Here is a 72,089-nt window from a genome sequence, read left to right on the forward strand (position 1 = left end):
ACAGCCACTATTAACACTTGAAATTGTCATAGCATTTTCCTGCTCACTCACCTTATTGGCAGGAAGGAATAGCCCCACCTCACCTGGCTTCAGCTCAGGTACATGGAGCACCGCTCTGGCGGGGGAATAAACATGTATTTACAATCAAGAACTACAACACCATTAAACTGTAATGATTTCACTGTCTTAAACAGCCGACCAATCGGTATAGAGTACTTTCCATATTTCACACAGTGGCCAGATGATTTCATTAATTGTCACCAAAAGCTGTTTCTTGTGACAGTTCGCTAGAATAGAATACAGCCTGTAGGAGCCTTTAGGAGCGGGACTAGTGATGTTTAACAGAATCACTCGCTTCCGTTGTATTCTAAGGAGCGGGATTAGTGATGGTTTACCGATTCACTCGCTTCAGTTACATTTTAAATGTAATTGGAATTTGAGTTATTCAGGCAAAGTGATTTATGGTGATGTTTTACATAATCACTCGCTTCTGTTACATTTCCAATGTACTTGTAATTTCAATTATTCAGTCATAGGGATTTTTTGGGTCAAGTAGCTTAGCAATTCAATCAGTGTACTCACAAAACTAGACTGATCTGTCAACAAAACGCCAGTCGGCCATTTGAAAGAACATACTATGAAACCAACAAACAAACAACCCAACACACAGGCTGCACGCCATGTACTGCCCTCTCCGTCGGTACCCCGGACGTCCCTCTGGGCTGTCTGTTGTGGAGGTACCGACGCGATGAGGACGCGCCATTTTCATTGTTTACGCGGGCGGCGGCGCCGTGGCGTGTGACGATGTGACCATGTAACGGGCAATGCCGTCGCCACGTGAAATGACCAGAGGTTCTCTGGGCGCGTTGTCCACTAGCTCGATCGCTACCTTCCGGAAAATGTGTGGTCACAGACTGATAGACTACAACTACCAAGGTGTCTATGACAGTGTGCCCGGCTGGGTTCACTGTAAGTAAATTCATTTTGCTTCTACACGCATGGGTTATGACTAGCCTACTATAAGACGTCCCTCACTCCCAGTCCTGATGAGACCCTCATTCTAAGGGTCGAAACGCCGTCGACGTACTTGGAGGCAAATAAGACTCACACAGTGCCTATGTTTGTATAGCAGCTGTTCCACGATTGATTTCAATAATTGTCTTTGAGTCATGTCTCCTTCTTGTAAAAAGCTACCACTGTAACCTGTATAGTTCACCTCATTGTACACATGTTGATCTTTGGTTACTTCACAAATCACTGGGGACACATTGCACTTTGTATACTGTATGATATGTTGTAGCCAAAACTATTTCAATTACCTTTGTCATTTGAAAAATATATATAAAAAATGGTTTGAAACTGCGTTAATTGTGTCTCTCTCATGTGATTGCCACTCTTTCTCTAATACTTGGATTGGTATTAAGTCCCCATTTATCAAATATTTATGAAGCGATATGCCACAGGAACCTTTTGTTTTTCGGTAGAATCGAGGCACAAGAAACCCAAAACAAAACGTTGCAAAACGCGAAAAGGGGGCAGGGTAGAAACACTGGTTTGGGGTAGAACACTGAGGCCTGCTCAGGGGGTCCCACAAAATATGTATATATTTGTTTTTAGGAGGATGCGCCCAGGATCCTGCCGATAAATTTTTTTATAATCAGCGCGGTCCCCTGCGCTTCATTGGTATTTAGCCCCGGGGGGGCCAAATCCTGGGGGCAATGGTTTTTATGTAAAGGGGGGCCGAGAGGGGCCCCCCTTTACATAAGGGGACCACCACCCCCGGGGCTTTTTAAAATTATGTACGGGGGCTCTCAGGCCCCCCCAGCCCCGGGGACCGCCACCCCCGGGGCTTATTAAACTTGGGTGGGGTCCTCTCAGGCCCCCCAGCCCCTGGGACCGCCACCGCCCTTCTGGAGCCTTGTACAGGCCCTGGGGACTGCCACCACCCAGGGCCGGCTCCTGCAGTGTCCCGGGGTGGCCACCCCCAGGACAATGCTGTTTGCAATGGCAGGGCGGGAGGCTCGCGGCTCCCACCCTGCTATTTCAAACTGCTTTGCTTCATTGTAGCGAGAGCAGGGAAAACTGCTCTCGCTTCAATGAAGCAGAGCAGATTGCTTTTCCTTATGGCGAGCTGCATGTTAGCTGCTCCCCATGTGGAATAGCAATGCCGGCTCCCACAAGAGGCGGGGAGCCGGCGGGACCGTGGGGGGGTTGGGTACCCCCCCCAAAGAAGAGGGCCAGCCCCGGGTGATGGGGTCCCCGGGGCTACAAGTGGCCTGGGGGGGGAGGGAGGGGGGAGGGGCCCTCCGCATAAAAAAACTCAAAATAAAAATAAAAGAATGGCTGGCCCCGGGGGATGGGGTCCCCGGGGTCTTAAGTGGCCTGAGGAGGGGGGCTATGCAGCTCCCATCCATAAAAATATGAAAAAACATTTGGCCATGCCCCGGGGGATGGGGTCCCCGGGGCCCGGAATTGGCCATTTAAGTTTGGGGGTAAGGCCTTGGGAGATGGGGTCCCCAGGGCCCCAAAAAAGTAAAAGGAAGGGGGGCCATACAGCCCCCCTTTCAATTTAAAAAAGAAAAAAAAATGCAATCATCCCTAGACCCCAACCCCTCACAAACACACTCTGCAAATGCGCCCTGTGGCGCGTTTTAAATTGGGGAATACTCAGTTAACTAATCAATAACTAATATAGACTTTCACGTAGCTAGTAACCAACTGGTGCAGCAGTTTACACAACAACTGACAAAGTAATACAGCTATTCACACAGTTTAGTCACTATCCAATATATTTTGTGAGACACTATAAATTAGTCAAGTAAACAGTCAATCACACTGCTACTAAATCCTCAATCCCGATATTTATATTTATATATCCACTCATTCTTTAATGAAAATTGCTATATATATATACATACTAATATAATAAAGAGAGAGCCCAAACCTTTGAGGCGGGTAATCTCAGGAACCACAGCACCAATCACAACACCCAATACAGCGTTGGAAAGGGCAGTTGCAGCAGAAGGACATAGGCTACGCAGACGCCCACCATATACATTTAAAAGGTAAAAGAACCGTGCCAGCAAAGTAGTCCCTTGTGGGCGTGTCTGCGTTGTGCTGTGGGCGTGTGCTGGGGGCGTGACAGACGCTGGGGGCGTGTGGTACGTTCCGCCCTTCGGGCTGGACTGTTCCCATGAGGCACACGGTCAAGGCTGATTTGCATATGGCCATGTCTGAACTGGGGTGGTGTGGAGTGCAAAAAAACGATGGATTTATGCCCAGATCTCTGTACTGGGGTGAATGTATGACATTGTTCTGCATTCTGTCCATCAACTGTTGTTTTTGCATTTGTCACCCCGAGTGGGAGGGGTATGATCGGACGTGAGTCCCGTGCTCTCCAGACCACTGGAGTCAAGCTATTCTGGCTGAAGACTGCTGATAGCCAGAAACTGGTTCTAGGGTGGTTGCTTCTGGTCCAAGAAAGACATGGCTTGGCAGGTCGGGCTGGACTGTTCCCCTGAGGCACAGGGTCAAGGCTGATTTGCATAGGGCCATGTCTGAATTGGGGTGGTGTGGAGTGAAAAAAAGATGGATTTAGGCCCAAATCTCTGTACTGGGGCAAATGTATGACATTGTTTTGCATTCTGTCCATCAACTGTTGTTTTTGCATTTGTCATCCTGAGTGGGTTGGGTATGCTCAGACGTGAGTCCCATGCTCTCCACACCACTGGAGTAAAGCTATCCTTGCTGAAGACGGCTGATAGCCAGAAACCTGTCCTAGGATGCTTGATTCCCATCCAGGAAAGACATGGCTTGGCAGTTTGGGCTGGACTGTTCCCAAGAGGCACAGGGTCAAGGCTGATTTGCATATGGCCATGTCTGAACTGGGGTGGTCTGGAATGCAAAAAAACTATGGATTTAGGCCCAGATCTCTGTACTAGGGTGAATATATGACATTGTTCTGCGTTCTGTATATCAACTGTTGTTTTTACATTCCGCCCTTCATGCCATGTCTTATATCGTGTGTGCGCTGGGCGCGGGATTACGGGAAAAAAAAGCAATCGTTGTGCCAAATATTTCATTGTTTTTTCTTCCCAGGTTCTGTACATTCCAGCTCCGGGTGTCCACCCTGCTCCCTTTAAATACCCCTGCATCCCATAATCATAACCCACCCTTACTCCTTAAAATACCCCAACACCCTTAAACACTAACTCATCTTAACCCTATAAATATACCCTGTACCCCAAAACCCAAACCTATCCCTAAGCCCTAAAAACACCCCTGTACCCCAAGACCCAAACCTAGCCCTGAACCCTATAAATACCCCTGTACCTCAAAACCCAAACCTACCCCTGAACCCTAAACATACCCCTGTACCAAAAAAACCAAACCTAGCCCTGAACCATAAAAATAACCATGTACCCCAAAACCCAATCCTACCCCTGAACCCTAAAATACCCCTGTACCCCAAAACCCAAACCTAGCCCTGAACCCTAAAAATACCCCTGTACCCCAAACCCTAAACCTAGCCCTGAACCCTTAAAATACCCCTGTACCCCAAAACCCAAACCTACCCCTGAACCCTACAAATACCCCTATACCCCAAAACCCAAACCTAGCCCTGAACCCTAAAAATACCCCTGTACCCCAAAACCCATACCTATCCCTAAACCCTAAAACGTTCCCTGTACCCCATAACCAAAACTATATCTGAACCCTTAAAATACCCAAACACCCCAAAACATATACCTTAGTACCCAAAAACATATACCCCTATACCCATACTTACCTTATCCAAACATTAAAAAAAAATGCTATTGCCATTCATGCATTTACAACTAATTTCGTTGTAAATTTATGCGTGGTAAAAGCATGTAAAATGTAATGCCAATCGTTATAATGGCATTGCGGAGTCATGGTACTTTTGTAATGAAAGTATGCGGAGTGATGGTATGCGTAAAGAAATTTGCCGAATAATGGGTGTTTACCCTCCCCCGGTAAGTACATTGGTGGCACGGCGGCCCACATCTCCAGCAACATACTCATATTTTTTCACCACCGATTTGAAAAATGCACAGGTCTCTCTCATTGATGGCCAGCACCGACATACACTTTTAGGCACACCTCACACCACAAGTTCTAGAATTGCGAACTTTAGAGCTGGGGAGCTACGTTCGAATCTCGGAATCAGCCCAACATCTTGTGATTCCAGGCAAATCACTTTGTCTCTCCGTGCCTACCACAAATGAATGTGTTCTTCTGTAATGTAAATTGTGCTCATGCCATGTTCTCGAGTTCGCGCTATATAATATTTCAAGGAAAAATAAAGTAGGGCAACTCGAGTTCACACACTACTGAACGCGCACTCTTAAGTGCTTCAGCAGTGCACTGTGAATCGGAGCGTTTCACAGGCCTGTCACAGATAAGAAATGCTATCAAAACGAAATCCTACAAAACAATATACTACTGGCTGGCAGCAATTCATACCCGGACAACGTCGGGACGGGCTGCTAGTATAATACATAATTAAATAACGAACCAAACCACATTCACTGATGTCATCAGTGATGTCATTTGAGATGTCATCAGTGATGTCACTGACCATGTCATGAATGATGTAATATGTGACATCATCAGCAGTGGATTGCGGGCGCGCGAGATGTAGTTAATACAACTAACTATATTGGAGGAATTTCAATTGTTTTGTATGAGTGAAATGTCCAGCTAACTATAACACCCCTAAAACCTATGTTTTTTTCAGTGAATTTCTATGGTTTTTTAAATGCTAATTCCTAACTATATCAGGCCTGAAACCTATGTTTTTTTCAGTGAATTTCAAAGGTTTTTTAAATGCTAATTCCTAACTATATCAAGCCTGAAACCTATATATATATATGTATATACACACACACACAGACACACACACAAACCCTCACACACAACCACACACACACAACCACACACAACCACAACCACACCCAAAACCACACCCACAATCACACCCACAACCACACCCATAACCACACCCACTACCACACCCACAACCACACCCACACACCCACAACCACACACACCCATGACCACACAACCAAACACACAACCACAACCACACACAACCACACACACACACAACCATACACACACAACCACACACACAACCACAAACACACAACCACACCCACACATTGCCGCTCAATGCTTAGAGCGGCAGACCCTGATGCAGAGGTCTAGCCCGGGACCAGGGTTCAATTCCCCACCTCGGCGGGTCTTGGGCTCAAAAATTCCACGGACCTGATAATTCTCGCCTCGGTGCCTATTCAAATCATGGAGTCCCACTCTGCAACTCTGGGCAATAGCTTGCTTAATCTCCACAACGGCCCCCACAACGCTAAGGATGCCTGGCCTCCATTTTGGGGGTGCCCAGGAGTGGACACCTCACAGGGAAAGCCAGGATGGGTTCCACAGCGGAATTCGTACAAGCGCCTTGAGACCCTTGCGGGTGAGTAGTGCGCTATACAAGTATCAATTTACAATTACAATTTACAATTTACAACCACAACCACACACACAACCACGCACATACAACCACACACACAACCACACACAACCAAAACCACACACACAGCCCCACTCACAACCACACACAGACAACCACACACCTAACTACACAACCACACCCACACACCCACAATCACACACACAACCACACACAACCACGCCCACAACCACACAAAACCACACACAACCACAACCACACCCACACACACCCACAACAACAACCACACAACCACACACACAACCACAACCACACACAACCACACACCACACCCACAACCACACCCAACCACACAAAACCAACCACAACTAACCACAACCACACACACAACCACACACACAACCACAACCACACACAAACCACACATTCAACCACACAACCACACACACACACACAACCACACAGCCAACCAAACACACACACACACAACCACATAACCACACACCCTCAACCACACACCCACAATCACACACCCACAATCACACACACACAACCACACACACAAACACACTCACACAACCACCACACACACAACCCCAACCAGCCAGACAACCACAACCACACACACAACCACAACCACACACAAACACACACAACCACACACACCACCACACACAACACACAACCACACACACAAAACCACACACACCACCACCACCACACACAACACACAACCACACACACACAACCACAACCACACATACACACAACCACACACACAACCACACACACACACAAAACCACACACACACAACCACACAAACACAACCACAAACACAACCACACACACAGAACCACACACACACAACCACCCACAAACATAACCACACACAACCACAACCACACAAAACCACATATAACACCACACACACACCCGCCCACAACCACACACACAACCACACACACAACCACACACACACAACGACACACAACCACACACACAACCACAAACACAACCACACACACAACCACACACACAACCACACACACAACCACACACACAACCATAGCACCACCCACAAACATAACCACACACAACCACACAAAACCACATATACAACCACACACACACACACAACCACACACAAGCACAGACACACACCACACACAACCACACACAAACCCACACACACACACAACCACACAACCTCACACCCTCCCACACAACCACACACACAAGCACAGACACACACCACCACAGACACACACAACCACACCCAAAACCACACACACACACCACATACACAACCACACCCAAACACACACACAACCACAACCACACACACAACCACACACACAACCACACCCAGCCACACACAGAACCACAACCACAACCACACACACAACCACACACACTACCACAACCACACACACAAACACAACCACACGGTGTACAGTCATAATATCGAGTCTTTTATTTCGACTGGACAGAATATCGAGTAAAAAATATAGAATGGACATAATATCGACTTGACATAATATAGACAACAAAAATATCGACTAGAGAAAATTAATATCGAATAGAATGGACATAATATCGAATCAAAAATATAGAATGGACATAATATCGACTAGACATAATATAGACAACAAAAATATCGAATTTAAGGTAAGTTAATAATAATTTTTATTTTTTGTGTAATATAAGTCTGTAGCGGGTTGTGGGTTTATAGGGGAATAGGGTGGGAAGTAATTTAATTCTAATTAATTAAATATGTTAATTTATTTATTGATATATATTTAGAATTATTTGTTAATTAATTATTAATTGGTAATTAATTAAAATATAATTGGTAATTAATTATAATTGATTAATTGTTAAATATTTTAATTTTAGTAATTTATTTTCTGTAGCGGGTTGTGGGTTTATAGGGGAATAGGGTGGGAAGTAATTTAATTATAATTAATTAAATATGTTAATTTATTTATTGATATTTATTTAGAATTAATTGTTAATTAATTATTAATTGGTAATTAATTAAAATATAATTGGTAATTAATTATAATTGATTAATTGATAAATATTTTAATTTTAGTAATTTATTTTCTGTAGCGGGTTGTGGGGTTATAGGGGAATAGGGTGGGAAGTAATTTAATTATAATTAATTAAATATGTTAATTTATTTATTGATATTTATTTAGAATTAATTGTTAACTAATTATTAATTGGTAATTAATTAAAATATAATTGGTAATTAATTATAATTGATTAATTGATAAATATTTTAATTTTAGGGTTCAGGGTCAGTTTTCAGTTTTTGGGTAAAGGGGTATTTTTAGGGTTCAGGGTCAGTTTTCAGTTTTTGGGTAAAGGGGTATTTTTAGGGTTCAGGGTCAGTTTTCAGTTTTTGGGGTAAAGGGGTATTTTTAGGGTTCAGGGTCAGTTTTCAGTTTTTGGGGTAAAGGAGTATTTTTAGGGATCAGGGTCAGTTTTCAGTTTTTAGGTAAAGGGGTATTTTTAGGGTTCAGGGTCAGTTTTCAGTTTTTGGGTAAAGGGGTATTTTTAGGGTTCAGGGTCAGTTTTCAGTTTTTGGGTAAAGGGGTATTTTTAGGGTTCAGGGTCAGTTTTCAGTTTTTGGGGTAAAGGGGTATTTTTAGGGTTCAGGGTCAGTTTTCAGTTTTTGGGTAAAGGGGTATTTTTAGGGTTCAGGGTCAGTTTTCAGTTTTTGGGGTAAAGGGGTATTTTTAGGGTTCAGGGTCAGTTATCAGTTTTTGGGGTAAAGGGGTATTTTTAGGGTTCAGGGTCAGTTTTCAGTTTTTGGGGTAAAGGGGTATTTTTAGGGTTCAGGGTCAGTTTTCAGTTTTTGGGTAAAGGGGTATTTTTAGGGTTCAGGGTCAGTTTTCAGTTTTTGGGGTAAAGGGGTATTTTTAGGGTTCAGGGTCAGTTTTTGGGTAAAGGGGTATTTTTAGGGTTCAGGGTCAGTTTTCAGTTTATGGGTAAAGGGGTATTTTTAGGGTTCAGGGTCAGTTTGGGGTTTTTGGGGTACAGGGGTACTTTGTACAAATAAAGTAAAATTACATTTAAATTAAATTTATTTAATAAAATTAAATTATATTAAATTATATTATAATATTTTTTATTAATTTATATTCAAAAAATTATTATATACTTACCAATACTTACGTTGTAATGGTATGCGTTGTAAAGGTATATGCGTTGTAAAATCTTGCGTTGTAAATGTATGTGTTGTAAAAGTTTTTGCGTTCTAAAAGTTTTGTTGTAATGGTAGGCGTTGTAAAAGTATGCGTTGTAACGTCATACATCCCTGGAGTGGGAATAGTAATTTTAACCTCTACGCTATCCAGCGCTTTCCATACTGTTGCACCCACTGGAGTGGGAGTAGTAAATTTTACCTCTACGCTCTCCAACACTTTTGCTAATGTTGAACTCACTATAGTTGTAACAATAAATTTTAAACATTTTCTAAAATGTTATATATGTTTATTTAATAATATGTTTATATATATATATATATATATATATATATATATATATATATATATATATATATATGTGTGTGTGTAATTTTTGGTGATATAATTTTTTTAATTATATAAATTATTTATTAAAATTACATTTTTTTATTAATTATTTCTAAGTTTATATTAAATATATTTATTACTATATTAGTTTTAACTTAATTTTAAGACATTTAAAAAAATCGATATTTTGACAGTCTATATTTTTGTAAGTCGATATTTTGGAGTCGATATTTTGGTACTTACCTGTTTGAAGATAGGGAGTCGATATTTTGTCAATCGATATTTTTGACTCGATATTTGTGTATCTCGATATTTGTGTCGTCGATATTATGTCAGTGATCCCAACCACACACAACCACACACACACAACCACACACACAACCAAACACACACCACAAACACACAACCGCACACACAACCCCAACCACACAACCACACAATCACACAACCACACTCACAAGCACACACACACACACACACAAACACACACACACAACTACACACAGACAACCACTCACACACAACCACACACATAACCACACACAACCACATAGACAACCACAAACACACACACACAACCACAACCACACAGACAACCACACACACAACCATGGCCAACCACACAACCACATACACAACCACACCCACAACCACACCCACAAACACACCCATACCCACAACCACAACCACACCCACAGCCAACCACACACCCAACCACACACGCACAACCACACACTCAACCACAACCATACACACAACCACAACCACACACACAATCATACACAACCAGAACCACAACCAGACACACACAACCACATACACAACCACACACAACCACACACACAACCAAATATACACACAACCACACACATAACCACACACACAAGTACACCCACACACACAACCACACATATACACAACCAGACACACACAGCCACACACACACAACCACCCACAACCACACACACAACCACACACATAATCACACACACACAACTACACACACACACAACCACACCCTCACACACACCCACACACAAACCACAACCACACACACACAACCACACACACACACCAACCACTAACACAACCACACACACACAACCACATGCAAACACAACCACATACACAACCACAACTACACCCACCCACACCCACAACCACACCCACACTCAACCACACATACAACCACACAACCACACACACAACCACAACCACACACAGAACCACGCACACAACCACAACCACACACAACAAAACACACACAACCACACACACACACCCTGCCCCCGGCTACTCACTGCCTATCCGCCTAGGTAGCGCGATCACAATCAGTTTCACTTTCACGCAATCGTGATCAGTATCACTTTCACGGCCACGTTTGCTGTGAAAGTGTTCGCGTTTCTAGTTTTAATCAGCATTCACTCTTGTTTCCCAGTGCTTGACAAGCCAAACTCTACAATATTTAATCAGCCTGCAAGTCTCCTGTCACCCATACCACAACCACACACAAACACACACAACCACACACACCACCACAACCACACACAACACACAACCACACACACACAACTACACACACCACCACAACCACACACAACACACAACCACACACACACAACCACAACCACACACACACACAACCACACACACAACCACACACACACACACAACCACACAAACACAACCACAAACACAACCACACACACAGAACCGCACACACACACACAACCACACACAACAAACACCCACAACCATAGCACCACCCACAAACATAACCACACACAACCACAACCACACAAAACCACATATAACACCACACACACACCCACCCAGAACCACACACACAACCATACACACAACCACACACACACAACGACACACAACCACACACACAACCACAAACACAACCACACACACAACCACACACACACACACACAACCACACACACAACCACACACACAACCATAGCACCACCCACAAACATAACCACACACAACCACACAAAACCACATATACAACCACACCCACACACCCACAACCACACACACAAGCACAGACACACACCACACACACACACAACCACACACAAACCCACACACACACACCACATACACAACCACACACAACCACACACAACCACAACCACACACACAACCACACAACCTCACACCCTACCACACAACCACACACACAAGCACAGACACATACCACCACAGACACACACAACCACACACAAAACCACACACACACCACATACACAACCACACCCAAACACACACACAACCACAACCACACACACAACCACACACACAACCACACACAGCCACACACACAACCGCACACACACAACCACAACCACACACAGAACCACAACCACAACCACACACACAACCACACACACTACCACAACCACACACACAAACACAACCACACACAACCACACACACACAACCACACACACAACCAAACACACACCACAAACACACAACCGCACACACAACCCCAACCACACAACCACACAATCAGACAACCACACTCACAAGCACACACACACACACACACACACAACTACACACAGACAACCACTCACACACAACCACACACATAACCACACACAACCACACACAACCACACAAAACCACACACACAACCACAAACACACACACACAACCACAACCACACAGACAGCCACACACACAACCATGGCCAACCACACAACCACATACACAACCACACCCACAACCACACCCACAAACACACCCATACCCACAACCACAACCACACCCACAACCAACCACACACCCAACCACACACGCACAACCACACACTCAATCACAACCATACACACAACCACAACCACACACACAATCATACACAACCAGAACCACAACCAGACACACACAACCACATACACAACCACACACAACCACACACACAACCAAATATACACACAACCACACACATAACCACACACAAGTACACCCACACACACAACCACACATATACACAACCAGACACACACAGCCACACACACACAACCACCCACAACCACACACACAACCACACACACACACAACCACTAACACAACCACACACACACAACCACATACACAACCACAACTACACCCACCCACACCCACAACCACACCCACACTCAACCACACATACAACCACACACCCACAACCACACACACAACCACAACCACACACAGAACCACGCACACAACCACAACCACACACAACAAAACACACACAACCACACACACACACCCTGCCCCCGGCTACTCACTGCCTATCCGCCTAGGTAGCGCGATCACAATCAGTTTCACTTTCACGCAATCGTGATCAGTATCACTTTCACGGCCACGTTTGCCGTGAAAGTGTTCGCGTTTCTAGTTTTAATCAGCATTCACTCTTGTTTCAAAGTGCGTGACAATTGTTAGAAAGGTGACCCCGGGGCGGCAGAAGATGTCTGACTGACCCCCCCTAGGTCCACCCCTCCTTCGAGAAGGAGCCGAGCGGTACGGAGAGGCCTCCGGAATGAGGGCCCTCTCCGAGGATCGTACAGCAGAGTAATCACAACACTACAAACGGACACCACACAAGAGGTCAAGTTCTTGAGCTTTTACAGAGAATAAAGGTTGCGGGTTCTTGGCAGTATATACAGATGGATCGAGGGATCCGTAAAGTCTCGACAAGGGGGGTAGGTAGCGGGACAGTCTAGCTTCTGGGCGGAGGAAGGGACACCCTACGCACAGCTCTCAATCCTCGAGCCGGGGGGTTCCGAGAGGCTCGAGCCGCGGCAGCGCCAGCAGGCTTACAAGATGGTTCAGCAGGTAGGCCGCGGCAGCGCCAGCAGGCTCTCAGATGGTTCAGCAAGGGAGGCCGCGGCAGCGCCAGCAGGCTCTCGGATGGTTCAGCAAGGTAGACCGCGGCAGCGCCAGCAGGCTCTCGGATGGTTCAGCTAGGTAGGCCGCGGCAGCGCCAGCAGGCTCTCAAGAGGGTTTCGGGTTACAGGAGGGATGAGTTCGTCTGGTGTCGGCCGTGACAGCGTCAGCAGGGCTTCCAGTCCAGGATACAACTGGCGTCCTACTCCGGGGCTGGCCCAGATATAGGACGGGGGTCCTTTGATGTCCGGACCCTCGCGCCTGGGGGCCAGAGGGGCCGGGATGATGGTGTCCAGACACCCAGCAGGGGGGTGGAGCCAGCGCCCAGGGAGGCCGGAGGGCGATCGATACCAGGCGTCCGGGGACGGCTGGAGGCCCATCGAAACTCCTCTTCCTCCGGGGTCTGTCGAGTGGCCACTCGACCACCTGGGTGGATCTTGGTGCCTCGATGTCGGGGCTTCGCTGGGGGCCGAGGCTGGGGCCGAGGCCACGTGGTTGTGACGTGGTGGGCCCAAGATGGAGTCGGGCACGGTCTTGTGCTTAGGTCGTGATGGGCCTACGCTGGAGCCAGGCCGGTGATGGGGGACCGGGATGGTAGCCGGACCGGTGGTGTTGGGGCGTGCAGGATCGGGCCGAAGGGGCCGTCCGAGGCCCGGTGGAGGGCTCATGTCGTTCTGGGCCCGCCATGCGGGGCGGTAGGACCACGCCAGGAGGCCGGGTCCAACACGCGTCCCCCCCAGCTGAAGGCAGGGGAGAGTCACCCATCTTCTTGGGGATTCTCCTCGCCGAGGCGGAAGAATCTGGAGAGGCCGTCAGCATTGGCGTGGTCGTTGCCAGGGCGATGCTCCACAGTGAAGTCCATCCCTTGGAGGGAGATGGACCAGCGCAGCAGTTTCGGGTTTTCTCCCCGCATCTGCATTAACCACCGCAGGGGCTGGTGGTCTGTCTGGACTCGGAAGTGGGTGCCGAAGAGGTAGGGCCGGAGCTTCTTGAGGGCCCACACCAGAGAGAAGGCTTCTCTCTCAATGGTGCTCCATCGCTGTTCTCTTGCCAGTAGGCGACGGCTGATGAAGGCCACAGGCCGGTCGATTCCCTCGGTGTTAACTTGTGACCGGACCGCCCGATGCCGTGCTCTGAGGCGTCGGTTTGGACCACAAACTCCCTGCTGTAGTCGGGGGCCTGGAGCACAGGGGCGGTGCACATGGCGGTCTTTAGGGTCTCAAAGGCTGTCTGGCACTCGGGGGTCCAGTGCACCTTCTGTGGTAGCCTCTTTGAGGTCAATTCTGTGAGGGGCCCCACAATGCTCCCGTAGTCCTTTATAAATCGCCGATAATATCCAGTGAGCCACAGGAAGGCTCGGACGGTGGTCTGGGTGACCGGGGGCTCCCAGGCCCGGATGGCGTCTATCTTTGGTTGGAGGGGAGCCACTTGGCTGCTCCCTACTTGGTGTCCCAGATAGGTCACGGACCCTTGGCCTATCTGGCACTTACTGGCTTTGATGGTGAGTCCGGCCCGCCGCAGGGCCGTCAGGACTGTCCAGAGGTGGGTCAGGTGCTCATCCCAGTGGAGGCTGTACACGGCAATGTAATCGAGATAGGCGGCACTGTACCCCTCTAGCCCGGCCAGCACCTGGTTCACTAGTCTCTGGAAGGTTGCCGGTGCGTTCTTCATGCCGAAGGGCATCACTTTGAAGTGATAGTGGCCATCTGGTGTCGAGAAGGCCGATCGCTCTTGTGCACCCGGGGTAAGGCCAATCTGCCAATACCCTGCCGTGAGATCGAAGGTGCTGAGGTATTTGGCGGCCCCTAGGCGATCGATCAATTCATCCGCCCTGGGGATGGGATGGGCGTCGGTCCTGGTGACTGCATTCAGTCCCCTGTAGTCAACACAGAACCGGAGCTCCGGAGCTGTTCCGGGGGTGGCGGCTTTAGGGACCAGGACAACGGGACTGGCCCAGGGACTGTTGGAGGGTTCGACTACCCCCAGAGCCAACATCTTGGCCACCTCTGCTTGGATGCAGGCCCGAACCCGGTCGGGCACTCGAAAAGCTTTGTGTCTTACAGGCGGGCTGTGTCCGGTGTCCACATCGTGGACACACCACCGGGTGACCCCCGGAGTGAGGGAAAACAGATCCGCAAACTGCCCCAGCAGCTTCCGGCAGTCCTGTTGCTGCTCTGGGGTCAGGGTAGAGGAGAGCCGGACCCCTTCGAAGGAGCCGTCTTTCTCGGTGGTGCTGAGGAGATCTGGCAGGGGTTCGGAGTCGTCTTCAGCTCCGTCATCGGTTGCTAGCAGCAGGCTCAGTTCAGTGCGTGCAAAGTGTGGCTTGAGCCGGTTAGCGTGCAGAACCCGGAGGGGGTTCCTGGGGGACTCCAGGTCTACCAGATAGGTGACGGGGCTCTTGCGCTCCACCACTTTGAAGGGCCCCGTCCACTTGTCCTGGAGGGCACAAGGTTCGACCGGGGACATGACCCAGACCTGCTGGCCCGGCTCGAATTCGATGGACGAGGCGTTCTGGTCATACCAGCGTTTCATCTCCTTCTGACTAGCTTCCAGGTTGGCCTCGGCAAGTTCCCGGAACTTCCGAGTCTGATTGCGGAGGGTCAGGAGGTACCGGTAGACATGAGGTGGGGCATCTCGAACGGCTGTCTCCCAGCCTTCCTTGACCAGGCTGAGGGGGCCTCGGACCGGGTGTCCGTACAAGAGTTCGAAAGGGCTGAACCCCAGGGACTTCTGGGGTACTTCTCGGTAGGCGAACAGGAGGCAAGGTAGCAGGACATCCCATTTGCGCCGGAGTGGTTCTTCCAGGCCCTTGATCATCCCCTTCAAGGTTCTGTTAAATCGTTCCACTAGTCCATTTCCTTGGGGATGATACGGGGTAGTGAATTTATAGGTGACCCCGCACTGTTGCCATAGGGACCGCATATGCTTCGAGATAAAGTTGGAGCCCCGATCACTCACGACTTCTCGGGGGAAGCCGACTCGGGAGAAGATGCTCATGAGGGCCCGGCCCACCACGGGGGCCGTGATGGTTCGGAGGGGGATGGCTTCGGGATAGCGGGTAGCATGGTCCACCAGGACGAGGATGAAGCGGTGCCCCTGCGAGGTTCGAGGGTCCAGGGGCCCTACGATGTCTATTCCCACTCGCTCGAAGGGGGTAGTCACTGCGGGGAATGGCTGGAGCGGGGCTTTGACTTTCCCCCCGCTCTTCCCGCTGGCTTGACAAGTCGGGCAGGTCCTGCAGTGGTTATGCACATCGGTGCGCATTCTGGGCCAGAAGAAACGGGTCACCAGGCGGCTGTAGGTTTTGTCCTGCCCCAGGTGCCCGGCGAGGGGCACGTCATGTGCTAAGTTCAGGAGGAAGTCTCTGAATCGGAGGGGTACGACCAGTACCCGGCCGGCCCCTAGCTCAGCAATCTTTTGCTCACTGTAGAGAAGGTCGTTGTCCCAATAAATCCAGTGGGACCCCGCGGGGTCTCCAGCTGCTTGAGTAGCGTCTTGCTGTCGGATCCCCTCGAGGGAGGGGCAGGTTTTCTGTTCCTGCCGGAACTGTTCGCGGGTGGGGCCACCTTCTTGGCGCCATTGAGCGAGTTCTGGGAGGTGTCCGAGCTCAGTGAGATCTTCTTGGTCGAACCCTTGGGGGCCGTGTTCGGGGTCGGCGTCCTCAGGGACGACGGGTGGCGGAGGTGCGGGCCACTCTGGCTCCTCGGTCGGAGCTCCCCCCGCTGGGGTGGAGGCTCGGGCGGTCATGGAGCGGGTGGTCGCACAGACCCACTCGGGAAGGCCTAGCATCCCCAGGTGCTCCCTTCGCTCAACGCTAGCCCAGGGGGAACTTTCTAGGTCGTACCCAAGGAGGCAGTCCACGGGGGCATCATCGCGGACAGTCACTTTCAGCACGCCGGACACTCCCCCCCACTCGAAGGGGATGCGGGCCATTTGGCACAAAGTCTCCGAGTTATCCGCGGACCGGACTGGGCACAGGACGTTAGGAAGGATCTGTTCCGGGGTCACCAGATGGCAGCAGACCGCTGTCACGCTGGCTCCAGTGTCGCGGAGGGCTTCGGTCCGGCGACCATTGATGGTGACCCACTGGAGGTATTTCTGGGTGTTGCCGGGGATCGGGCCTCGGGGGATCAGGTCGTGAGTTCCCAGGCAGGCTAAGGTCATGGCGGCGGGCTCCCACTCGGCCTGCTCGGGGTTGTCGTCCTCCTCTTCACTCCTTTCTTCACCCAGGGCGGCGGCCGCGATCTGGCGGGCTGGGGGACCGGTAGTGCCGGGTCGCTGATTCATCGGGCAGAGGGGGTCATTCGCTTAATGACCCTGGCGCTGGCATCTGTGGCATGTAACCTTCGGGCGGGGCCCTGGTCTGGCCGGGGGGCCCCCTCTCCGGCCTAGGGTTGAAGACGTGGGGGTAGGGGAGGACCCCTGGGGGGCGTCTCGACCCCGGCTCTGGCCGCCTCTGCCGCCTCGTGGTCGGTGGTTCCCCGGGGTTCCCCGGCCGTAGTCTCCCATCGGACTCCGGGGAACCCGGGTGCTCACCCATCTATCCGCCTCGACAGCGAGTTTTCGTGGCTCAGTCAGTTTGCTGTCGAGGAGGTGTTGTCGGAGTTCGATGAAGCAGTTATTGGAAAGATGTTCCCATAGGATGAGGTCGATCAACTGCTGGTAGGTGGTGACCTGGCAGCCCCGAATCCACCCTTCGAAGGCTCTACTGTAATAGTTCACGTACTCCACCCACGTGGTACCGGGGATCTTTCTGCAGTCTCGGAATCGCTGCCGGTACATCTCGGGGGTGAGTCCGTAGCGAGTGAGGAGGGCGGTCTTCATGTGCTCCTACGAGGTCATCTCGGTATCAGGGAGCTCCAGCAAGGCGTCTCTCCCTTCGTTGATAAACTTCCCCCACAGGCCGGCGCCCCAGTCCTTGAGGGGTACTCGATGGGCGGCCATGGCGACCTCGTAGGCTTTGAACCACTGTTGGATGTCGTCGTTCTTATAGTACTCCTTGACGACATCCTTGGGTATGTGCACCTTCGTGTCCACCGGGGGGTGTGGGGTCTTACCCCCGGAGGTGGCAGTCTCGTTTGCCTTGGCTTTAAGTTCCATTTCTTTGAGGACGCGCTCGTGCTCGAGCATGAGTTTTTTTTCCTCGAGGGCTAACTTCCTTTCTGCCAGTTGGAGTTCTCCTTCTTGTCTGAGTCGGGCCAGATCCAACTCGTGGAGCCGGTTCCTCTCTCATTCTCGGGCGTCTTCGTGGGGGAGGCCCGTGTCTGGGTTTGCGGGTCTCCCTCCCGCTGGGTTTGTCTCATCCTCCGGGCCTCCGTTCGGGCCCGGGTTATCTTCACTCGGGGGTGGCGTCTCGCCGGCGTCCACCCAGGCCAGCAGGGCCGTTTTAAAGTCTTCTTTGGTGCTTAAGCCAGTGGTAGCGATGCCTAGGTCTTTGCTGAACGGCTTTAGCTCCTTGTGACTGTAATCTTCCATTTTCTCTTTCTGGAATTCTGTGCTCATGGTCGCAGTGGGTTTTTCTGGGTAGCGAGTGAATCACTCGCTGTACGATCTGCGTGGGCTCGGATCCCAGCGCTTGCCACCAATGTTAGAAAGGCGACCCCGGGGGCGGCAGAAGATGTCTGACTGACCCCCCCTAGGTCCACCCCTAATTCGAGAAGGAGCCGAGCGGTACGGAGAGGCCTCCGGAATGAGGGTCCTCTCCGAGGATCGTACAGCAGAGTAATCACAACACTACAAACGGACACCACACAAGAGGTCAAGTTCTTGAGCTTTTATATAGAATAAAGGTTGCGGGTTCTTGGCAGTATATACAGATGGATCGAGGGATCCGTAAAGTCTCGACAAGGGGGGTAGGTAGCGGGACAGTCTAGCTTCTGGGCAGAGGAAGGGATACCCTGCGCACAGCTCTCAATCCTCGAGCCGGGGGGTTCCGAGAGGCTCGAGCCGCGGCAGCGCCAGCAGGTTTACAAGATGGTTCAGCAGGTAGGCCGCGGCAGCGCCAGCAGGCTCTCAGATGGTTCAGCAAGGGAGGCCGCGGCAGCGCCAGCAGGCTCTCAGATGGTTCAGCAAGGGAGGCCGCGGCAGCGCCAGCAGGCTCCCAGATGGTTCAGCAAGGGAGGCCGCGGCAGCGCCAGCAGGCTCTCGGATGGTTCAGCAAGGTAGGCCGCGGCAGCGCCAGCAGGCTCTCGGATGGTTCAGCAAGGTAGGCCGCGGCAGCGCCAGCAGGCTCTCAAGAGGGTTTCGGGTTACAGGAGGGATGAGTTCGTCTGGTGTCGGCCGTGACAGCGTCAGCAGGGCTTCCAGTCCAGGATACAACTGGCGTCCTACTCCGGGGCTGGCCCAGATATAGGACGGGGGTCCTTTGATGTCCGGACCCTCGCGCCTGGGGGCCAGAGGGGCCGGGATGATGGTGTCCAGACACCCAGCAGGGGGGTGGAGCCAGCGCCCAGGGAGGCCGGAGGGCGATCGATATCAGGCGTCCGGGGCCGGCTGGAGGCCCATCGAAACTCCTCTTCCTCCGGGGTCTGTCGAGTGGCCACTCGACCACCTGGGTGGATCTTAGTGCCTCGATGTCGGGGCTTCGCTGGGGGCCGAGGCTGGGGCCGAGGCCACGTGGTTGTGACGTGGTGGGCCCAAGATGGAGTCGGGCACGGCCTCGTGCTTAGGTCGTGATGGGCCTACGCTGGAGCCAGGCCGGTGATGGGGGACCGGGATGGTAGCCGGACCGGTGGTGTTGGGGCGTGCAGGATCGGGCCGAAGGGGCCGTCCGAGGCCCGGTGGAGGGCTGATGTCGTTCTGGGCACGCCATGCGGGGGCGGTAGGACCACGCCAGGAGGCCGGGTCCAACAACAATCCAAACTCTACAATATTTAATCAGCCTGCAAGTCTCCTGTCACCCATACCACTCCATGCATTTTCTCCAATCCACATAGATATCAGTGGTACAGACAAAGGTAACCAGGTTTCTTATCCTTCCTTCAAGCAATAACCAGAATACTAAACTGCATTTGTGCCCCACTTAGTTTTAAACAGCAAACAGTTAGTCTAATCGGTTTGTTTCACAGAGGTTGTGTCTTAGGAGAAGGGCAGTGGCACTCGCATGGCACTATTTGCTAGTGTGTCCAAAAGAGTTGTTAAAAAAAAGGTTTTATGAAAAATGGACCCTTCAGATTTCACCAGAATGCTACATTTCTGGTTTGTACATTTACCTTACCTATAAATTCCTGTAACCAGGACCTGTAAGTTAAATGTCACTAGCAAACTGCAGCACCCATTGTGCTACTCCCAAAAATGTCATTGAAAAAATATTTACTAATTAATTCAAGCATTCCATCCGTCACTTCTTGTATACTTTTTATTGACAGTAAAAGATAGCCATACTTTGGGTGCTTTGGACCCATTACACATGAGGTCATGGTCCCACTGCACTTGCTGCACAATTGATAGCTACACCTTTCAGAGGGGACTCTTGCCCTGCACCTTGCAGCCATGGGCCAGTGTTGCAAGGCCCAGAACAGCAGGCTTCCTCCCTTGGGCCTCTCAGCACTGGACCGTGGCTTGTTGACCTTGGGGAGGATGGCCCTTTCCTGGGCCTTGCAGCTCTAGATCATGATTGTGCAGTGCATGGGAGAATGAATTAGTGGCCTAGTAATGTAGCCATGAGCCCTGATGCAAGAAAATGTATGATGCAGGACAGTAAAACACAGCCATCATCTGGGTGCATTGGATCCCTAACTTCCATGATCCCTGTTACCACAGCACCTGTTGCACTACTGATAGTTATCCTTCTGAGAGGGGCACCCCATGAGCCTCACAGCCTTATTCATGGGCTGGTGCCTCCTCCCCTGAGAGTCCAATCATGGCCGGCTGCGAGGCCCAGCTCTGGAAAAATGTCCTTTAGGCCCATGGAAGAGAGGCAAATTAAAAGCATCTCCTAATTCTTGTTCACTGGCTGCACGTTAAAATAAAGCCACCATTTGGAATATTGAGCACTTAGGGGCAGATTTACAAGCCCCTTGCAACACTTTTGTGACGCAACAGACGCATGAAAAAAAGACAGCAAATTTACAACGTGACGCATCTAGGGAGATGCGTCATGTTGTAAAGCCCTGCGTCACATTATACCTGCGTCAGGTAGAACGTATGCAGGGTGGGCGTTCCCATGCAGGAAAGCCTCGTAAAAGTGACGCCGTGAAATCTAAAAGATTTCACTGCGTGACTTTTAGGACGCCACTGCGTCAAAACCTTATGCCTGCTTGAAGCAGGCATAAGGAGTGATGCAGTGTATTGGGAATAGGCCGCAACTCGAGTTGCTGGAGTTGCATCGTACTTGTGACATGACTCCAGCAATGTGTGACTTTTTTACCTACAGATGCATCAGAATTTCTGACGCATCTGTCAATCCTTGCGTCATAATGCGCCATATTGTAAATACCGCGCATCTATGGTGGTGCAAGGGTTTTTTCACACAGGCGCAGGGAAACTGACGCATCTATACAGATGCGTTAGCAGTTTCTCGTAAATCTGGCCTAGTGCCAGTGCACCTGCTGCACTACTGTTGGCTATGGCCCTGACTGACGGCTATGCCCAGGCAGAGAGGGAATATACAAGGCCCCTCTAATTTGCATAACGTGTGAAATCACAGGACATTACATCACAGGACATGGACTCTGACATGGACCCATGCACAGAGCCTTAGTACAGAGCTGTGAAGCAGCTTCAATAGGGCCCACGTTAAGTGCGCCCTCAAACATAGTGCATAGCTGAGAGGATTAGGGGAGGGAGACACTAACCTACTTACCTGCCAGCCCATAAGCATAGCTGAGAGGCTTAAGGGGAAGGGCCCTCCCCAAGGCCTTGCAATGCTATACCATTACTATGAGGCATAGGGTAGGTGCCTTCTCTCCCCTACACCTCACAACCAGGAGCGTATCCTCTATTAGGATGGAGGAGCATCGCCCCACTGCCCAAAATGCCCCCCATGGTTGAAAAATAAAATGGTAATAAAGTTAGTTTATTACCATTTTATTTTCCATCCTCGTCATTCTGAACTGAGTCTTAGGATGGGTCGGGGCCACTGCAGCTGAGTGACAGCAGGGAGCTGGGCACCTCAGTTTAAAGTGCGCATGTCTTTTTGGCCGGCTCCCTTGTGACAGCCAGCCAGACATGCGCACTTTAAACTTCTCCAACCCAGCTGTCTTAACACAGCTGGGTTAGAGAAAGCACAGGCCTCCAGTGCTCTTGAGAGCGCTGGGAGAGGGCGCTCTCGCCAATCCTGGCGCATCTCTCATGCTGGTTACCAGCATGAGAGCAGCACCATGATTGCTTAAGGGAATTTACTGGAGCGCGAGGAGACCGGAGCGAGGAGGGCATCTGACATCGGTAGGTGTGCAGCTAGCAAGGTAAGTGTTTTACCTTTTTTATTTACACACCACTCACCTTGCATGCATGCACGTAAGACACCAGATATGCCCGCCCCCGCACTCTGCCTACATGCCAACTGCCGCTGCTCACAAACATGATCTAGTGCTGCGAGGCCCAGGAAAGGAAACCATAATTGGTGGGGCAGGGGGAGCTCTACAATCGGTCTAACAACAATTGAGTAGCAATGCAATCCCAGGGGAAGGGTATTCTGTCTGGTCCCCAGTCATCACAGTGTAGGCCAAAGACTGTGGCCAATTCTCCATTACCACTTCAGTGGACAAGTTGTGTATTTGTAGAAACACCACACATGTGGAACCACGTTGTGTGTGCAGAGACGTCAGGAGATATTCATTGGGAGTAGGGGAACCATGAGTCACATATCAGATTTTTGGTGCTTCATTTGAAATCTGCCATGTTAAAAGATAAGTCAGCGGGAGATCAAGTTTGTGAATGTGATTACTTTTTATACTATATTTAAGTTGGAATACCTTTACCACCTCCTGGAATAAGCCTTGACTGCTCACTATTGCACATTTTAAGCAAAAACTTTAGAAAATGAACTCTGGTATCCAATTAGAATGAAATAGTCTTCAGCTTTCAAACACCAGCGGTAAATATAAAGATCTACCATGCATAGTGTTCATTAAGTACCCCTACCTCAGGACCTGGTCCATTCGGTATGTTTTAACCTTAGATGAGTGAAACAAACAACATGTGCTAAAGCTAGGTAGGGCTCATAATAACAGAGTAGCAATTTCCTGGAGGACCAGCCCCTTCACCTTGTGATCGGTATCACTGACACCCAAGTTGTAGTCTAGTGAACTAGGTGGAATTATGGAGCTAGGAGACACATTCTTTAAATCCTGGCCTCCCAGTTGGCCAAAGTGTGTGATCTTGCGCAACCACTTTTCTGAACTGATTGCCATGGCCACTAGAATTATGAGGCTTCTGCATTTTTCACATAATTATAGATTGTCCGCATATGCCACATAATCCATCATCTCCCACATAGGGGCCGATTCAGATTCAGTAAACCAAACGTAGGACCAAATCGAATCCATAGACCGTTCCGTACGACTCGTAGAATTCCGTCAGAATCGGGTAGTACGATTTGTTTGACAAATATACGACCGAATCGTTGCGAACCTTATGAAAAGCAAGGGAAAATCCATACGACACGGACCCTCACAATGAACCGTACAAATCGTAAACTTGATGTACGACCCAACAAGTGCGATCCGGACTGGGGAATGAGAACGCGATTCATACGGAAAACGTCGCATATGAGCGATTTGTACGGAGAGGCACACAATCACATACACACCGCACCCCTGCAATCATGGGGTGTATGCACCGTACCCCTACGCACCGTACCCTGCAATCATTGGGTGTATGCACTGTACCTCTACGTACCGTACCCCTGCAATCATGGGGTGTATGCACTGTACCCCTGCAATCATGGGGTATACGCACCGTACCCCTGCAATCATGTGGTGTACGCACCGTACCCGGGGGGGAAATCTGCTTTTCCAGATGTTTTGAGCTCCCGTAGAAAAAGAGTCGTACGGAGTGTTGACGAGACAAATCATACTTGCTGGGTCAGGAAATGCTGCTTCGATCCGTGCAGACGTCGCAAACTACGTGTTACGAATGCGATTCATACGGATTTTTAAGTCGTATGGTCTTTCGTACGATTCGTACGGAGATCTGCTTTGGGTCTGAATCGTACTTCATCGTACGTACGGGGACGTTTAAGGGTACGATTCGTACGGGAAATATGCTCCGTACGGCTATTTGTAAAGGATTTTACAGAATCGGAATCGGCCCCATAGTGTACCGATTTTAACAAAACAATATTCTAGCTGAAATAGTTCAAAAGTTACTATAAACACAGCAACATGTGAACAGTCAAAGAGCCTGTGCAAATCTTTGCCTGTGACCTTTCTGTAGCTTATTGCTACATTTGCATGTTAAGCTGGCACTAATGAGATGCAACTAATTCCTAGGCAGTGTGAACAAGTTTATAATGAAATAATACTATCATTAAATGTGCCACGGTGCACCACATAATTTTCCTTTTCTTACCACATAATTTACTCAACCTTGCCACACAATTTACCCTCCCTGGCTGCATAATTTCAATAGCCCTGCTAATTGCTCAGCTGCTCCCTTTGTGGCAAGATTGGGAGAATTTTTGTTCAACAAACTATGGGGCATATTATCAAGAATGGCGTTAAAGTTATGGCTGCTTAAGCGGCGATAATGAGCTTGCTAATATGCCCTTGTAAATCCACATAGAAGCCCAGGTTAACACCAGAACCTGGACTTCTGTTGGAATTCACAAGAGCATATTATCAAGCTCATTATCGCTGCTTTAGCGGCAGTTTCCTGCCGCTAAAGCGGCAATAATTTTAACGCCATTCTTGATAATATGCCTCTATGTGAGCTTGGGCAAATAATACTCTCTCACTCTGTGCCTCGTCCATTGAACTGACAGTATGGCAGCACATGGAAACAGTCTTAATGTGAAAGATAGACACCAAGTACTTCCTGGCTCTGGCTCAGCTCGAGGTCCAATTGGAATCTCGATCCCAGAACGAGTCAAGCTTTGATGTGGCTTCTGCCTGCCACCCTTTCTTTACTCAGGATGTGGCGTTATGGCTAGAGCTGCCAACTTTGAACTGAGGAACCGGTTCCAGTCTTGGCATCAGCTCAACATCCTGTGATTCTGGGCAAACCACTTAACCCCATGTGCCTAAGCAAAGAATGTGTCCTTGTTTATGTAACTGGTACTCATGTAAAGCGCTCCAATGCCTTCGGGTTGAGTTCACCAAATGTAAAACTGCAAAAATGGTTTTTGTTCAATAAACAACCTTTACAACGCAGTCATTACATTGCAACATCCTTTCCATCACATGTCATTACAACGCAGCCATTACATTGCATGTCACTACAACGCATGTCATTACAATGCATGTCACTACAATGCAGGCATTACATCGCAAGTCATTACAACGCACACCTTTACAACGCATAGTACCTTAACACTATCCGACACTTACCATACTGTTGCACTCACTGGAGTTAGAATAGTAATTATTACCCCTATACTATCCAACACTTACCTTAAATGTGATGTAATGGTATGCATTGTAATGGTATGCGTTGTAAAGGTATAATGCGATGTTGGAATGCGTTGTAAAGGTAGTTTCTGAAAATGCGATGTAATGGCATGCTATGTAAAAGAATGCGTTGTAAAGGATGTTGCAATGTAAAAACTGCGTTGTAAAGGCATGCATTGTAAATGTATGCGTTGTAACTTCATACATTCGCAGGCTGGTACAAAAATAAACAAAATCACCTAAAGCCGTTATTTGTAGCCCTTATCTGTACATACTTCAAACAGAAAATACAAATAAAAAACACTTTTAATTGTTTTTTAAAGCAGCACAATTCCTGACTAATAATTCAATCAAACAAAGGCAAAAAAGTCATGTTACAAATGAATAAATAAAATACGATTTTCTTTAAAGTCCCATTTAGTAGCCTGTCCTGGCATCTGCAGACACTCAAAACAACAACAAATGGAGGGCATTTTTCTCTTGAAAGGTGACAACCCTATTTGCATCCCAATAGTTAAAGGGGATCCTGAACATTCATGGCACAGTACCCCTCCTGTGCAGAAATGCCCCCTTCCAGACGCTGACAAGCATCTCTTTCACCTCCATGGTGCAGGACCCTCCTGTGCAGCAAGGCCTCATCCCAGACACAAACAAACATCTCTTACAACTGCATGACGCAGGAGCCCTCTGGTGCAGCAAGGCCCCCTACCTGATGCTGACAAGCACCTCTTTAACCTGCGTGGCCCAGGGCCCCACCTGCGTGGTAAGGCGCCCTCCCAGATGCCAGAGCTAGACTGGGAACCACAACCAGCCCTGGCAGATTGCTGTTCGACCGGTCCTGGGAGCAGGGGTTGGTGCTAGCTAGAAGCACTACTCGCTCTTTTGTTACAGGAGGGCCGATATTGAAGTACTGCTGTAAAACTGGCCTCCACGAGCACAAAACTGGCCCCACCCCTCCGGCCCACCTGGTAAATGCCCAATGCCCGCTACGACCAGTCCGGCCCTGCCAGACACTGACAAGCATCGTTATCATCTGCATGGCTCAGGACCCCTGCAGTGCCGCAGTGGGTGGGGCACAAAGTGTGAGCCTGGAGAAGTGAAGCACAGAGGCAGGAGGAAAAGTCTCCCGGTGCAATCCCCTTAGAAATTAATTAGAGGAGGGCGGGGCCTGAGACAGCGGAACCTGCGATGCAGCCAACAGGCGCTGTGAAATGCAGCTCCCAGGGGGGAAAGAACAGGCAGGCACAATAGTGGAACCTGCAGAACTCAAGAAAGAGCTGGTAGGTACCGGGGTCATGACGGACGGTACAGTGGTGGCAGAGGATACATATAACAAGAAATTGGCCTACATGAGTTTGGCGATGCCGTTGGGGTCTCATTTGTCCGAAAAAACGATTTGGAATTTGGAAGCATGACGCGAAAGGTGCACTGGGTTTTTTCAGGTGGGGGCAGGTAACCGCCCTCTGGGGGTTTCCTGGTTGGCGGGATGGTGAGTCACGTACCGGCATCTCCAGCCCTGGGGGAGGGGTGCACAGGTGACGGATGGGGGTGTGCTGGGTGCAATGAGCAGCGGAAGGAACTTCAAGGGAGAGATTGTGTTTATAGAATGAGGTCAGCGAGGGAAATGGGGAGGAGTGAGGCTAATGAGATGGTGAGTTGAAATGTCGCGGGGAGAATGAAACGGTACCTGTCATCAGGAGTTAGATTTGGAATTGTTGTTAAGTTTGATACAGTTCATTAGTATGTTTGCAGCCTTATCCTAATAAATGGCCTTTTACGCTTCTGTACAGCTTGGAGTGTGGTGATTGCACGAGCGTCTCTTCCACAGCTCTTCGGGGGCTGAAAGAGGGAGAGTTGCTTCTTCTTTGAAGGTTCCCTTCCCTTACACATGCCTGGGGGGGCCGAGGAGAGGGAGGCCCCTCCCCTGGGCCTCGCAGTGCTGCAGCATAGGCGCGAGGCACAGGCGGGGCTGGGGGGACACTGGCGCGAGGCCCATATTGGTGGGCTGAGTGCGGGCCCTGGACAGCTGCGCATGCCTAGCGCCAGCCCTGTGCTGTGAGCGTGAACATGGCCGTTGGCATCACTGCCTATATAGAGCCTGTAATGTCTCTCAGTGTATGCACTGCTGTTTGTACCACTGCCTGTATGCATGTAATGTTTGTGAGTCCGCGCCCAGCTGCTTGCCTCACTGCCTGTAGAGCTTGTAGTGTCTGTCAATGTGTGCACACTTATTTTTACCACTGCCTGTAGAGCCAGTAATGTTAGAGTGTGTTCCTAGCTGTTTGTGCCACTGCCTGTAGTCGAGCCTATAAAGCCTATAGGAGGGGGTGCTTCATCCCTTGTCCTGTGCCAGTGGGTATGTTTGCCACAGATGGGTCGTGTTAGTTCTGTTAATCTGTCACGTTGCAGAAAGGTTGTACATTTGAGCCATGACACCTTTTTAAAGCCATCTGGGTCAGAAGTCACTTGGCTGTGTTTTCTCTGAGCGGATTCCCACACCCTGGGGCAAATCTATACGAACGTGCCGCAGCGCGGCTCCACAAGCCCTTTGGCTGCGCCACGCTGCGGCACTTTCAGAGCACAGGAATGCAACATATCTACAATGATATGTGGCATTCCTGTGCTCTTCCCGGCGCAGAAACAGCTGCCATGTGCCGGCGCAGACACCCTTGCACCATGGTTCAAGGATGCCTGCGCCATGGGGAGATTGCTTTTGTGACAGCAACACCCATGTCCCGCGCCTAACACACAAAGGGGAAGATTTATGAAGGCCTGGCGCCGCCGGTGCGTCACTTTATTTGACGCAAAGGCGACGCAAATAATGCGCTCTATTTACAACGTGACGCATCTAGGAGATGCGTCACGTTGTAAAGCCCTGCGCCATAAGGAGGTGTTCCTGCTCAGGGGGGGGGGGCGTTCCTGCGCAGGAACGCCTCCTGAAAGTGGCTGAGTGAAATCTATGAGATTTCACTCAGTCACTTTCAGGACAATGCTGCGTTAAAACCCTGCGCCTGCTTGAAGCAGGCGAAGTCATCCGAAGTCATCTGCGGCGTCCCTCAAGGATCCTCTCTGAGCCCCACCCTCTTCAACGTCTACATGAGCCCCCTCGCGGCCATCGCACGCCAACACAACCTCAGCATAATCTCCTACGCCGACGACACCCAGCTGATCCTCTCCCTGACCAACGACCCCGCCACCGCCAGAGCCAACCTACACGAAGGGATGAAAGAGGTAGCCGAGTGGATGACGACCAGCCGCCTGAAACTGAACTCGGACAAGACGGAGGTCCTCATCCTGGGCTCTTCACCCTCCGCCTGGGACGACTCCTGGTGGCCTCCCGCCCTGGGCACCGCACCCAAACCGACAGACCATGCACGCAACCTGGGCTTCATCCTGGACTCCTCCCTCTCCATGACCAGGCAAGTCAACAACGTCTCCTCGGCGTGCTTCAACATCCTACGCATGCTACGGAAGATCTTCTGGTGGATCCCCACCGAGACCAGGAAGACCGTCACCCAGGCCCTCGTCACTAGCCGACTGGACTACGGCAACGCCCTCTACGCCGGTACCACCGCCAAGCTCCAGAAGAGACTCCAGCGGATCCAGAACGCCTCAGCCAGACTCATCCTCGACATCCCACGACACAGCCACATCTCCGGACATCTGAGAGACCTTCACTGGCTCCCCGTCAACAAAAGAATCACCTTCCGCCTCCTCACCCACGCACACAAAGCCCTACACGACCAAGGCCCGAGCTACCTCAACAGCCGGATCAACTTCTACGCTCCCAAACGCCACCTCCGTTCAGCCAACCACGCCCTCGCCGCCGTCCCCCGCATCCGAAGAGCAACTACAGGAGGAAGGTCCTTCTCCTACCTGGCCGCCAAGACCTTGAACTCCCTCCCGACCGACCTGCGCCTGACCCAAGACCACCTCTCCTTCAGGAAGAAGCTGAAGACCTGGCTGTTCGAGCAGTAGCGGCACCCCCCCTCCCCTAAGCGCCTTGAAACCCTACGGGTAGGTAGCGCGCTCTATAAGTGTCATTGATTGATTGATTGATAGGTCTTGACGCAGTATTGTGGAGATGGTGCACCCCTGAGCCTTGCTGGAGCTGCGTCGCGCTTGCGACGCAGCTCCAGCAATGTGCCACCTTTACGGCACAGATGCGTCACGCATCTGTGCCGTTTTTGCCCCATGGTGCGCCGCATTGTAAATGCGGCGCACCATGGGTGGCGGAGCAGCGGCGCAGGATGACTGGCGCATCCCTGGGGATGTGCCAGTCATCATAAATCTGCCCCAAAGTTTTGCGTGAACAGGTGCGATATTTACAAGCACAGGTTCAGTCATGCAGGGTGACTTTACCTGTGCTTGTAAATATCCTTTAGCAGGCTGCGCCACCTGATGCACAACGTGATGCACCAGCGGCGCATGGGGCTTGTAAATCTGCACCACTGCACTTTGATTTACTTCAATTACGTCATCATTGCGTCCCTTTTAAGTGATTCAGCTTCTGGCAATATCTTCAATATACAATCTGTGGATGTGAGACTTGAACCCCTCCTGCCTCTGCGGTCTCAGACTGGGGGCCGGTTTATGGAAACAGACTGGGGGCGCCTGGAACTCTTAAAGTGAGAGTCCAGGCGCTGGCTTCAGGGGGCTGGAGTGAGCAATGTTTGTTTAAGGAGGTTGAATTCCACGTGGACCAAGGCTAGAAAGTGTTCCTGAGATAACATGCACACTTGAACAGTATTCACATAATCAAGGATATCGGTACCTGTTACACCTTTCATGGAGCCTGGATAGCTCAGTCGGTAGAGCATCAGACTTTTAATCTGAGGGTCTAGGGTTCAAGTCCCTATCGGGCGGAGGAGAATTTTTTTTTTGTTATTCAGCAGATTTGAAATGGAGGTTTTTAACAGAAAGTGATTTTGCTTTTTAGTTTTTTATTTCGATCGCTCTAACTTTTCCTCTGTTATCATTCGGGTTTCTTAAAACAAGTAGCGAATCCACCTATTATAGAAGTTTCCACTTACATTTAAGAATCAGACATTGCTTTCTGTCCACGCGGCCAACTGTGACGTCCAAAATTGTGCATTTAATACATTTATGGTCTCAGTGATTGAAAACGTAGGCAGAGCCCTCTGATCACAAGCAAACTTCTAATTTATACCAAACCACACGTCCTGTCAGTGCTGCAAGGGGACTGTGTCGAACTTTGTCACTAGTTTATATTTTATTTCCCTTACGATTGTCTGCTCACTTTTCGGTGGAACCCCTGATAATACTGTTTGTAACAATGTGTCAAGAAGATTTCTCCACTAGGGAGGGGAGATTTGTTTTTCATCTGACCCCACTTTTTATTTCCAGAACTTTCACTTTTTTTTGCCACAACTTAGATTCAATTATAATAATAAAGTAATGAACTATTGTGAGTTACTTTTTTCCAAGGGAAAAAAAAGTGTTTCCGCCCGGTCTCGAACAGGGGACCTTTCGCGTGTTAGGCGAACGTGATAACCACTACACTACGGAAACCCATGGGAAGGGCCATAGGGCACCTTTAGCTGCAATGAGAAGAGAGCCCTGGAGGCAGCTGGAGAGACGCAGAGGTATGGAAGCTTTTCTAAAGTTCTCTCACTGAATGCACAGTACTCAATGCTGCACAAGCATAGTGTCTCACTGAATGCATAGTACTCAATGCTGCACAAGCATCGTGTCTCACTGAATGCACAGTATTCAATGCTGCACAAGCATCGTGTCTCACTGAATGCATAGTACTCAATGCTGCACAAGCATCGCCTCTCACTGAATGCACAGTACTCAAGGTTGCACAAGCATCGTGTCTCACTGAATGCACAGTACTCATTGCTGCACAAGCATCGTGTCTCACTGAATGCACAGTACTCAATGCTGCACAGGCATCGTCTCTCACTGAACCACAGTACTCAATGCTGCACAAGCATCGCCTCTCACTGAATGCACAGTACTCAAGGTTGCACAAGCATCGTGTCTCACTGAATGCACAGTACTCATTGCTGCACAAGCATCGTGTCTCACTGAATGCACAGTACTCTGGGCTGCACGAGTAAGAGATCTCTCACTCAATGCACATTTCACTCATCGCTGCACAGGTGAGCAGACTCTCAGTGACTGCATGTCACTGAAAACATCAGCGCACGTGAGCTCTCACTGGATGCTCGTGCCTGAACCCTGCACAGCTGAAATACCCATCAATGAATATGAGTGAAAGCTGCAGAGCTGTGACCTCTCTCACTGAATCCAGATCACTGACCCTGCACAGCTGAATGACTACACTCACAGCTAAGAGGAATCTCACTGAACACCAGTGACCGATGCACAGATAAGAGCTCCCTGTGCACACGGGTAGCTCTCACTGAATGCAGATCACTGAACGCCGCACACCTGAGGTCTCTCACTGAAGGGAGATCCTTGGACCTCTCCCTGTCACCCTGGCCTCGGTCTCTCTTGTAAGTGCATCTTTGTTTTGTTCGTTTCCTTACCTTGTGGTTTGCAAGACAGTTGGTTAACTTCTATATGACACTTTCCTGTGTTGTGGATTTTCTGTAAAAGCATCGGTAGGATGAATGTGAATATAAATAGCGCCTCAATGCAACATTCACACACTCACAGCTGCACCTTTGTAGTCATGAGGGGCTGAAAAGGGAATTCCCACGAGCGCTCCCTGGTGGTCTAGTGGTTAGGATTCGGCGCTCTCACCGCCGCGGCTCGGGTTCGATTCCCGGTCAGGGAAAAGTGATGTTTTTACTCTTTATTTCACAACTGTTCGATTGATTGTGCTTTAGGTGGATTTTTAAAATAGAATTTCCGGCTGAGGAGTCTGTTTTAATGGGAATCAAATAAAATAAAAGAATTTTTGAAATAAGATCTGGAGCTTTCGAGTACTCCCTTTGGTGCACCGTCCTTTTACACAAGAATTTCATGTTTAATCACACTGATTACTTAATGATGGGCCCAATATTCGAGGCATGGATAACACATAGTTAAAATGTTTAACATCTTAGTGACACAGGGTTTTTTATTAATCTTTTGATTTCTGTTGACGCCCCCTCCCCCCTACTGAATGGGTCATTGGAAGCCCTGGACACTGACTGAAAGAGGTTAAACTAAAACAATACTCAAACTACAGAAATACATCAAATATGTATAGTAATTAAGAAATACTTTTGTTAAACCACAAACATAAATCGAAATTCTATTGAGAACGTTGCAGTTTTATTTTTCAGAGATAAACCCATAAACTGGGCTACCCCACACCTCTTTTTAGGTTCTGCCTATTATCATTCGCTTGCGAATGTAATAGGCGAAAATTCAAGGGCTCGATCGACTCGTCAAACCACTGCAGTTTTTCCACAGTGCATGTGAGGGTCACGTGAGCATGTGAGGGTCACGTGACCACACAAGCACGCGCATCTCCCTAATCCGCCTGCCACACTTCTCCTCCCCTCGCTCGCATTCCCGCCCCCCCCCCCCACCAGGCTCTCCCGCCCCCATCCGGCTTCCCTCCGGCCATTTGCCAGCATACACTCTCCTAGCGCATCGCGCTTTCGCACACAGGCATTAACTCCCACGAGCAGAAGGCAGGTATAGAGCGACATCTGGCATCCATCAATGAGGCCTGGCTACATTCTTGCTGGTGTTATCTTATCTCGAGTGCATAGCTCAGAGTCCCCCGGGGCAACCTCTGCAAATTGTAAAACAACACGAACAGGTTTCAACAGCTATCGGTTAGAAAACGGGTCTATTTTGTAAAGCACCGATCGCAATGATTTGTCGAGTGTGAACAATGAGACAACGCCTTTCACTGTAACGAGGCGGAGAGAAGGGCTTCATGGCGCCTGGGTGTGCGCCTCGAAGGTCCATGGAGCTCGCACACGCACTCTGCTGCAAGCAACGTTCTCGCGCGGTATCAAAACGCATCCTTTCTCTTGACAGCATCTAAAAGTGATTTAGAGCTCCTTCATTTTCAGAGGCATCAGATCTCCAAACATTCTTAGTCAATCTCTAGTTTCTTTCTCTCATGCTCTCTCTCTCGCTCTCTATCCCTCCTTCTGTCTTTCTCTTACTTCACCTCCCCCTCAGCCTCCCCACTCCCTTTACATCTGCATACATGCCAACATTTTAGAACGAGAAAGTGGGAGATTTTGAGGTAAAAATAAGGTAAATATATTTTCTCAATTGACTTCTATAGAAGCAGAGACTTCAGGAGGGAGACAGTTATAATAAAGCACACGTTTTGCTTTACAAATCGGGAGTCTCCCGCGTGAAACGGGTCTATTGTCTTGTATCCATCTGGGTCTCTATGCCTTTTCTCTCTCTATCTGTCTTCATTTCCCTCGCTTAACCCTCTCTGTCTCCCTCTCCTCTTCTGTCACCCCTCTTACTCTTGCTTTGTCTGAACAGGCTCTGCCATAAGCTCACCGATCTAGGGGAGGAGATGTGGACACATGGCCAGAGCTGTATACCTTGGAAGTGGCAGAAACACTGCATACCTTGGCAGTGAGGGGAGGCGGGTCGGGGGCCAGGTTCCAGTTCCAGCATAAATCAACACACTGTAGTACTGAGCAATCATTTCATCTCCCAGTGTCTTCAAAAACATGAACCTGACCTTCTGTTACATTATACGGTGCTCATGAAAAGCGCTCAAATGCCCTCGGTCCCAGTAAGCAAAACAAATAAATTAAAAAAAATATATATATATATAGTTCCGCTATATATAGAGTGACCCTAAACTATTGGAGCGCTTTTAGGCTCGGTGAGAATAAAGTTGTTTGCCCTTGCATATCGAATAAAAGCTTCTACCAAGTTGTTTGCCCTCTTTCACAGGATGCTGAGCCAGCGCAGAGACTCAAACTTGATTCCCCAACTCCAAAGGCGACAGCTCTTGCAGTAATGCCACACTCCACAACAAGCACTGGCGTTGCCAATAGGTCTCGCAGTAGGAAAGTTGGAGCTATTGGTTTTGTAAATGACATTTTATATTTATATATCGTTATTGGCATTGTCAATAACAATATATAAATATAAAATGTCATTTACAAAACCAATAGCTCCAACTTTCCAAATGCAAAACCTATTGGCAACGCCAGTGCTTGTTCTTTTAAGCTCCTAAACCGGCCTCTGTAATTCCCTCGGCGCAGACAGTGCCTCAGTGAGGCCAACAGCCTCCACGACACTCTGGCTCTACTTGTGCTGCTACAACTTCATTTTTAGCCTTTAATTTAAAATCCCTTCACAGAGAATTTTAATTTACATTTTAATCTCTAAGGGGCAGATTTACAACAAAGTAACGCAGCACGGTGCAGCAAGTCATTGTGCTGCGTTGTGATGCGTTAATTTGACAAGCACAGAGATGTGACATATTTTCAAGAATATGTCGCATCTCTGTGCTTCCCTTGCGCTGGCGCACAAACTGCAGCCATGCGCCGGCGCAGGCACCCTTGCATCATGGCGCAAGGATGCCTGCGTAGTGGCGAGATTGTTTTTGTGCAGGAGGGTGCCCCTTCCTGCACAAATACAATCACAAGAGGCTTTTTCCTCTTTCATTGTAAGAGGGAAAAACGACGAGAAATGAAAACATTTCTCCTTGTTGCGCCTTGCTACGCCACCTCTAGGGTGGCGTAGCATTCACACGCATCTCCAGATTTACGATTTCTCGTAAATCTGGAGATGTGCTTGTTCCATGGGTGTTGCGTGGGAACACCCACAGCAATACCCATGGAACGCCCCTTCAACGCACAGCGCTGCGAGTGAAGGGGTGATATTTACAAGGAGAGGAGAAGTCACGCAGAGGGGCTTTTCCTCTCTTTGATAATAAGCCCCTCAGTGTGATGAATGCCCAGCTGTTATTACATAATTGGTGCACAGGGTTGATGACAGCAGAACGCTCAATGAACGCCCCTATCTACAGGAAACAACATGCGCCAGCCTTATGCGCCAGCCTTATGCGCCAGCCTTATGTGCCAGACGCTTCTATAGCAGCAGGGTCAATGATTCACATGAGATTATCTCATATTTTGCCAATTCTGACAATTTACAGAAATCTTTAATAAAACGCGACCTGCCGTATTGTGCACAGAAAACCCTTACAAAGCAGCACCCTGCAGAGGCGAGTTTAAAGAGCACTAAGGATGAATGAGGTGAACCGGGAGTAAATGTGAAGTGTGGCGAAGACCCCCGTTCTGCCACCCGTGGGCACAACAGGGTCACTCCGATGAATGCCAGACTACTATGACGTAACTGGGGCAGGGGCTGGTGTCTACATGAAACCATGCACAAGCACACGACAAGCACGAGCACACGACATGCACGAGCACAAGGCATGCACGAGCACACGACATGCACGAGCGCATGACATGCACGAGCACATGACATGCACGAGCACATGACATGCACGGGCACACGACATGCACACGAGCACATGACATGCACGAGCACACGACATGCACGAGCGCAAGACATGCACGAGCACACGACATGCACGAGCGCATGACATGCACGAGCACACGACATGCACGAGCACAAGGCATGCACGAGCACACGACATGCACGAGCGCATGACATGCACGAGCACATGACATGCACGAGCACATGACATGCACGAGCACACGATATGCACACGAGCACACGACATGCACGAGCACACGACATGCACGAGGGCAAGACATGCACGAGCACACGACATGCACGAGCACATGACATGCACGAGCACACGACATGCACGAGCACATGACATGCACGAGCACACGACATGCACGAGCACACGACATGCACGAGCACACAACATGCACGAGCTGTGTCAGACGCTTCAATGGCAACAGTTTGAGCAACTGGAGATCACAGAGTGTGGAGAAGTGTGGCTCACTGGTTAGAGGAGGCAGACCTGGAAGCGGAGGTCAGCCCGGGACCAGGATTCAATTCCCGGCTCGGCGGGGTCTTGAGACCTAAAATGTCCATGGACTCGACAATTCTTGCTCCGGTGCCTACTCGATTCACGGGTTCACACTCTGCGACTCTGGGCAATAGCTTGCTTAATCTCCACAACGGCCCTTCGCGGTGGGATGCCTGGCTTTCACCTTGCGGATACCCTGCTGGGGTTATCTCACAGGGGAATACCAGGACGGGTTCCCTAAGCAAGCGCTTAGAAACCGCTCTGTGATTTTGCGCTATATAAATTCCTGTACATTTACATATACATTTACATGTACAGAGCAAACCTCTGTCTAAAGGCTCATTTTAGGAAGGGAAATGTGATTTAAGATGAAAATGGACAGGTCTGGAGAATGCGTTATCAATCCCGCTGCCCCTCGATGCTGTGGAGGGGAATTAGCTCAGATGGTAGAGCGCTCGCTTAGCATGCGAGAAGGTAGCGGGATCGATGCACGCATTCTCCAAATTATGCCTTTTACTCATTTAATTGCATTTATTAGTTTTTCAGAGAGTGTTATGTGATTAAATGCACTTTTACTCATTTAATTGCGTTTATTGGTTTTTCAGAGGGTGTTATGTGATTAAGTGCTCATTTAGTTGCTGTTATTAAAATAAGAAACTTCTCCTGCAATTTGTTAAATTTGCCAAAACCAAGCGTCGGTGTTTGGAAAATGGTTCATTTGGTTTTGCTAAACGTAGTATGTAAAGAGGAAAAAAGTTTATTGGGGACTAGTATGGGCTTCTCATGGAGACAAAACCGAAGGGGGTGGGGGGGACCTGTGCTGTCACCAACTGAACTATCTTCCAAATAATCCGAAGGTGCAGCAGCGAGGAAACTGTCATCAACCGTTACCAATAAAGAGCAGAAATAAAACAAAAAGCATTTTTAATTTGTATCCGTTCACACTTTATTAAAACCTTTCTTTTCCACACTGCTTTCCCGTCTGTGTGTCTCCTTGTAAGTTATCCGGTGTGAAGGGCGCTGGAGTCAGGTCCACACTGTGTGTGTTACTGTTGTGCAGCCACAGGAGAAAGGTGATCACACAGGCACAGGAATGATAAAACACCTGTGTGCAGCGTCAGGTGCCGCCCAGCACCACCTAAAGATAATGTATGGATATCCACAGGAGAAAGGTGATCACACAGGCACAGGAATGATAAAACACCTGTGTGCAGCGTCACGTGCCACCAGCACCGCCTAAAGATAATGTATGGATATCCACATGAGAAAGGTGATCACACAGGCACAGGAATGATAAAACACCTGTGTGCAGCGTCACGTGCCACCAGCACCGCCTAAAGATAATGTATGGATATCCACAGGAGAAAGGTGTCTACACAGGCACAGGAATGATAAAACACCTGTGTGCAGCGTCACGTTCCGACCAACACCACCTAAAGATAATGTATGGATATCCACAGGAGAAAGGTGATCACACAGGCACAGGAATGATAAAACACCTGTGTGCAGCGTCACGTGCCACCAGCACCGCCTAAAGATAATGTATGGATATCCACAGGAGAAAGGTGTCCACACAGGCACAGGAATGATAAAACACCTGTGTGCAGCGTCACGTGCCGCCAGCACCGCCTAAAGATAATGTATGGATATCCACAGGAGAAAGGTGATCACACAGGCACAGGAATGATAAAACACCTGTGTGCAGCGTCACGTGCCACCAGCACCGCCTAAAGATAATGTATGGATATCCACAGGAGAAAGGTGATCACACAGGCACAGGAATGATAAAACACCTGTGTGCAGCGTCAGGTGCCGCCCAGCACCACCTAAAGATAATGTATGGATATCCACAGGAGAAAGGTGATCACACAGGCACAGGAATGATAAAACACCTGTGTGCAGCGTCACGTGCCACCAGCACCGCCTAAAGATAATGTATGGATATCCACATGAGAAAGGTGATCACACAGGCACAGGAATGATAAAACACCTGTGTGCAGCGTCACGTGCCACCAGCACCGCCTAAAGATAATGTATGGATATCCACAGGAGAAAGGTGTCTACACAGGCACAGGAATGATAAAACACCTGTGTGCAGCGTCACGTTCCGACCAACACCACCTAAAGATAATGTATGGATATCCACAGGAGAAAGGTGATCACACAGGCACAGGAATGATAAAACACCTGTGTGCAGCGTCACGTGCCACCAGCACCGCCTAAAGATAATGTATGGATATCCACAGGAGAAAGGTGTCCACACAGGCACAGGAATGATAAAACACCTGTGTGCAGCGTCACGTGCCGCCAGCACCGCCTAAAGATAATGTATGGATATCCACAGGAGAAAGGTGATCACACAGGCACAGGAATGATAAAACACCTGTGTGCAGCGTCACGTGCCACCAGCACCGCCTAAAGATAATGTATGGATATCCACAGGAGAAAGGTGATCACACAGGCACAGGAATGATAAAACACCTGTGTGCAGCGTCACGTGCCACCAGCACCACCTAAAGATAATGTATGGATAGCCACAGGAGAAAGGTGTCCACACAGGCACAGGAATGATAAAACACCTGTGTGCAGCGTCACGTGCCGCCCAGCACCGCCTAAAGATAATGTATGGATATCAGCAGAGACCAGGAGAATGAAAACAGGTAGGGAGGGGGTATGTTACGGATACAAATGCTCCACTGCGTAAAACCCAGAATAATTGGAATCAAATAAGAAAATCCTCAGGTCCCACCGAGATTTGAACTCGGATCGCTGGATTCAGAGTCCAGAGTGCTAACCATTACACCATGGAACCGCCTGGACACTGCTTGCGTCACCGCTCAATCATGTAAGGATGCGGTGTCAGTCACTTGCTGGTTTTCTATTGGTCAATAGTGTTTAAACATCCAACATAAAAAAGTCAATTTTACAATTCAATCCTTAAACAGGACACACACAATTTGTTTTTAACCAACACATGGAAATGTCACTTTGATGCGTTAAACTGTCCTTTTAGGGCAGAGCTTTAACGTACTCTTAGAGGAGTGCAGGGCCGAGAAACGGCGGACACAGGAGCTGCCACCACAGAGGAGAGAATAAACAAACTTCCTAAATGCTCATCTCCTATAAATTAACACAGCGGGAGATTAATGTCACAACACAGACTCTGAAAGCGCCTCTTCCACAGCAGGGGCGGAGCAGGAAAGAAACAAGCATTTCACACGGTGAGAGCCCAGGAAACGGGTGCCTTGTAATCCAGGCGCTATTGATATAATCTGTGCTCTTTGTTGTGTGATAAAAGGCAAACATCCATTAACCCTTCACAGTATTGATCTGTAGCGTTCATTAATACTACAGCAGCTGAACAGGAAGGGCTGGGGCGGGAACAGGAGCCGAGGGGTCGGTGTAAACCACAAAGGGCTTTAGACTGATAGAAAGCAAGAGAGATTTATAAGGACTTTCAGAGCCATTTTAGTTTGGATGGAATAAAATACATTTTATAATGTTGCATTAGCAAAAAGCTGTACTTCCCATACCGGGAGTCATACCTGGGCCGCCTGGGTGAAAACCAGGAATCCTAACCGCTAGACCATATGGGAGACTGAGAAGAGCATGTATAGCTCAGTCTCTGTCCTATCACACTCTGGTACACTTATAGTGACACTGTCATTACCTCCTCGTCCAGTCTTCCTCGCCACAGTAATAAACATATGAGCCTCCGGCTCCACACAGAACTCCAAGTAAATTAAAAGAGCAGCGCTCTAGTCTCCCCTCCCTCCTCCAATATGGCCCCAGAGGCTTCCACCAATCATATAAAAGGACACATATCAAGCATCACAGCCTGTTCTTTTTTTCTGCACTTCTCCGAGTGCTGTGGTTTCCCTGCTGGTCAGGTGAGTGGGACGGGGTTCCTGCTTTAGCGGTTACCCTTGTCCTGTGGTATCTAGTTGGGGGTTGTTAGTTTGCTGTGTGCTGCCTGATGTTGGTTTTTACATACTTTGTCACATTCTTTTTCTTAAGTTTTGTTTCCCCCTGCTATTGCCTGGCTACCTCGTGTCCTGCTTAAGCGGACTTCCGTGGTTTGGTTTATCGGCTGGGTTTGTATGTCTTTTCACCAATGCGGGATGTTTTCCTAATTGCCGTTTCACATTTGTTTTCCTTTCCCGGCCGCGCGTCCTGCTGAGCGGACGTTGCACGGCCGGGTGCGGGATCTATGGGGGCCGAGGGCTTCCGTGAGTGAAATTTGCCGTTCTAATGCCTTACCTGATGCCGGTCTTCACGGCGGCGGCGTTTTCTTGCCTCTTCGTCTCCTGCTGAGCGGGAGGCGTGTTTGGAGCTGATTGAGCTTGGCGCGCTGCGGTCTGGGCCTCCTCCTACTGCGGCGCGCGGCTCTTCCGGTTGCTTTATTACCTTCGGCTTCGGTCCGGGTGGGGTTTCTTACGTTGCCTAGCAACCTGGGGTCTTATTTTACCTGGCTGTTCTCCGTGATGCCTGTGTTGGTTTGATTTCACTTGGCTGTCGGTCATGGATTCTTCTAACATGAATATTCCTGTTCCTTTGGATGTGGCTTCCGGTTCGGGGGTGCATGTTCCCTCTATGGAACTTTTGCAGCAGATGATTAATACTGCTGTTTCTGCTGCTTTGCAGGATCGTGTTCCTATCCCTCCTCCTAAGAAGGCGAGGGTTGATGGCGCTGCTGCTGATGCTAATTCTGATACTGAGGAGGAGGTTGATGTCAGGGGTCGCTTTGTGCAAGGTGCCGACCTGAAGGAGGTGCTGGGCCACATTCGCGAAAACTTGGTGTTCCCTGCTTCTGTGGTGCCTCTGGATGACGATCTGTTTTCGCAATATCGTCGTCCCGAGCCTGATTCTTTGCCTCTCCATTCCTCTGTCTTGAAGGTCCTGGAGAATGAATGGAAGGATGTGGACAAGGGTTCCTTTCCTCGTTTCTTGGGTAAGAGGTACCCTCTTCAGGAATTTGCAGTGAAATACCCTGCCTCCGTGAAGGTTGACTCCTTGTTGGCGAGCATGTCTTCGCATGGGTCCGTTGTCTCGGAGGACTCTTCTCCTGCTGACCCAGTTGACCGTAAGGTGGATGGTGCTGTGAAACGCACTTTTGCGGCTGCCAATTTTTCTATCAGGGCTGCGGCCTATTCGTCTTACACGATCCAGTCCTTGCTCAAGGATTTTCAGTCTCTGTCGGAGTTGTTGGACCAGGGGGAGGATGTTTCTTCTACCCTGGCGATGATGGAGCAACAGGTTCGTCTACTATCCGATGTCTCCTTTGATTCGCTGGGGGCTGCTGCTTCTGCGGCCGGATCCTCTGTGGCTGCGAGGCGTCAGTTGTGGCTCCGCTCATGGAAGGCTGATGCTGCCCAGAAACACTTGCTTATGAAAATCCCTTTTTCGGGGGTTAAACTTTTTGGTTCCTCTCTTGACGACATGGTGAAGAAGACGGCGGAGGACCGTAAACTGCTTGCTCCTGACCGTCCTGGCAGGTTCCGTGCCTTTGGTTCTCAGCGGTCTTTTGGTGCCTCGAGGAGGGGTCGGGCAGGTCAGCCCTTTCGTGGACGGGGGCGTGGCCGGGGTGCTCCCTCCTTTGATAAATCCCGGTTCTCCGGAGCTTCTGCCTCCTCCACTCCCGCTTCCAAATCATGACTGGATCGCTTCTGGTGTGGGTCCGGTTGGGGGTCGGCTCACTTGCTTCCTGGACTCTTGGCGGGCGACTGTGTCGGACCAATGGGTGCTTCGGGTGCTCTCGGAGGGTTTGCGCATTGGATTTGCCCGGACACCCCCAAACTGTTTCAGGGCCACTCCTTGCCCGAGAGATCCTGTGAAACGATTGGCGCTTTTGGACGGCATTGCATCCCTGTTGGTCAAGAAGGCGATCGTTCCTGTGCCCAGCGATCAGTTGGGGCAAGGGGTGTATTCGATCCTTTTCCTAGTGTCCAAGCGCACCGGGGATCTTCGGCCAGTGATGGACCTGAAGTGGGTGAATACTTTCATCCCTCACCAACGGTTCATGATGGTTTCCCTTCCCTTGATCCTTCCTCTGATCTCTCAAGGGGATTTCCTTGCCTCGCTGGACCTGAAGGATGCTTACCTTCATGTTCCTCTTCATCCAGACTTTCGGAAGTTTTTCAGGTTTTGTGTGCGGGGTCTTCATTACCAATTCCAGGTATTGCCTTTTGGGCTCTGCTCTGCTCCCCGGATCTTTACTAAGGTTCTGGCTCCTCTTATTGGACATTTGCATGGAGAGGGAGTTAGTGTTTTTCCTTATCTGGACGACATTCTAATTTCTGCTTCTTCTCTTCCTAAGGCGGAGTTGCATGTCCAGAAGGTGTGCCATGTCCTGGAGCATCATGGGTTCCTCGTGAATGTACCGAAGTCCTCCCTGGTTCCTGCTCAAGAATTGACTTTCATTGGGGCTCTGTTCAAGACTCAGTTGGGGATGGTGTTCCTGCCCCCTCCCTGTGTTTTGTCCCTGATGTCTGCTGTTCGTTCCCTGTTGGTGGGGGTTTCTCATCCTGTGAGCCTGTGGTTACGAGTTCAGGGTCTGATGTCGGCTTCCTTGTTGACGGTGCCGTGGGCTCGCCTCCATATGTACCCGGTGGTTTCCCACATTTTATCGCATTGGGACCCCTGTTCCCTCGATATGGATGTTCTGGTTCCTATGTTGGAGGAGGTTCGGGTGGTCCTGGGTTGGTGGTTGGACGTGGATCATCTGTCCAAGGGCCGCCCTTTTCTGATTGTTCCCACCCGCGTGGTCACTACCGATGCCAGCCTGCTGGGTTGGGGTGCTACTCTGGGTGTTTCGGCGACTCAAGGGATTTGGCCTCAGTCGGTTTTGTCGTGTTCCTCCAACTACAAGGAACTGAAGGCCGTCCTTCTGGGTCTGTTGGACTTCTCGGATCTTGTTCAGGGTCACCACGTGCAGATCCGGACGGACTATCAGGTTGTGATGTCTTATGTGAACCATCAAGGGGGGTGCAGGGTTCGCTCCCTCAGTTGCCTGGCTCGTCGGATTGGTTCTTGGGCGGAGGTGCATCTGGAGTCCCTGTCTGCCATCTACCTGCCTGGTGCGGAGAACACTATGGCGGATTGTCTGAGCCGGGTGTTTCCTTCCATGGGGTCCTTGTCTCTCACGAGGTGGATGTTCAGGAGGTTGCAGGTGATGTTTGGGTGTCCGATTGTGGACCTGTTTGCCTCCCAGGACAATGCCCAGACCCGTTGTTTTTGCACGATTATGCCTTGCCGGGATGCCTGGAGGGTGGACGCCCTTTCGTTCCCTTGGCCGGAGGGTCTGCTGTATGCATTTCCCCCTGTTCCCCTGCTTCCAGCTGTGTTACTGAAGATCAAGAGGGAGGGGTCGTTGGTGCTTCTGATTGCTCCTTGTTGGCGGCGGCGCCCTTGGTTTCCCCTTCTGAAGGAATTGACTGTGTCTCCGGGGTGGCCCTTGCCGTTCGTGCCGTACCCTCTGATGGGTCCTCTTCTTCCTCTGCCTGTGTTCCGTTCCCTGGGTCTGCGGGCCTGGCTCTTGAGAGGGAGTCTCTGATACGTGAGGGTTGTTCGGTGGCTGTGGCTGGTGTCATTCAACAGTCCCGGAGGCCTTCTACGCTTAAGTCTTACGCCAGGCATTGGGATCATTTTGCTTCTTGGTGTGTTGTTCATGGGCTGACGTTGGATTCTTTGGATCCGGCTCGCATTCTGGACTTTCTGAACGATGGGTTTGTGTTGGGATTGGCCATTTCGACCCTTCGGGCTCAGTGGGCCGCCATTCGGGCTTTTCATGTCCTGCCTTTGGTTTCCATTTCTCCGTTGGTTGCTCGACTTTTTAAGTCTCTTTCTTTCCAGCGACCACGTCCTATCTTGTGTCCTCCTCCTTGGGACCTTCCTTTGGTTTTGCGTTCCTTGCAATTGGCTCCTTTCGAGCCTTTGGAGTCTGTGGACCTGAAGTTTTTGACTCTCAAGGTGGTGTTTCTGGTGGCGATTGCCTCTGCCAGGCGTGTGGGGGAGTTGGGGGCTTTCCTTCGTTCTGCACCGTTTTTGTTGGTTTTGGCGGACCGTGTGGTCTTGCGCCCTCATCCCACTTTTGTTCCTAAAGTGAATTCTTTTTTTCACCGGTCTGCCGAGGTGGTTCTTCCGGTTCTGTGTCCTGATACCTCCTCGGCTGAAGAGTCCCTTTTGCACCTCTTAGATGTTCGGCGTGCCTTGATGATTTACATATCTCGCACTTCTACCTTTTGTAAAGTTGACTGCTTGTTTGTGAATTATGGTTTGTCACGTCAGGGTCTGAAGCCCTCCCTGTCTACGATAAGTCGGTGGATTAAGGAGGCCATTCTTTTGGCTTATGCTTCGGTCTCTGTGGTTCCTTCTCTTCCGGTTCAGGGTCGTTCCACCAGGTCGGTGGCTGTATCCTGGGCTTCTTTCAAAGGGGTGTCTATGGAGGATGTTTGCAGGGCTGCTACGTGGTCTTCTCCACATACTTTCATGAACCATTACCGCCTCCAAATTGGGGGTGGGGGTTCTGTTTCGTTTGCCTCTTCTGTTTTGTCTGCTGGGGTACCTTGAGAGGTTGTCCATTTTTTGGGTTGTTATGCCTCTGTATATTAAAATATGTTTTCGCTGCACTGATGGTGTGGTCTGTTTCCTTACATGAAGCTGATTGCTTTGGTATCGGCTCATATGTTTATTACTGTGGCGAGGAAGACTGGACGAGGAGGTAATGCCCCGGTTACTTACCGGTAATCTTCATTACTCCGAGTCCATGTCTTCCTCGCCACAGTATAGTTTCCCTTCCCTCCCGGCCCTGGTTGTGGCTTCATGTCTGCGGCTTGGTTTTTCAGGCTGTGATGCTTGATATGTGTCCTTTTATATGATTGGTGGAAGCCTCTGGGGCCATATTGGAGGAGGGAGGGGAGACTAGAGCGCTGCTCTTTTAATTTACTTGGAGTTCTGTGTGGAGCCGGAGGCTCATATGTTTATTACTGTGGCGAGGAAGACATGGACTCGGAGTAATGAAGATTACCGGTAAGTAACCGGGGCATTCCCATAGTCTGACAATCAATGGGTCACAGACCCCCACTCCTGACAAACCCGAAGGAATGAGGGGTCAGGATTTGTGCCACAACCTGCTCTTGTCTCATTATTTACAACCCTGGAACTTCCCCAGACCCAGAACCCAGGACCAGAGGACAGCAGCAGCCCCCACATTGACTCTTACTGCCCCCCCCAGGAGCCAGACAAAGCCACGCCCCTCTCCCCAGGACACTTCACTCCTGTGTCTCCTCACCAGGCTGAGGGCCCCACAGACCCCTCTCCAGTGACCGGCCAGCTGCTTCCTTGGTATCTTCAGATGCTCAGGTTGACCGCCAGGGGGCAGCACCGCCACAGCACTCACAGCCCACAGGGCCCTGGAGCAGCAATGGGACATCAGCAGCCTTGACAGGGGCAGACCCCGAATAATCCCGCACAGCATTCTGGGAGAGCGGAGGGAAGAGCCTCTGCGGTGTGTGTTTACAAAAGTAAACATCTGGGGCCTCATTTATGAGGCCGTGCGTCACTTTTACACCGCCGGTGCGTCACTTTTTGTGACGCACCAGCAGCGTAAATAATGTGCCTTGTTGCACCATATTTACAAAGTGACGCATCTAGGTAGATACGTCACTTTGTAAACCCCTGCGCTACATTATACCTGCGCCAGGTATAATGTATGCAAGGGGGGCGTATTGACGCAAGGAAGGGTCGTAGAAGTGACGCAGTGAAATCTATAAAATTTCACTGCGTCACTTTTAGGACGACGTTGCGTCAAAATCTTGCGCCTGCCTCACAGCAGGCGTAAGACTGATGCAGGCCCTTTCACATGGAGCTTGCCCCATGTGAAAGGGCGCATTGCTGGAGTTGCGTCACTTTTGTGACACACTCCAGCAATGCGTCACTTCTGCGCTTACAGATACGTCAGAAATACTGACGTATCTGTAACTCCGAGCGCCATGATGCGTCATACATTAAATATGACGTATCATTGGTGTCACAAGGAGGGCGGAGTGAAAAGTGACACATCACTGTTTTCACGCAGCGATGCGTCACTTTTCATAAATGAGGCCCCTGGGGCCTTATTTATGAAGGCCTTGCGGCCGCAGTGCGTCACTTTTTCCCATTTTAAAAGTGGCGCACCGGCGGCGCAAGGCCTTCATAAATAAGGCCCCTGAGGTTAAAAGCAACACACATTTGTAATCATTCTCTGCTGTGTTGTTCCTTTCTGACATCATTTCAATTTAAAAGAACCGAATGGAAAAACGAATTTGTTTTTTTTAATCGGGTAGGATAAGATACGACTGAAGCATGGGAGGGCAGGTTAAACATTCTAAAGTACAACTGATTCCATATTTATTCATGTCAAATGTAAACAAGTTATAAATCAAAATGTGTATCTATGTTTACACCGGATGTAACAAGTGTGCACTATAGAGTCAGGGTGCAGTTTATTTCCCCCATTTCTTCCTTTCATACATGTGGGTCCCCAAGTAAGCTTTCGGCTGCTCTGTCTTGTTATTCTGAGTCAGGTGTTAAAAGGGGGGCTTGGTCCCTAGTTCGGGGGCCCAGAGTACGGAGGCCCCGGGGCACCAGAAGTAAACACCCCTCCTTGATACAACTATGGCCCGGTAGCCTCTGATTGCCCTCTGACCCCTCAGACTGGATTCCTGCAGGCCTCTTTTATAGAGGAGGTGGGACTGACGTTGAGGCGATGCTGCTGAGGGGCAAAGGGCTGACAATGGCTCCGCATTTCAACCCAGTCTCCTCCTATTATCATCTTTGTTACACCCACAGCATATAAGAGCTCTGATAGGTCAGAGGGGACATCCCTCTTGTCACCTTCTGGTGTTTAAACAGATCCTGTTACAAGGACCAGCCCCTGAACTTTAAGTAAAACCAGCCCCTGGTGTCACAGAGCAAAAACATAAAATGTTACACCTGATGAAGTTTAACATATATATAACTAGATAACATAACCACATTATTAACTTGTGGATCCCATGGCGATTACCATTTTTATAATTAAAATGCACGAACCGCAAAAACACATTTAAGTATTTAATGCTACAAAGAACATCCGAACGAAAAAAATAACTCTTAAAAGACTATAACACATGTTACCCAGGATCTACAGCAATAATGTATCCAACAGTAAACACGAAACACCCTAAATAAATAAAAAACAAATATACCAGGAAACCTACGGTGTTTGAGCGCTACATATATATATAACTATATAACATAACCCCATTATTAACTTTTGGATCCCAAAATAATAATTGTAAATATATCATGAAAATCAGTCAAGACTCAGACGTTTCCCTGTTAGTTAAATATTTGTCGGGTTTGCAGCTTTATCAAGTGTTAAGACACAGAATAGTGCCCAGTCCAGAACCACTTCTAATGCCATACAGCGCCTAGTCATGTGTAACCAGCCCAGCCTTCGATAGCTCAGTTGGTAGAGCGGAGGACTGTAGTGGAGTGACTCTCATCCTTAGGTCGCTGGTTCAAATCCGGCTCGAAGGACTTTTGCAAACTCTTCACTTTTTTCCCCTCTGCTTCACAATAGAAAGCGCCTCTTTCTCAGACCCTCACACGCCGGGGCTTTTCCTGCCTCCTCTCTTCACCTTTACAGCCCAGCTCTCTCCTCCGGCTGGGGCGGGAGGCTTGTGGGAGAGTCTCCCGCCCTCCCTGTGTGCAGCCCCCGCTGCAATGCCCCCTCATCAGACAGAGCCCGGGGCCCCGTCTGGAGCAGCCCTGGGAGCTGGTTGTGGTGACTCTGGCATCAGGGGATGCTGCTGAGAGCGTCTGCTGGGAGGCGAGAGGGCTGCTGTGAGGTGTGAGGGAGGAGTGTGTTTGTGTGTGTATCGTGGGCGAGAGTGTGTGTGTTTGTTGAACCTCTGCCCCCCCCCCCCCCACCTGTGTTGGTGTGAAGGAGTTGATAAATGGCACGAACTAGCAGCATATCGAGGAGAGGCGGCTTGAAGGACACATGAGGAGCGGCCCAGCAGGTCGAGATGCATCGGTTCCTCGTTAGTATAGTGGTCAGTATCCCCGCCTGTCACGCGGGAGACCGGGGTTCAATTCCCCGACGGGGAGGATGATTCTGTCGGCCTTTTTTAAAGCATGACAATTCTATCCCTATTTTAAATGGCATCTAGAATGTGACACCCCTGCGATTGTGTACTGGCGCTTTTCATGCATGACGTCATCTCCGTGAACTGAAAGACTTACTAATGCAATCTCATCATTTTTCAAATCAATCACAGGCGATTTTTAAGTCGGACACTTTTTGGGAAGCATTTCTTCCTTTTCATGTTCAGCTTCTGTGTACTTTATTGGAAAAAGAAACGTGCACGAAGGGTTATTTATTATTGACATCAAAATCAAAGGACTGCATGATCAACATAATGCATTTAAGCCCGTTTTCTTTTTTAAAGAAACATCAATGAAATGATGGATCGTGCTCTGAATGAGGAATTATTTTATATGACGGTGAAGCTTTTTTAAAAACTCTTTGTTTAAGTCTAATGGTTTAGAACTTCCAGTCATATTGTAAAAGTAACATTTCCACTGGCCTGCACTCCCGACCAGCCTCATCAGAGATCTTATATTGCCTAGGTCCAGCACGAAAACCAAATTCCGGTCAGGTAATAGCAGTGTATTCTGGGACTTGCAGTCCTGTTCCTAACACTCTAAACTCAGGCCAAGGGGAGCCAGCATCCAAAGTAACCGCCTGGGCTTGGAGAAGCGCTCATATTCGGGTCTGGGCTAACTTGAGAGCTTTGTCGAGGCCTTGGACGAGCTTCAGGGATCCCCGAGAAGGGTCCCTGAAAATTGGCGCTGACCCCCGCTGGTGCCCTAAGAAGAGGCACTGCCCTCCCTCTGGTGCCCTGAGAAGAGGCACTGACCCCCCGCCGGAACCCTGGGAAGAGGCGCTGACCTCCCGCCGGTGCCCTGAGAAGAGGCGCTGACCTGGGACAGTGACTGGTATTTTTCTGGATGGTTATAATTGGTTCCTGCTGTTTTCCGCTCTCCGGTTCCTTGTGTGTTATGAAGGTTCCTTGCATCTTCCAGGGATGCAAACTCTCCCGAGTTCTGAGCCTATTTAAGGCCGAGGTGGTTGCTCTGTTGGGGGTGTGCCTGAAAGCAGCGTGTTTTCTGTGTCTGTTGATGTTCTCGAAAGCGCAGTAAAGACTATCTTGCCAGTGTTAGATTGATGTGCTTTTCAGTGCTTTCTGTAGTTGATGAGCAAACACTGTGACAGAAGCAGAGGTGGCCTGACCCTGCTGGTATGTCTTGTAGCAGCTGCTCCAAGGGAAGAGTGGGTGCTCCCTGGTGGTCTAGTGGTTAGGATTCGGCGCTCTCACCGCCGCGGCCCGGGTTCGATTCCCGGTCAGGGAAGGGGACATTTTTTTTACACTCTGTACTTCCATTTTTTGGGGCCTCCTATTTAAACACGTTTTTGAAGGTTTTACATCGCAAATCATTCTTTACGTACATTTCTTCTTTACTTGACTTGCCACTTGCTAATAACAACGTGACCGTTCAGGGACAGAGACAAAGCACTGATAGAAAAGTCAATGCTGGTCGTCAAAGCTTATTCTTCACAACGGATGTATTTCCACTTGGAAGATGCATTGGCAAATCCAGGAGGCCTGTTTCTATGGGTCTCCAGTTCTATCAAGAGTCTAGTTTCAGGACAGCTTTGAAAGGAAGAGACTCGCTTCTGAAGGTTGCAATACTATATCTTCGGAGATGGCTGCTTCCCAATCTGTTTACAGGCCCGAGCCAATTGTCAGACGGACAGTGTTTTGCGAGCCACCTAGTTTCGCGGATATCTGCTGGGTGGAAGGAGGCAAAGAGGATGAAAGTACTATGAAAGGAAAGCCAGATGGGGAAAAGCAGCATCGGCGGGAGAGAGGCACACGGGCGGGCGGGACACTGCTCCTCAAGCCCGGTTTTACGCAGGATGGGCGGAGTGCCTCAGTCTGTCTGTACGGCGGGGGCTCTCTCTTTAGCCTCCTGGCCAGTCCGGCCCTGGTGCAGTCATGTCTCACAAAGGTCGGGTCTAGACCGTCACTCTGGAGTCTGTATCCTCCGGGTGAGGTCTCCTATTCTTCCACCTGGGGGCCTGGAGAGAAGGGGGGTGTTTGGTCCGGGGCGCCAGTCACAGTCGCCCTTGAGAGGCGTTTATAAGGTAGTTTGTAACTGTGACTGTGTCTGGACTGGTTGTTCTAAGGAGCGCTAAGTGATGTCTTAGCATTTGGAAGAAGCTTTGGGAAACGCAGGTGGCCTGTTTCTTTTCCTTTGCTTGCTTTGTTTAGGAAAGGAAAGTCTCCATTGGAGAGTTTGGTGTTTTCTCAAGCCCTTGAGTTGGTGTTTAGAAGCAGAATGCGAGGTAGATGGCTGGGCTCCGCGCCCACTCCTCATGTGATATAGCGCCTTGTCATACCCTCCCAACCTAGCCTTCGATAGCTCAGTTGGTAGAGCGGAGGACTGTAGTGGAGTGTCTGTCATCCTTAGGTCGCTGGTTCAAATCCGGCTCGAAGGACTTTTGCAAACTCTTCACTTTTTTTCCCTCTGCTTCACAATAGAAAGCGCCTCTTTCTCAGACCCTCACACGCCGGGGCTTTTCCTGCCTCCTCTCTTCACCTTTACAGCCCAGCTCTCTCCTCCGGCTGGGGGGGGGGGAGGCTTGTGGGAGAGTCTCCCGCCCCCCTCCCTGTGTGCAGCCCCCGCTGCAATGCCCCCTCATCAGACAGAGCCAGGGGCCCCTGGGCTGAAGAGCCAGGCCGGGCCCCGTCTGAAGCAGCCCTGGGAGCTGGTTGTGGTGACTCTGGCATCAGGTGATGCTGCTGGGAGCGTCTGCTGGGAGGCGAGAGGGAGGAGAGTGTGTGTCGAGCCCGTGGCCCCCTGCCTTGGTGTCGAGGAGCTGGAAATGAGACCCATCAGTCACAGGCGGGACAGGGCGGGTTGAAGCCGCGACAAGCAGCTGCTCAGCGGTGGAGCACCCATCGAGTCCTCGTTAGTATAGTGGTCAGTATCCCCGCCTGTCACGCGGGAGACCGGGGTTCAATTCCCCGACGGGGAGATTCACTTTTTTTTAAACTAAGCAAACGTTTTGACAATAGAAAACCTTTTTTAAATGCAATTTATACAGTTATATACTGATATTACAATTTGCTGATTCTTTTTATTAATGGCCACACCTTTACATGTTAAAATATTTAGAAGTCTTTTACCTTTTGGATTGCATTTGTGCCTTTTCTTTTAAGTAATTGAAAAAGTAAAAAGTAATTGAGGCTTATTATTTATATAAACATATATGATATTAAAATCAAAGAACTACATGGAAAATGCATTTTAACGAGTATTCTTCATGCTAAACAAATAGAATGTTGGGGGCGGGATCTGAATGGGGAATTGTTTTATACGAAGGTGTCACATTTATCTATTTAAGCGTAAAAGTGTAAAACTTACAGACACATTGTGAAAGTAAAAGTGCCACTGGGCGGACGTGCACGCCCCACCACCCTCATCAGAGATCTTATATTCCCAGGTCCAGCATGAGTACCTAACACAGGTCGGTGTTTACCCTCTATATTGGGACATGATAGGACTACAGGCCCCTGCATTGTAAGTAAAACCCTGTCCAGTAGGGAGACAAACTGGCATGGGTGTAAATTCAGGACAAAACTTTGAGACAAAAGTAACGTTTTACAGACACATCAGAGGAGGTCGTGCAATAGTATATAAGTAAGCCCATCAATATCCAAACATATTCTTCCATTTGCTAACTTATCCATCATGTATCCTTCCTTCCATCCATCATTTCATTCATCTATCCACACTTTCACTCATCCTTCCACCACTTCACAATATCCATCCGTACACTCATCCATCCACTCTTCCACCCATCCATCCGTTCACTCATCCATCCAGCCATTTCCCCTTTCACCCATTCAGCCATCCTTTTACTTACTCATTCATCCACCCAGTCATTCATCCTTCCACTCATTCACCTTTTCAGTCATCCATCCATCCTCCCTTTCTCTCTCCCTTGACCCTTTCACTTAGCCATCAATCCATCCATCCACCCATCCATCTACTCATCCACTCATGAATCCATCCATTGACCCTATCACTCATCCATCCATCCTTTCTCTCATCCATCCACCTTTTCACCCCTTCACTCAACTATCCATCCTTTTGTCCATCTACCCTCCTTTTCACTCACTCATCCATCCTTACATCCATCCTTCCACTCTTCTTCTTAGAAAGCTTTATTCGGTTTGCATAACACAACCATAAAAGCAACAATAAAACAAGAATACATCCAAATTATATGTTATAAAATCATCATAATGCAAATTTTATAATTACCCTACTAAATTGGAAGGAAACGTAACTGTACCTTCCATAGATGGCCCATGAAGTGATGCACCAACGGAGCAACATTATTTAATAAATACTAAGAATAATTTAACAATCACATACAAACTAGTAGCAGCAGACGAAAGGAGTGTTACAGTAAAAGTGCATAGTGCTAGAAAGTGCTTCAACTAGAGCTTTAGCCAGTACTCATTAAAATGACATATGCCTAAAAATACTTCGAACAATCACATACAAAATAGTAGCAGCATAACAAAAATATTACAATAAAAGTGCATAGTACAAAGAAGTACTTTAGCTTGGACTTTAGCCAGTACTCTTTAAAGTGACATATGCCTAAGTAAACATTCGGGTTCTTGCAACATATAATAAACATATTTCCATCCCGACAAAAAAGTGTCATGTGCTTGTATACAGTTTCACCATGGCAATTGATTCAAATATTATGGATTTCCTGGCTGCTCTACATTTCAATATATACAATGCAACCCGAAAGCAAATATCCGTATTCTCAAGGGCACATAGTAAGTTCATTGCATCCACTGTTGTAAGAACGTTATATTTTAAAAAGATAGGCTTCAGGTAAAATTTCCGTAAAAATGTATAAAATTTACAGAAAAGTAAAAAATGACAACAACTCTGGCTAGAGGTACTATCACATGGACATATCATAGTAGACCGCTCTCCTATTTCTGGGAAGGATACCAAGTGATGTACAATGCCCAGCCTCAGGCGTATTAAAACAAAGCGATGTGACAATCTGGACACATCGGACAAATAAGCCTGAAAACCACTTTCGAGTTCAAGTTGCCTATAAAACACAACAGTCTTTTGGGTCCTAGTTAGTTTCAGGCGCTCTCCCCTCTTAAAGGACAAGAAGGAAACCTTAATTTCCTTCTTTGAAAAGGGGATTGTGTATTCGGACACCTTTAAAATATTAAAATCAAACAGTATACCATACCAATGTATAATATAACTCAGCCATGGGATGCGGGAAGCGTACTCTAATTTAAGGCAATCTTGAATTATTTTCTGAGTGAACTCTGTCTCACTCTTATACCAGATCGAACGCCACAAAAGTAGAGGGCGTAGAGCTGCTAGATCCGATATATAATTAAGGCCGGTTTCTTGGTGGATCAAATCAGTAGAGGCCGAAGCCGGGACACTCAGGAGTTGTTTTAAAAAACAATTTTCGTTATTTTGAAGTTGGTCTGTAGATGAATGGCCCCATATTCCGTCTCCAAACAAGGCTGAGGAAACACATCTAGTGTTATATATGGTTACCATATTCTGTAATCTACACCCCTAATTAGCTAGCAAAACGAAAAATTCCATTTGTGTTCCTTATCATTTTATGTCTAATGTTTTCTTGCTCCCCTCCCCATTTACTATTATGTTCATAAGTAACACCAAGGTAACAAAAATATGTGACGGCTTCTATCTTTGAACCTTCGAGAAAGAAAGGCCTTAGTGTCTTCTTCTTCTTCCCGCAAACCATGGTATACATTTTTGATTTATTAATTAAAAGTTTCCTATCCTTTATAAAATTTACAAATTCATTAATAAGTCGCTGGAGGCCTAGAGGGGTACGGGAAATTAAAACAGCATCATCGGCAAATAACAAGACAGATACCACTGTATCGTCAATTTTAGGTGCATCTGCCGAGATGTTATTTAAAATTGTAGCTATTTGGTTGATAAAGAGGGAAAATACCACAGGGGCCAATACGCACCCCTGCCTTATACCTCTTTTTACCGGGAAGAAAGGGGTTCGCTCACCTGTGGGCCCATAACGCACACTGCATGTTAACCTCTCGTATACTCGTGCCAGGAAGAATACTATCTCCTCAGGGGCTCCAGATTCAAGCACCACTTTCCATAGCAGGGCATGGTCCACCAGATCGAACGCGCTACTCAGGTCAGCAAAGCACAGAAACAAGTTACCCTCCTTGGCAACTGTGTACTTGCTGATGAGTAGATCCAGATTTACACATTGTTCGATCGTGCCTAAACCCTTCCGAAATCCAAATTGGACTGGAGTTAATACTCTGTAATCTGTGGCCCAGGTTTCCAGTCTTTTTAGGAGTACCCTGCTCATTACCTTAATAGAGGAGTCCAGTAATGAGATTGGCCGGTAATTACAGGCCTCTGTGCGTGATCCCTTTTTATGTAATGGAACAATGATTGACTGTGCCCATGATACAGGAAAATTCCCCATAGCTGATATGTTAAAAATTATCGTTAGGATTGGTGCCCACAAGTCCATCAGATCCTTATATAGATCTATTGGGACGCCGTCCGGTCCCGGTGCTTTTCCCCCTTTGCTATTTATCAACCCTTCCCGCACCTCTTCCACATCGATTAACAGCGGTAGTCTTGGCCACGTATCATCATTATCTAAAAATAAATTTAAATTAAAATTTAACGCCAACCTATCCGGGTTAAAAATATTAGAAACATGTTGGATCCATTCGGTGTAATTAACGTAAGATGTTAATTCGGGTACACAGTTTTCCTTTAAAAAAGGGCTATTAACAGTTTCCCAAAAGAGTTTGCTGTTTTTGGTGTCCGCAGCCATATTTAATTGGTCCCAGGCTGCAGTTCTCAGATCTTTTTTATGTGTGAGCAAAATTATTTTATAACTTTTTCTAAGTTCCTGGATTAACAGTTGATTACGAGGCTTAGACCCTAACGCCATTTTAAGTTTCTGTAAAGCCTGGGTGCATTTTGAGTCAAACCACCTTGTGCCACCCTGTTTGTCTACTCTAGGGATTTTTGTTAATACACTCCTGATTACATTATTTATTTCTGCAAAGTTAGTTAATAAAATTCCAGGTATAACATCCTTATTTAAGCAACAATCAATAGCATCCCTGCATCTGGTGACCACCTCTGCTTGAATCTTTGGTGGATCCACACCAGTCGACTTTATTCTCATCCCATTGGGCCTAACAGGGACAATATCTACAAGTTGGTCCTCATTGTTAACTTTTTTCCCGCCCCAATCTAGTAGTGCTATAGAGATGCTATTGTGGTCGCTGACCACCTGCTCTGTTACCCAGAGATCAGTAAAAAAACTATGTTCAGGTAATACAATGTGGTCTATGTTACTATTCCCATTCCTCCCAGTAAATGTTGGGCATTTGATATGGCCTTTAGTCATAGAGCAATCTAAAAGCTCAAGGTCGAATTTTGCCATAAATGTATTTATAGCCATGCCATAATCACAATGCGAAAAATGTAAAGTATTGTCATCATTTGTAAAGGGGGTACAATGGGATTTCATTAATCCACAAGAATTGGTTAGTGCCGCTGGGCAAACACGAATATTAAAATCACCCGCTCACAGAATAACTGCGAGTTTTCTGGAGAGATTTAATACTCTATCTATTTCCTTTTCTAATGGGCCTAATGGTGATTGTCTTTCCTTATTAAAATTATTATTATAAAAATTTATTAAAACCAAGTCCTTACCCTTCGGAAAGGTTAGTCTCAGGACTTGGCTATTATTGCCAATTGATGCATAACTTGTAATTTTACACCCCACTAGTTTTGTTGATATGAGCAGCAATAACCCACCTTTGGCTCTTCCTGTTTGGGAGGGTACAGCACTTAAGCAGAAAGAGGTATAACCCTCCACTACAACCTCTTCAGTACTCCATGTCTCTTGTAAGCAGATGAAGTCACTACCATCTCTGATGAAATCCTGCCAAAATGGGGTATCCAACTTTCTCTTCAGGCCTGCGATGTTCCAGGTTGTTAATGTGTACCCTTCTTGTCCTAAACCAACCCAGCCCCCAATAGCCTCTACATTTAGATCTAAAATTAGACATTCGTTTAACTGCTCGCCCCCATTTACCAAACGCTCTGCAGGAGTTACTGTAACTGGATTACAAGTCACGCTATCCTCATGGGGTCCGCCGTCCCTACTCCCCAAATGATCGCCTATGTTAGTAATTAAGCTATTTCTTTCAGCCCAACCCATTTCAGGGGTACCATGTACTGTCAACTGGCCCGTCTTGTGACCTGGGGGTACCCTTTCCGAGACTTTATGTCAGTCATTTTCCTCCATCATTGTCAAACATTCAAATCTGTTAAGCAGCGGGATGAGGAGTCGCATTGGATGAGCTATTCGTGGAAAAGGTAAGTAGTTAATGTTAAGGTTGGGGCCCAGCATTCTACGTTCAGGTTGTAGGTGATTGGCCCATAAATGTTTATAGAAATACCCAAAAGGTAGTAGTGTCATATTATACTCTGTAGATGATGGTGGGGGGGGGCGTTAATTAAAGTTGCATGCGCCCAGTTTGGTGACCTGAAACTTATTATCACACAGTCCCCGTCAAAAGTATTAGGAGCTGGGCCTATCCATCCCACTCTTTGAGTAAGTAATATGTGTTCAGCACTAGATATGGGATAATTACAATTGTTAGTCATCCAATAAAGGGTTTTGTTCCTAAGTGTTTCTTGCGTTTCCGTTTGACCTTCCTGCAATTTAGGTACATTACAAAGGACAGTGACGTAGGTACTACATTCTGGGGGTAAAATCACTACCCGGGGTATGTCACTGCGCTTTGAAATTCCTGAAGGGCAGGAGCCCTTCCTCTCTTCCATGTCAGTTTTCCCTGTAGACCCAACCCCGCCTTGGGCGGTTGCCCTTGTCTCCTTAAGTGGGGTATGTTGTATCCCCTGTGTAACTCCCTTACTATTGCTCGGTGCGTTATTCTTATTGTTTGAGTCATTACCAACAGACGATGGACCCTTGTTGGTATTTATGGCATTAGTGATCCCCTTATATATAAGTTCTGATCTTTCTATTTCCTTCCCCCCATCTTTGTTTTTATTATTTGGGATGATCTTTGGCAATGCCCCGTTTGAAGTGGATGCTCGTGGTAGCAAACATTGCTTGACGCCAGAAATCTCACTGCGTTCTGCTATTTTTACTATTTGTTCTTCCATAGAGGCCATCCTGGTTTCAATATTTAACATCTTTAGACAGATAGGCCCTAATAAAGTAGAAAGCAGAGTCTCCATACGAACCCAGAATCTGGCATCCCCACCTCTGTGTTATCCTCAAGGGATTGGGCATCTATAGCATTAAGCTGATTCACACCCTTATCACCTCTTTGCCCAGCAGGATTTTGTGTCACCTTCCGATATGTGCGGCTACTTTTACCCCTTTGTTTATTTGTAAGTTGTTCATTGATAACATGTTTCATTTTACTCTTTGCTTTCTGCCCCCTGGTTCGTGCTGGTGGGCTATCGATGTTTACCCCATCCATAGTTACTAATTCACTACGTGGGTAGATGTCTGAACCTTCCAGTACTACCAAGTCACCAGTTTCATGTGATAAAGAATCTTTATCTGACGGGGGCAACTGCAGAGTAGGGGTAGATGAAAGCCTACTACCCATAAGGGAATGTTCTATCAATGCCAGGTCTTATTTTGAACTATTCCCATTATTCACGGCTCCAGAAAGTCCTGCATAAGAGTCCATGAGTAAAGATTCAGAGAAGTTAGCCAGGGCCATAGATGTATTTACTAATTGGGTGAATGCGAGAATGCTTGGAGGGAGTGAGAGGCGTCTCTCGGTGTTCTCTATGACTGTAGCCATAACCACTACAGTTTATTGTAGCATTTTGTCAATCGCAGTCAAACTTGGGACAGGGGTGGTGATAGTTTTCAGCCTAGTTTGCGACCGCGATAAAGCAGGAGTTTTTTTACCCATTCTTTTTTTTTTATTTCTGTAATTTTTTTATTGTAGAAAAATATATATTTACATGGAGCATACAATATACATGGGTGATGGAAGCGGAAAGAGAGGGAGAGAAAGAAAGAAGAAAAACGCCCTGGGGGGGGGGGATCGCTGCCGGCTTCCAGTCTCCAGTCTTATTGGCATTAGTCCGATTGCCAGATTGCCAGTCTATCAAGTTCAGTTGCCGCCCCTTTGCTTTGCTCGGTTGTATCCTTAGTCCCACGCCCCGGAGGGAAGGAGATAGAGAGAGATAGAAAAAGGAGCAATGTAGGTTGCATTTTTGTTGTGCCCACAGAGATTGGCTATGTGGGCCGCTTCCCCGCTTGTCTGGCTTAGTCCTTATGGTGGTTTATGCTATGCTAGGTAGTTGTCTAGGGAGCCCCACATGTTCGACTGCCTGTGTGTGTGAGAAGTTGGCCTGATAGGTGATGTTTCCAATTCTGGAACCACCTGTTATAAGACCAAACAGTCCCTTATGGTGTCTGGTTGTAAGTCAACCTTATTAGACAAGCTATCCTAGGGGTAGCATGGACTAAGCAGCCTAAAGGCTTAACTTAAGAGGTCGTGTTAAGCGAGCTGTTTTACCACATACAATCCTGTAATATCAAATGAAAGGACACCACACAAGTATATATTATAAAAATATATGTGTTTATTACTAAAAACAATCCCCAGTATTCTTTATGAATAAAGGGGCACAAGCGTTAAATCAAAAGCACAGTTTAAACATACAAAGTTGCACAATTATGGATGAGGGCGGGGGGCCACTCAAACCATATACTAAACAAGTGGTATAAGAGATACCAATCGAACAGTGGTTAGGCCTAGGGCCTAGGGAATCGCTGGGAGCAGTCGGGACAAGCAATGCTGAAGTCGGGAGAGGCCCACGGGATTCGGGTGCAGTGCGGAAAGCGCACGCATGCACCAATGTTAACCAATGGTGCGTAAAAGTTGTAAAGTTAAAGTTTAAGGACACCTCCGCTGAACCTAGAGGAACAAAACTTAAGACACAGACCCTAGAGATGTGTACCACTGTGGGAACACCGGCAGAGCAAAGTTACCTCACCCACAGGAAGCGGGTGCACAGGGTCGAAGTTGAGTCGGGTTTCGTCACGCAGGCTCTTGGTGCTTGAAGCTGAAAGGGCTGCAGGCGGGGTGAAAGAGAAGTGTCCGGTGGAGTCCAAGGGTGGACTCGAGTCGAAAAGTACCTGAAAGCAGAGGGGACAGAGTCTGGGTCACTCAGCAGTGACCAGGGTGGAACCAGGGCGGAACCAGGCAATGTCGGGCGCAATCAGGTGGTCGTCGAGGAGCTTCTCTCCGCTGTCACATGGGCTCTGGGGCATCTACGACGTCTAGGAGCAGGTCACGATCTGTCCCACGCAGGCTCTCGCCGTCGGCGCTGTCGGCTTCAAGATTGGAGCAAACAACACTTGGCAAAAGCAATCCACGCGGAACCGGGAGATTGCTTCTCACTCGAACCAGGAGGGTCAGAGTGGGGGCTCCTTTTCAGGGGAGCTGGTGCAAATCTGGAGCACAAACAAAAGGATTCTATCAATGTGTGTTCGCTAGAGATTTATTTTTATTTTTATATTGTGGTTCTGTGAATAGTAGAATGATTGACTCTCTCTTAGGGTGGTAAAGATGAGAGCACAATGTGCTTGTTAAAATACCCCTCACACACTAAAAAAATCCAATAGTGTCATGCTTCATCATTGGGGTCTTCCCGTCCCTCTACGGGGCGGGACGTGCTACGACCTGACGAACTACGCGGGAGCACTAGTGATGTGACAAGGCTATGTGATAGTGCAGGGTGGTAAGTGTCAGTGACGTGTAGGGACCTAATAATATGTGAGATAAAAACAAAAGCTAAAAATCCTCTGGCTAGTGGAAAAAAACAATTTATTCACTTCCCTAGCTGGGGACGTTAAGAAGGGGGTTTTGGGGTAGAGCGATTAGCTACTACCTGGTCAACATATTTCGTAAGCAGTCCCCTACTGCTTACTCATCAGGACCTTCTAGTGGCCCCTACAAAGAATTAGCTCAGTTGCTAAGTATAGTAAGCCTGTCGTCCTAAAAACTAGCAGTAAAAATCAACTGTTAGTTTTATGCTTCAGGGCATGAGCTGGCCCAGGGGAAGCGTAAAAACTCAAAATTGATGACCTAAATAGGTCTCTGTAAGGAAAAAGGGAAAAAAAGGGAGAGCACAAATTTTACCATTGTAACTGTGATTCATCTATAGACACGACATATAAGTAGCGCCACAAGTCCCACGGGTCATTCACATTATGCCCATTTCATAAAGAATGTAATTAAAGCTTTATGGACAGAGTGATGGTTCAATCTGCCATCCCCTGCACGTTCGTTTGTGTTCCGAACATATTATTGCCCCATAAAATTAAGGGCGGATTCATAGTAACACACATGCACATTCATAACTCGATGCACCCATCAGCACACACACAGGGTTAAAAAGAGGAATCCGTTATTTGTTTTTTTGTTATTTGATATCACAACCGGTAATATTGCCTTCTATTTCAATGTCATACCCGATAATCTTTAAAAACCCATGACGCACACACAGATTGTTATATAGATTGCCATACATACTGCTGAGGACGTTTTGGTGTGCCCCATGAGCTGACAGTCGATAGGTGTGTCAACGCGGTAATCTGGAAGGGGAGAAAACCGCGCCCATAGCGTCAGAACACACACACACATTGCAATGTTATCCCTGTCTCTTGGACCAGGTGTTTAGAGACGTCTGGCAGGGTCTAGTACTTACAGTGGCCGCGTAAGGATACTACCTTACTTCTATCCGTCCTGCCGCTCTGAAGAGTGCTCGCGTCTGGAGACCGGTGAGTATTTAAGCATAACTGGGCGCCGGGCACGCATTTGGAGACTAGCGCGCTAACCCAAAATGGCCGCCCCCGATGGAACACGGGGTGTGCAAATAACGGAAGTATTTTTTCCATGTCTATTTCGTTGCCCCTTCGATATTTTAACAGAATCAACAATGTTTATAATGATTATAAATCAAAGCCAAGAGGTCCTGCCCGGTGGTTTTATATTAATGGACCCTTATTGGTGATAATGCGAGAGGGCTCGCCCAGGGACCGTTATAGACAAATTGACTGCTGTTAAACGTCCTGAGATGCACTGGGATACTTCTTGGTGGCATTGGTCCTGAATATTTCACAATTTATCTTAAAATTATTTTTATTTGTTTAGTGACCTCTGAGTCACATTAGCGGCTCCATACCGGGTATCAAGTGATATCACCAAATAGGACTCTGTTATTGGCAGTTAGAGTTTCATGAAAGCCAGACAATTCTGTCCCCCATGAATCTCTATAGAGTGGATACAGATTGTGTGAGTTGCCCTGGGGGGGGGGGGTTTGGGGGTTATGGTTCTTTGGTGTTGGGCGACAGGGGATTAAGATGGTCTACAGCTGAACCCACGGTATTTCATCGTTGAGCCCATTTTTGTTTGACTGGACACGAAAAACCCATCTTTGTTCCTTCTCCAGTAGGTATCTCTCGTGATCAATCTGCTCAATCACTGTCCACGCTATATCCTCAGGTTTGTGCCCACTTTCAAGGAAGTGGTTGGTTAGTTTAGTGCTTGACTTTTTGCACTTGATAGTGCTTTTGTGTTCGCCTATTCTTATTTTTACAGCCCTGCTTGTCATGCCAATATACTCGAGACTGCAAGGGCAGGTGATCATGTAGACGACATTCGAACTGTTACAATTGCTGAAACTTCTCTGCTCCCATGTAGTTCCATTTTTGAAAGTCAGTTTCTTGCTTTTTTTAGTAAGACAGCATACCTTGCAACCACCACAGGGATAGTGTCCTTGTACCATGCTGGAGTTGCCTGATGTCTTAGCCTCCTTGGGTCTAGTATGTACCAGTATGTCTCTAACACTTTGAGCTCTTTTATGAGAGAACATGGGTTTAGGAATATCGAGGCCGCCACTGTTCAGAATTTTCCAATTCTTGTTGATGATTTTAGAGACTTGGTCAGAGTTGGTGTTATATGTTGTGATACATATTGGTCTCTGTATATCCACTTTTTTTACTTTCTCTTCGAGTAGGCTCTCCCTGCAGTTGTTCCTGGCTCTTTTATATGCTTGATTGATGATCCTTTTTGGATAGTTCCTCCTTTGTAGCTTCTTTTTTAGATCGTTGGATTGAGTTTTGAAATTGTCAATTTCGGTGCAATTCCTGCGGAGACGCAAGAACTGCCCATAGGGAAGATTGTCCCTCAGATGTCTCGGGTGGAAGCTCTGGTACATTAAAAGGCAGTTCTTAGACGTGCTCTTAAAGTGTGTAGTTGTCATAAGTCTGCCAAGTTTTGGAAAGATATTCAGGTCCAGAAATACCAGGTTAGTGTTGGAAGTGACACTGGTGAATTTGAGGAACTCGTCTTGATAATTTAACCACGTGAGGAACTGCTGAGCAGTCCTCTCATCTCCATCCCAGATGATGAGGATATCATCAATGTACCTCTTCCAGGTCAGGATCTTCGATCTGAAGGGGTTGATGGTATTCAATATTTTTGTTTCCTCAAGGTGGTGAACATAGAGACCAGCTATGCTGGGAGCAAATGTGCTTCCCATGCTGGTCCCATGCTTTTGAAGGTAGAGGGTGCCGTTGTGTTAAAAAAAAGTTGTCTTTAAGTGCCAATGAACAGCACTCCATCACCACGTTTCGTGGGGTTTGATACTCCCAGTCATCCGTGAAGAGAACATCCTCAATGATTGCCAGCGTTTCATTGTGGGGCAAGCTGGTGTACAGACTTTCTACATCACAGCTAATTAACAGCTGTGTATTGGGATCAAAAGACACTTCCTCCAGTAGATTTAACACATCCTTGGTATCTCTAAGGTAAGTTGATGTTTTTTGTACCAAGGGTCTCAGAAATGCGTCCGCAAATCTAGAGACTGGTTCAAGGACCGACCCGATCCCCGATACGATAGGTCTTCCTGGGGGATTTTCCAGGTCCTTGTGAATCTTCGGTAAGATGTACAGATAGGGGGTTCTAGGGTTCTTTTGACATAAAAACTCCCCTTCTTTGTTGGTAATCCAGTTATGGGACAGTGCCTCTTCAACCATCGTTTTGATTTTGGTAGCTATTCTTTCCGTGGGGTTTGTTGGTAGGATCTCATAGTTCCTTTCATCTTGGAGTAACCTAGCACATTCTCTGTCATATTGTTCTTTGTTCAACAACACAGTGGCACCGCCCTTATCCGCTGGTTTTATGACCACTTCTTTTTTGTTACTCAATTCACGAAGTGCTTGTCGTTCACTATTTGACACATTCTGAAAGATTCTTTTCTGATTGGGGTCAAGGGCTTCAAGATCCTTCATGACAGCCTTCTCGAAAGTCAGAAGTTCGATAGGAAGAGTGTTATTCATAGGCGTGAAGGTGGATCGTGGCCTTAACCCTGTGTCGCCTTGTTCATAGTTGTCTTGTTTGTCTTTGAAAAAGACCTGCAATTTAATTCTCCTTATGAATTCCTGGACCTCTTTACACAAGTGGAACTTGTCCATGTTAGCCGTAGGAACATATCCTAGACCCTTTTCAAGTACACTTAGCTGTGAGGCAGATAGCTCTCTGCCTGTTAGGTTTACAACTAAGCTCATTTCTGGTTCTTCGATGCCCCTGTCATACTCCTTGTTGACACTCTTGCGGCCCCTTCTTCTTCGGGTTCCCAGTGTACGGAGTTGCCTCTCCGGTTCCTCCCTTTGTTCTGTCCTCGGCGTGACCCTAAAAAAGGAGCCGAATTTTCAAAATACCCATAATCTTGTTGGTATCCCCATGGTGGGAAGGGGCCGTTGGGGTGTTGAAAAGATGGTGGGCCATATTGTTGGGGAGGGTACATCATTTGCTGGGGGTAGCTGTTCCATCCCCGCATGCCACGTTGATTGGGTCGTCGGAAGTTTCTTCGTGTGCCCTGGTACCTTGGGCTTTTGTTGCCACTTGAATTGGAGCTGCTTGATCCTGCTTCTGACGAATCATCGTTTGAAACATTATCACTCGATGGTTTGTAGTTGTCTTTGATGTAGGGGTAGATCTTTTCTTTGCTCCACCTACTGGTGTCTTTTTTGAGTTTCTCATATTTGCTATCTTTGAGGTTCGTTTCAAAATCATTTAGTGTTTTATTCAGCTCATCCAGATATTTCTTAAGATTGGCTGGGGATTCATAGCTTTTCAGACGTATTTCGATAGCTTGTATTTCTACTTTCAGATCACTCGCTAATCTGCTTGCCGTCTTAATGATCAAGACGATCCAGTCTCGTGTGCATCTCCACGAAATCTTAGACCAATCAATTTTGAAAGTCTTATCCTCCAGAAATATGAATGGTTCATTACGAACCACAAGACCAGCTGGAGCAGTGTTAACCTTAAGGTACTCGGACATGAGTAACCCATGGATGGCAGTTTTAATTTGGGTTCTCCTCAGTTCTTCCAGTTCGTCCCAGTCACTATTCTTAGTGGTGGGGCATCCGGAATTCAACCCTTCATAGGTTCCTAAGGTAGCCATTAGATTGGAAATCTCATCTTCAGTAAAGGCAAGGCCTAGGTCGGCCATTTTCCTGCCAGAGAAACGGAAACTCCTCTATCCTCCCTATGTGAAAAACCTCGGAGTGCAGAATCACAAAGTGATGTGGGTAGTTGAATCCTTGTTGCCTTCCGCAGCTGCACGCTGCCAGTAATTCCAAAACACAGGAGGAAGTAGAGAGGTGTTGATAGAATCACCCTCCAATCAGATATGCACAAACAAAAGGATTCTATCAATGTGTGTTCGCTAGAGATTTATTTTTATTTTTATATTGTGGTTCTGTGAATAGTAGAATGATTGACTCTCTCTTAGGGTGGTAAAGATGAGAGCACAATGTGCTTGTTAAAATACCCCTCACACACTAAAAAAATCCAATAGTGTCATGCTTCATCATTGGGGTCTTCCCGTCCCTCTACGGGGCGGGACGTGCTACGACCTGACGAACTACGCGGGAGCACTAGTGATGTGACAAGGCTATGTGATAGTGCAGGGTGGTAAGTGTCAGTGACGTGTAGGGACCTAATAATATGTGAGATAAAAACAAAAGCTAAAAATCCTCTGGCTAGTGGAAAAAAACAATTTATTCACTTCCCTAGCTGGGGACGTTAAGAAGGGGGTTTTGGGGTAAAGCGATTAGCTACTACCTGGTCAACATGTTTCGTAAGCAGTCCCCTACTGCTTACTCATCAGGACCTTCTAGTGGCCCCTACAAAGAATTAGCTCAGTTGCTAAGTATAGTAAGCCTGTCGTCCTAAAAACTAGCAGTAAAAATCAACTGTTAGTTTTATGCTTCAGGGCATGAGCTGGCCCAGGGGAAGCGTAAAAACTCAAACTGCTAGTTTTTAGGACGACAGGCTTACTATACTTAGCAACTGAGCTAATTCTTTGTAGGGGCCACTAGAAGGTCCTGATGAGTAAGCAGTAGGGGACTGCTTACGAAACATGTTGACCAGGTAGTAGCTAATCGCTCTACCCCAAAACCCCCTTCTTAACGTCCCCAGCTAGGGAAGTGAATAAATTGTTTTTTTCCACTAGCCAGAGGATTTTTAGCTTTTGTTTTTATCTCACATATTATTAGGTCCCTACACTTCACTGACACTTACCACCCTGCACTATCACATAGCCTTGTCACATCACTAGTGCTCCCGCGTAGTTCGTCAGGTCGTAGCACGCCCCGCCCCGTAGAGGGACGGGAAGACCCCAATGATGAAGCATGACACTATTGGATTTTTTTAGTGTGTGAGGGGTATTTTAACAAGCACATTGTGCTCTCATCTTTACCACCCTAAGAGAGAGTCAATCATTCTACTATTCACAGAACCACAATATAAAAATAAAAATAAATCTCTAGCGAACACACATTGATAGAATCCTTTTGTTTGTGCATATCTGATTGGAGGGTGATTCTATCAACACCTCCCTACTTCCTCCTGTGTTTTGCAAATCTGGAGCAACCAGAATCGCAGGTCGAATTTCAAGTTTCGTCGACACAGGGGCCACAAGCCGGCTGGCAAGTGACCGGGCCAACGCGTTGAGCCAAAAGAAGCAGAAGAGCCCCACGCAGCACTCGTCGAGTGTGGAGGGCTGAACTTCGATGCAAGTGTGGCTCAGGGTTGGGGCTTCTCTAACCCCGGTGTACAGCTTCGAGGGTCACTTGTGGGCTGCACGGTCAGCGTCTCGTGGTCTTTCCAAGATGGCGTGCCCCACGCTTCCGGTCGCCTCCACGGGTCTCAGCTCTGCAGGGACTGTGGATCGGGCTGTTGGAAGGCAGGCAAGCTTGATCTCGTCGATCTCTGTTGCTCGAGTTCCGGCGGGAACTGCGACAAAGCAGACGTCGATGGCTGGATGGTGCCTGTTTGCACAGGGTGGTCACTCCTTGACCACAAGGGAGATTCTTCGGGCTTCTACGTCGAGTAGGATGTCGAAGGGTCCAGAGTTTCATTTCTTATGTTTCATCAGGATAATCTGAAGTGCATTGGCACTGCTCCCACTCTTATTCGAATCTGGGGGGCTGGATTACCTGCTAGGTCCCCTCCTATGGGTGGGACCCAGGAAGGGGGTGGATACACCCCTTTCCTTTGATCCAGGCCGCCCTGGCACGAGGGCGGGAGTGCCCCAGAACCGGTTTGGCCGGATTATGCAAGGGGCAGCCTTGTGCTCCCCATGCAGTGTCTGGTTTCTTTCAAACCTCCCTGCTACAATCCACTATCTCCTGTCTGGGGGGGTGTAACACCTCCCTGCGACAGGAAACCCTTTGTCCAGGCCCCATTTGGCTGAGTTTCGGTCAGCTTCAGGGGGTCAGACTCGTGTCTGTGGCAGAGGCATCCATTTTGTGGATCCAAGGTCCTTTTAGAAATTAACCGCATTTAAGTAAAGTAACATGTCTTACCCCTCTAGAGGGGTGGAATGCTATCCCCGTCGCCAGAACTGGCGAGGGGATAGTATTCCAAATCGTATGACACCTTACACGACATGTTTTGATAAAGCCAAACCAAAGTTGCTATATAACCGCGAGGATTATAATGCACTTAAGAGTATATGGTATGGCATTATCCTGAAACAGCTTAGGGAGTTGTTCCCGACCGCTGCAGACAGGCTCAGCTCATGCTAGAGCTCCATCTCACATAAAACCACGCACTCTGCCTCCAGGATTGATGAGGCCTTCCATAGGAGTGGCTCACAGGTTAATATGTGTCCAGATATAGGTGTAGATATAGGTATACTATATCTAAGTAAGGGGTGCTTACACCACCTTACCCCAGCTGAGTGATCAGCCTGTTGTGTCAATTTAAGAACCAGCCAGGGGTGGCAAAAGATATGCTGCAGCCCCTGGTAGGCCTTGGTGGCCCCTATGCCCTGGGCATCTATAGTGCATTATACAGGGGCTGATAAGGAGTCCATTTCCAATTGTGGTATGTACCTAGGGTACATGGAATCCATTTTACAGAGAGAGCAGATGGCCTGGGGCCCTGATTAGCAGGGAACCAGGTCAACTAAGTCAAAAACCAGCTAAACACAAGGCAAAAAATCTGGGGTAACCATAGTCAGGTAGCCACCTTCCTACAGTGTGTTTTCGGTGAGTATGTCGCTGTGATGTTGTCGGCACCTCGTAGGTAGGTGATCCAGTTAAACCATGCTTTTGGCGTGGCTTTTGCTGTGTCTTTCCAGTTACTGAGGACCATTTTGACTGCCGCAGTCAGCAGCAGATCAATTAGGTCGCGGTCTTCTGTAGTCGTGATTGTTGGGGAGGTAAAACCCAGTACCAGGCTGTGGAAGTCTATGTGCAAGGTTATCCCTATAATCTCGTTAATTAGTGCTTCGATTTGTTTCCAGAACTCTCTAACCTTAGAGCAGCTAAACAGTAGGTGTTCCAGGTCTCCCTTCCCCTTGCCGCAGTTCCAGCATGAGTCGCTCTCTCTGATCCCCATGCCTGCTAGACGGGCTGGTGTCCAGTAGGCCTTATGTACTAGCCAGAATTTGGTCTGGTTTAGCGTTGCTGTTACCTTTTTCCTAGCGGTGGATCTCCATAGCTTAATAAGGTTTGGGATATAGCCTTCAGGGATGTAGAAACAACCAATACAAATACAAAATAGCAATAGGGGACAATACAAAATATAAGGTCAATATTTGAGGATCAGATCTGTTCCATTACCATTTAGTCCTACTGTACTGTCCGCAATGATGATTGTACTGCCAAGGGACATGGCCCTGCCCGGCCTCTCGCGGCCCCGGACGGCCACAGACGGCCCGCCCTTTGCCCGGGCGCTGGCTGTAGCGTCACCGGTGCGCCGGTGTGCTGCTACTGGGGCACCTGGGATTTGTGGTTAATTACAGCCGTTCCCCTCACGGCACTGGAAAACACAGCAGCACTGCCCCGCCGTCGCCGTTTCCCTCACGGCCGGAGCTTCCGCCGGTAAGTGCTGCTTGTTGTTGGGACCCCCAGAGCACTCGGCGCTCTGATGTTAAATAGCGCCTCCGGGCGCTGGCTGTAGCGTCACCGGTGCCCCGGTGTGCTGCTACTGGGGCACCTGGGATTTGTGGTTAATTACAGCCGTTCCCCTCACAGCACTGGAAAACACTGCTGCACTGCCCCGCCGTCGCCGTTTCCCTCACGGCCGGAGCTTCCGCCGGTAAGTGCTGCTTGTTGTTGGGACCCCTTCCACTCATCTGTCCATCCATTCACACTTTCACTTATCAATCCATCCATCAATTCACGCATCCATCCACCCATTCACTCGCCCATCAGCCATCCTTTCACTCATCCATCCATCATTTCACTCATCCATCCACCCATTTACCCATCCATCTACCCTTCCACCCATACATCCATTTACCTTTTCTCTCATCCATCCATCCTTCCACTCACTCATCCATCTATCCATCCATTCTCTCATTATCCATCCATTCACCCTTTCATTCATCCATTCACACTTTCCCTAATCCATCCAGCCATCCACCCATCCCTTCAATTACTCACTCGCCCACCGTTCCATATGAATTATGAGCTGAGCCCTTGACTGCAGAGTTGCTGACAGAAGAGGCCCATCAAGAATTTCACCCTTGCTGTAGTTCCTAAAGCAAGGGGTTGGGTGGGGGTAGGGTTCACTATGCCCCTGCACATAGGCAATCTGAAAAAGTGGAAGTCATGAGTCAAGTATGATGCACAGTAACCAGGAAGTGAGGTGACTGTGGCATGGTGTTGTATTTGTATTTTATTTGTATTTTCATCCCAAGGTACACCGCAGCCTGTTTTTTCCAGGGCTTTAAGCAGGATGAAACAAAATGGGGGTGGAGGGGTGTCTCTCCAAAGGGGGTGTTTAGTGTAATTAAGGGTGTGGCTTAAAACACCTAAGCTAAAAATCTATGCTTAGCATAGTTTGTTGCTGGACTGGTATTTTGCCTCTTTTGTCATTGTATCCAGAAAATTAACACAAAAAGTAATGTTACACCTGCATACCAAAACTATTGGCTTTGTCAATGGTTGTTAGTTGCATAAGAGAAAAAAACAGAAACCATTGCATCGTTGAATATAATATTGAAAATGACTTTTCTAAAATGATGAGACTGAAAGAAATGTAGCCCCTTCTTTTTAGTTTGACTCCCACCTTCTTTCAATGAACTGGAGTCTCACATAGCAGCATTGGTGTTTTTGCACATTTCTTCCATCTGACAGAATGCCCTGCCCTAGGCCTAGGCAAGAGGAGGCCACCACATGCTGGGAGAGCCTAGACTGGCCCATTGTCATTCTGGATGTGGCAATCAGCCAGCACACAGAATGACAATGGGCAGGTGGGGCTGCTCTTGGGGCTCCCAGGAAGAGTGCGAGGCGGCCCCATCAGGGAGCTGAGGCTTCATGCAGGGGAACAGTGCTATTGCCCAATGTCCAAAATTACAGACAAAAGGCATCCGTAAAAGGGATTGTCACAGACTACGGATGTAAGATCCAAATTCTGGACAGTCCATGAAATTTATGGACGGTTGGTCACCCTGCTGTCCAGGGGGAGCTGCTCATGCACATGCATGTCTGGGAAACCTGGGGCTGCCCTCCTGCAAGGTCCCTGAGAAGAAGCTCTGACCCTAGCTTTGTACTTTCTATTTTTCTTGGTTCATCGGTCACTGATATTTTTAGGTCGAACCTGGGCAGCGCATGCGCTGCTCTGCGATGCATGCTGTTTTGGAATTTGTACTTGGAGTCCCGGCCACTCTCCGCCCATATTTGTCATTGGCCTGTACCATTGTCCTTCATAAATGCTGGCTCCTGATTCCTTAATAGGCTTGTTAGTCCCTCCTTAATACTGCCTTGTCTTCATTTGTAAGCTCCCATTAGGACTTGTCCTTTTAGTTCGGTTGTTACACAGTAGGTCTTTTTTTAGTCTGCAAGCCAGCCGTCACCACTGCAGGTAACAGCGGTGGGGCCGCGCCAGGTGGAATTTCGAGA

At 48.3% G+C, this 72,089-nt stretch overlaps 8 non-coding genes across 8 annotated transcripts; 6 read left to right on the forward strand and 2 right to left on the reverse strand.

The window, feature by feature from the left end:
• Window positions 1-31,937: 31,937 nt before the first annotated feature.
• On the reverse strand, window positions 31,938-32,010 carry TRNAV-AAC (transfer RNA valine (anticodon AAC)). The gene has a single exon. It is a non-coding gene; the product is annotated as a tRNA-Val (tRNA).
• Window positions 32,011-33,175: 1,165 nt separating this feature from the next.
• On the forward strand, window positions 33,176-33,247 carry TRNAE-CUC (transfer RNA glutamic acid (anticodon CUC)). Its single transcript has one exon. It is a non-coding gene; the product is annotated as a tRNA-Glu (tRNA).
• Window positions 33,248-40,145: 6,898 nt separating this feature from the next.
• On the reverse strand, window positions 40,146-40,217 carry TRNAQ-CUG (transfer RNA glutamine (anticodon CUG)). The gene has a single exon. It is a non-coding gene; the product is annotated as a tRNA-Gln (tRNA).
• An 8,661-nt stretch (window positions 40,218-48,878) lies between these two features.
• On the forward strand, window positions 48,879-48,964 carry TRNAY-GUA (transfer RNA tyrosine (anticodon GUA)). The gene is given in 2 exon segments: window positions 48,879-48,915; window positions 48,929-48,964. It is a non-coding gene; the product is annotated as a tRNA-Tyr (tRNA).
• Window positions 48,965-49,465: 501 nt separating this feature from the next.
• On the forward strand, window positions 49,466-49,537 carry TRNAD-GUC (transfer RNA aspartic acid (anticodon GUC)). The gene has a single exon. It is a non-coding gene; the product is annotated as a tRNA-Asp (tRNA).
• Window positions 49,538-50,770: 1,233 nt separating this feature from the next.
• On the forward strand, window positions 50,771-50,842 carry TRNAE-CUC (transfer RNA glutamic acid (anticodon CUC)). The gene has a single exon. It is a non-coding gene; the product is annotated as a tRNA-Glu (tRNA).
• A 1,064-nt stretch (window positions 50,843-51,906) lies between these two features.
• On the forward strand, window positions 51,907-51,992 carry TRNAY-GUA (transfer RNA tyrosine (anticodon GUA)). The gene is given in 2 exon segments: window positions 51,907-51,943; window positions 51,957-51,992. It is a non-coding gene; the product is annotated as a tRNA-Tyr (tRNA).
• Window positions 51,993-52,460: 468 nt separating this feature from the next.
• TRNAD-GUC (transfer RNA aspartic acid (anticodon GUC)) lies at window positions 52,461-52,532 on the forward strand. The gene has a single exon. It is a non-coding gene; the product is annotated as a tRNA-Asp (tRNA).
• Window positions 52,533-72,089: the final 19,557 nt, after the last annotated feature.

Source organism: Lissotriton helveticus, chromosome 1_2 (genome assembly GCF_964261635.1).
Source record: "Lissotriton helveticus chromosome 1_2, aLisHel1.1, whole genome shotgun sequence".
NCBI classification, from domain to species: Eukaryota; Metazoa; Chordata; class Amphibia; order Caudata; family Salamandridae; genus Lissotriton; species Lissotriton helveticus.